The sequence below is a fragment of the Odocoileus virginianus genome, chromosome 34 (assembly GCF_023699985.2).
Source record: "Odocoileus virginianus isolate 20LAN1187 ecotype Illinois chromosome 34, Ovbor_1.2, whole genome shotgun sequence".
NCBI classification, from domain to species: domain Eukaryota; kingdom Metazoa; phylum Chordata; class Mammalia; order Artiodactyla; family Cervidae; genus Odocoileus; species Odocoileus virginianus.
This window is the reverse complement of record NC_069707.1, coordinates 1,961,333-2,022,280: the sequence shown is the minus strand read 5'-3', so window position 1 is coordinate 2,022,280 and position 60,948 is coordinate 1,961,333. Positions and strand designations below refer to the sequence as shown.

The following is a 60,948-nucleotide window of genomic DNA, read 5'->3' as shown; positions in this document are numbered from 1 at the left end:
AACCATACATTGTGACATTACATTCATACATTTTATTTTTGAAAATCTTTTCCTAGTGAGTAACTCTGAGCAAGTAGTAAAATTGTGCCTTTGTTCCTGAGCCCTGGGAGGTGGATAAGAAACTTAACAATTGTTGGATCCAGTCTAATCGAGGCTCATAATAGCCGCACTGGGGTTTAGAGGTGGACGAAACCACTGCATTTAACCTTAGTCTGAGGAGTACACTCTTATTTCACTGTGTACAGTGCTTGGTGTGTGTGCTCAGTTGCTCACTTTGTGTCCCCTCTTTGTGACCCATGGATGGTAGCCCGCCAGGCTCCTCTGTCCATGGGATTCTCCAGGCTAGGATACTGGAGTGGGTTGCCCTGCCCTCCTCCAGGGGATCTTTCCGACCCAGGGACTGAACCAGTACCTCCTGCATCTCCTGCGTTGGCAGGCGGGTTCTTTACGGCTGAGCCACCTGAGAAGTCCATATGGTGCTTTATAGTGTTTTATAATCCAGTGTTTTTTAAAAAAAGTTCTAAGCATTATATATATATATATATTTTCTTTTTCAGATTCTTTCCTTTATAGGTTATTTTAAAATATTGAGTATATTTCCCTGTGCTATACAGATAGGTCCTTGTTGTTCTACTTTATATGTAACAGGGTGAATATGTTATTCTCAAACTCCTAATTTATCTCTCCTCTGCTTTTTCCCTTTGAATAACATCTTGTCTCAATGATTCCTTATGAAGGAGGAACATTTCCACTTTGCTAATAGAGTACTATGCTCAAGATTAAGTCCCTTGCTTTCTGCTACAATTCAGCCTTCCCAGAGCAACACTGGTGTGACCCCGGCACCCCCGCTCACCCCCCGCCCCAGCCCGGGGCCCAGGAGGAAGCAAGAGCCCTGTCTGTCTCTGTGCCCGCATCAGGGTCCCCGAACACACACCCAGGTTGAAGGGCGCAGGCCAAGCTCAGAGGATGAGCAGGAAAGAAAGGCCTGAGTGCCACAGGCCACCTTGCAGGAGCAGCCGGCCAGCAGGCGGGAGCATGCTGTCCAGTGGGAGCCTTCGGCGGCCCCGGCGGCCGCTCCTCAGATGACTGCCAGCCCAGGCCCGCACCCCCTGGACCCGAAGCCCTCCCGTCGCCCGAGGGCCTGGGGCTCCTGCACGCTTTCCCTTGAGCAGCAACAGCCACAAACAGAGCAAGGAGCTCAGCCTTCCGCCAGAGTCCGGGGTGCCTTGGCCTCCGACTCCGGACCTCACAGAGACGCAGGGCCCTCCCGTGGCTTCTCATCCTGGAGTCGGGAGAAGGGGCGGCTGTGGTCTGATGTTCCCGGCCGGGCCCCTCTGCCCACGTTCGTGCGTTTCTGCGAGCCCACTGGGTCTCTGCGGGCAGAGTGCCCCCAGCTCCAGCACCCAGGCCCAGGAGGACCAAGCACTGCCAGCCACAGTGCTGAGCAGGGGGCGCACACAAAAGCCAGCGTCAGGAAGTGTGCGTCCTGTGGCCACGGGCACAGCCCAGACAAGCCTGAGGGGTCTGTGTTGAGGGCAGGAAGGTGCTCAAGGTCGACGAGGCCCGTGAACAAAGCTCTAGAGGCCACAGTGCCTTGGAGAGGGGCTGGGCGGCCCCCTGGAAGGTGGAAGGCCCTGGGCTCGGCTGCAGGACACACCTTGGAAACTCGGCCTCGGGAGGGTCACAGGGCCTGCCAGACAGGTTTGCTTCAGGGCTGGAGGAGGGCAGGCAGGCACATGGCCACGGGATGCGTGGAGAGAAGCCTGGAGAAGAGCAGGGACCGAGGTGGGGGAGGAGGCAAGCTGGGCTGAAAGGAGAAAAGAGGAGACACGGGGAGCCCTGTCTGAGAGGTTCCAGGGTGGGGTGTCTCCAAAAGACAGCTGGGCTCAGAGAACGGCCGTGCCTGCATTACCGGGCGTCAGACGAGGAGGAAGGAGCAGGATGGACGTACCTGCCGGAGAGGCAGGCAGAGGCCAGGAGACAGGTGGGCCCGCGTCTGGGTTCATGTGTTATCAGCCCCATGTGTCAAGTCCCGTTGGAAGTAACTTGCATCTGTTGTCATCAATGGCCTCCGACAAGCCAATGTGATGACGTTTGTGTGTGTGATCCAGGGGGGTGGCGTGAAGTATTTGGACAAGAGTCAGGTCCATAAAATACCTGCGTTTATTTAGAAACTCTTACCCTATAAGCTTCAAGACACAGAGAGCCTCGTCTGGCTTTGTCCCTCACTGACTCTGGGAGGCAGTCCCTGACTTGCCGGGGCGTCAGTTTACCCATCTGCAAAGTGCTGGCATTGGGCTGCATCTTTTCAGCGACTTTCGAGTTCTTAACAACAACCCCCAAACAAGCCTAGGCTATTGACCCGTGAGTCTAGGCAAGTCCCTGGTGGCTGGTGGTATCCTGAGTTTATAACTCTTTTGTATCTGAAATGAACTGATTCCTCCACCTACACTCTGCATCTCCACTGATGAGATGGTGGACTGAAGACTCTGATAAAATAGAAAAAACGTCACGTAAAAGTGAAACCGCGTTGAAGCGGTCGTAAAGAATCAACCGCAGACCCCGAGGCGTCTTCGGGTAATGCTCGCCTGCTCTGGGGCCGCCCCGGGTCCACCCACCGCGGGGCTTGTGGCTTCACAGCTTCGTCTGTGTCACCCCCTCCTCGGCGGGTTTTGTCCGCGCTGCGGCCAGCGGCCCGACCGCCTTCCGGGACTCCAGGTACTCGACGGCCCCGTAGGCGGCCATGGCGGCGCCCAGGACGCCCAGGAGGACGTACAGCTTGACGCTGACGCACAGAAACGTGCTGTATCCGAAGGCGACGACGAAGCCCAGGGCTTCCCAGAGGCGGTAGTTGGCGAAGGCGGCCTCCTTGTTCTTCTCAAACAGAACCCCGAAGAGAGCTGCAGGCAGGGGCGGAAACGCGGCTGTGATTCCGGCAGAGAACGCTGCCGCTTCCCCGAGGCCCAGGTACCCACCCCAGGACCTTCCTGTCTGGAAATCAGAAGGGTTTCACGGTGTGGACGGTAACCAGTCCGGTGAGCGGGCCTCTCGCAGAGAAGCACCATCGTGGAGACTAGAAAGAGAATGGATGAGGGTGACCTCCGGAGGGGCCGTGACCCGCCCCGTACCTCACAGGTCAGGAAAGCAAGGCTGGGAGACGGGACCTGAGTAGATGAGGGTGAGGGGCCCCCTCTGCAGGGTCCACGGGTGGGCCAGCCGTGTGCTGTCTCCCCGCTCAACACAACGAGAAAGGCCCTGCACGCTGGGGTCTTCCTCCCTGAAACCAGCCCAGTGATGAGAAGACATCAGACGAGGCTGAGTTAAGGGGCAGTCTACACAACCCCTGACCCATATTCTCCAAAAGGGCCACGGGCATCAAAGCTGAGCAGAGAGGCTGGCACAGACCAAAAAGCAGACGCGGTGGCTGCATGTAACGTGGCCGCCTGCCCGGGGTCTCAGAGCACACAGAGAAAGGGGGGGAAAGCTGGGAAAATGGAATAAAATCTGAAGTTCCGTTATTTCTCAGTGTTAGTCCCTCGGTTTCGACAAGTCTACCACAGGTTTGTAAGATGTTCGCATTAAGGAAACAGAATGGAGAGTATGTGGGAATTCTGCACTCTACCGGCAACTTTTCCGTCGATCTAGGATTATTATAAAACAGAAAGAAGAAAAGCCTGCTCGCTGCCCAACCTGGCCAAGACACCAGGTGAAAGTGACCAGATGTGGACTCTGTGCTCAGAGGCCGGGACGAGGACAAGTCTTGTTTGTTGGAAACGACAGGATTTGTGAACCGGGCATGTGAGAGAGGACAGATTTTCTGAATTTATCAGCCTGAAGACAGCCCCTTCGGCGGCTGATGAGGCAAAAGGGTATTTCAAGGCCAGACTTTCCGCGTCGTCTCAGATCCAGGCATTGGCATGCAAGTGTTGCCTTGGCAACAGTTCTGTCGGGGTGGATAAGCAGAGAGCAGCCGAGATGAGCGGCTCCACAGGCCGGAGGGCTCCCCGGAGCCCAGTGGGGACCCGGAGCAGGGAGAGGCAGGATTCTGCCCCGGGAAGGGGGGGCTGGGATGGTCCCGCCCCGTTGTAGCAATCAGCTTTTCCGTTGAGAAGTGGTGACTGCAAAGGGGGTTACCTTGTGCGCAATTGTATTCCGTCTCATTGACTAGGAATGTACGTGACTCATGTCTTTTCTTAACAGACACATTCAGGGAGAATTGCATTAGAAATCCAACTTGCTACTGAAACAGCAGAAGTGAGAGAGCTGGTCTTGGCAGGTGGCAAAAGCTACACAAAACGTGCGGTTTTTGAAAACACAGAGACAGTGTGGATGGACCACACTGCAGGGAGGTGGACCAGTCTGTTATTAACATAGCCCTCCTGGTCAGGATGTTAAGGAGGTCACAAATCAGAGACGGGAAGAACAGTTTCCCTCCAAGAACTGATTTTTACTCAAAAAAACCCCTTACTTCTAAGTTGAACAAAAAGACAGAAATAGTTCATTTTAAATTGGTATTCTTATTCAAGAAGGGCTTTACCCAAGTCTTTCACCGGACTTCATGTAGCTGCTCAACCTGACAAAGGCTCAGCCTGACGGTCTCTTGTGCCTGTGGAAAGGAAGGGAGACTTGGGGCAATTACGCCCATGTCTCAGGGAGAGAGAAAACCAAGCAGGTTCACCGCGAGCCTCCCGAAAGCCTGGGGACCGTTGTGCGCCGTGCACGGCTGTGCTTCCCTGACCTGACCTCTCAGTGCAAACACTGCAAAAAACTCCCCGAGCCCAGAGGTCAGTTAATCAGAGAGCAAGTCGGCAGAAGCACTGGGGTGTAAACAGTGGGGGTCCCTCGCCCCTCCACGGGGACGTGGAGACGCTCTCTCTGGACGATCGCTGGCTGAAGCGCCTAAGAGTCCTGCCGGGGCTGTGGGGATCTCTCACTGGCTTACAGTCCAGACGCCCGGCCGAGAAAAGCGAGTGTGGTTGCTGTTTATCTCCTCGGCTGACTCAGGCATTTCCTCTGTTGAACAACAGCCCCACCTGCGGCTAATCTGTCACCGCTTCCTCCAGCTGCCCTTTGTTCCAAACACTGCAGTCTGTGGCGCTGAGCTGAGCACCGCTCTGTCCCAGAACTCCAGGAGCGCCTCCTGCATCATGGAGGCAGGAGAAAGACTGTGAAACCCAAACCCCTTGATTCCAACGGCGTCGGGTTTGCTCGGGGATGTTCCCCCGCTGTTTCACAGGCCGGCCACGACTCAGGTGCTAAGGAGGGCTGTCCTGGGACGCTGTGGCCCCGTGTGTGACGTCCCTGGGTGCAGGGACCGCAGCCAGGCCCCGTGCCTGGAAACGGCGGCTGCTGGCTTGTTTGTGGCTGGGCATGACCCACTTTCCAGTCCCAGGTGCTTCCCTGATGAGGGCTGGATGGTGGGTGGCATTTCCAAGGGAAGAAGCTCCCTTCTGAGCCGGATCTGCCCCTGAGGCCCTGGCTCACCCATCGGTGGCTTGTTGGCTGCAGAGACGGCTCCCCTACTGGGGCCTCAGCGCTCCCGCCCCCCCCCCCCAGGGCTGTCGACGGGTCCTGGGAGACCTGCCCCCTGAGCCCCTCGCTGCTCCAGCCCGGACCTCTCTGCAGGCGCCTCCCTGCTGCTGGGCGAGGTGCCATGGGGGTGATGCCACCCGCTGGGCTACATCATGAGCGAATCCTCACAGGATTAACCTGCCGGCCACAGCCAATGCCCTCTGTAACGTTAGGGCATCCCTGGCTGTGGCTCCTCCAGGAAGCCAGGACTCTCAGGCCTGAACTTAACTCCTTTCCCCAGAGTGGTAGTCTTCGTGTCCTTCATGCCAACTGCCTTCCCACATTTTCCAAAGAAAGGGGACCCCTCCCCTCCCAGCCTGGGTGCCCCTCAGTCCCCCTGACCCCACACGCCCTCCTTGGGCGCCCTCCTCGCCTCTCAGCTGTCCTCTGCTCCCCACACCCCTTCTCCTCTCCTCACAGCCCTTCACTCTGCATCAAAAATTAATGATCAGATTTTCTCTTCTTGGACTCCAAAATCACTGCAGATGGTGACTGTAGCCATGAAATTAGAAGATGCCTGCTTCTTGGAAGAAAAGCTATGACAAACCTAGACAGCATATTAAAAAGAAGAGACATCACTTTGCCAACAAAGGTCCACCTAGTCAAAGCTATGGTTTTTCCAGTAGTCATGTATGGATGTGAGAGCTGAACCATAAAGAAACCTGAATGCCGAAGAATTGATGCTTTTGAACTGTGGTGTTGGAGAAGACTCTTGAGAGTCCCTTGGACTGCAAGGAGATCCAACCAGTCCATCATAAAGGAAATCAACCCTGAATATTGATTGGAAGGACTGAAGCTGAAGCTGAAGCTCCAATACTTTGTGCATCTGATGTGAAGAGCTGACTCATTGGAAAAGACCCTGATGCTCGGAAAGATTGAAGGCAGGAGGAGGAGAGGGCAGAAGAGGATGACATGGTTGGATGGCATCACTGATTCAATGAACATGAACTTGGGCAAACTTTGGGAGATGGTGAGGGACAGGGAGGCCTGGTGTGCTGCAGTCCATGGGGTCGCAAAGAGTCGGACATGATTGAGCGACTTAATAACATTACCGCTACACACGCCCAAGACAACCCCTTTCAGGGCTGGGTCCCCCTGATCGGGGTCCTCTGTCCTGTTCAAGCCCAAGCCAAGCCCTTCAGCGGACACCTCCAACCCTGCTGTCTGTGGACTTGCCGGCCGCCTCCAGCCCTGGGGGTCCTGATGTCCAGCCTGGCCCCAGGACCGCCAGGTCCTGGCCTGTCTTGGCCTCCTTTCCTCCCTGCGTCCAGCAGCTCCACCTCTCAGCCCCTTCTCACCACGTCCCTCTGTGCAGCAAACCCCTGCACATCCCCACGTCCCCTGCGTTGTGGCAGCAGCTCACCCTACCCCGTCCCCAGCTGTAAACCCCTGCTGCTGCTTCTGTGGGCACTGAGCGAACCCGGCCCCTTCACCAGGCAGGTCGGCCCCTGATCGGGCCAGCCGCCGCCCTTCCCTTCAGCACTGCAGCCAGCCTGTCCTCACAGTTCCCCCTAAACACAGAGGCTGAAACCCCCAGGGGACGGTGTTGGGAGGTGGTCTCTGGGAGCGATGAGGTTGTGGGGGGAGCCCTCGGGGTTAGAGTGCCCTTGTGAAGGGGACGCCCGATGCCCCCCCCCCCTCGCCCCTGCATCCACCGAAGACTCAGTGAGATGTTTTATGAGCCAGGAGGCGGGCCCTCCAGACCCCGGATCTGCCTGCTTTCATCCTGGACACTCACCCCCAGAACAATGAGCAGGATACTCTCCTGTTTACAAGCCCCACCCCCGGCTGTGGGGTGCTGTTACGGAGCCTGCTGCCTCCCGGCCTCACCGCCGCCCCCCTCCTCCCGGCTCCCCGCTGCCCAGACGACAATCAGACTGGATGCCACTTGCCACTCGGGCGTGGCCCCAGGATGAGGCCGCGACTGACCCCTCCCACCCCCTAGCTCAGTTCTCCCCGCCCACCGAGGGACGTTGCCATGGTAATCTGTAAGCTTTGGCTCCCCCCGAAAACCCCCGCCTCAGCAGGCAGAAGCCCTTCTGCCCAGACACCACGGGCAGGACATCGCTGTGCCCAGAGGAGCTCTTCCGGGGGGACCCACGACGGGACGGTCGCGTTAGCAAGGACAGCTGCGCACTCGGTTGTCTTTTATCCCGGGCATCGTGCATCCAAGTCCGCAGGAGGAAGTGGGGCCCGCCCTCTGGCCCCTGCTCCTTGACGCACGTCTCCCCATCTCCCTTCGGGGGCCCTGTGCCCTCCGCGGCTGGCCAAACTGGGGCCCCTGAGCGGGCCAGCCGTGCGCCAGGCACTCACCGTTGTTCTGTGTCTGCCAGACCGCGTCGGCCATGCCCCAGAGGCCGGGGAACACGAAGAACACGGGCAGCTGGCTGGGGTGTGGCTTCCACAGCAGGAGGGCAACGATGCAGGCCAACTGGGTCACGGCCCCTGGGGGCAGGGGGGCAGGGGCTCCTCTCAGACCCTCGGAGCTGCCAGCTGAGCCTCCGACCCCCTGCTCCCTAGACTACTGCCGCATGCTTTCTCCCGTGCCTTTGACGTGACTCTTACGGGCTGGCGGCTGCCGGGGATCACCCCTGCAGGTGCGGGACTCTGCCCAGCTGTGGCCTCCACGGGGGCAAGGGCAGGGGGGCCTTGGGGTGACACACCTCTGCGTCTTAGAGCAAAGTGTCATCTTGCTGGGCAGAGGAGGCCCCAGATTGTGGGGGCTCAGGGTGGGAGAGACTGGGCTTCTTCATTCAGGGTGATTGGTGGGACCCCTGCTTCTCACTGAGTGGGGGGCGTGGGGAGGGGAGGGGAAAAGGACCACCCAGCCTGGGAACTGGGCCTTCGAAACAGGACAGGGAGGCAGGGGCTGTGGGCAGGGCCTCCTCGCTCCTCCAGGCTTTGTCCTCACGGCCGAGGTCTCGGCTTCGTGAGTCTGCAGACCCTGTGATGCCCCCTGACCAGGGGGACAGAGCAGCCTGGGACCCTCCGGGGTTTCCCAGGGCTCTGTGACCTTGGGCAAGTTACTAGGCATCTCTGTTCCTCAATATAAATCAAAAGACTCTAGCTGTCTCCGTGAACACCCTCACTTCTCACTGTCACCTTGCGTCTGCTGCTCCCTGGTCCCCCAGGGGAAGCAGAAGGGTCTGCGTGTTTAGACAGCCAGCTGCATCCGGTGCGTGAACCGAGATCTCCTCCTTTTGGGAGGCTCCCTGCCTCTTGCCTGACCCCCGCCCACCCACTCTCTGTGCCTCCAGCGACCCCCGTCCTCACCCCAACCCCCAGCCCAAGGGGCCGCACCCAGCACCCGCCTACCCAGCGCGAAGAGCGCGATCCTGCCGGTGTGCCGGGCCAGCCTCCCGAAGAGCACGGAGCACAGGGCGTCGACGGCCCCGAAGCAGATCATCACATAGCCCACGAACTGGATCCCCAGGGCGCAGGTGGCGTAGGACTGCGGGGGAGAGCAGAGGTCACCCGCGCCGGCCTCGCCCCACCCGGGGGCCCAGGCGTGGGAGCCTCCGCCCTCTGGGGGCTCATCCGAGCCAGGGATTCCAGGCTGTGCTAAGACGCTGTCTGCCGTGTGACTGCCGGCCTGCTGAGCTGGCCTGAAAGCTTGCTGGGCCTTCCGTTCGCAGGCGGAGGCAGTGTTGGCGGCCCTTTGGAGGGAGAGCTAAGCGGGGACCGGTGTGGACGGACCTTCTCCCCGTGTCCCTGCAGTGCAGGGGTGGTGCACTATTGTTCAGTCTGAAGTCTTCTTGCTGCGGCGGGCCGTGCCCCTCCTGCCTGTAGGAAGCTGGCTGAGGACAGAGCTGGGGGTGAGCGGGCGGCTCGGGCGGCTTTAGGGCCCTGAAGCTGCCCTGAACGTTACCGTCATGATGCATTCATGTCATCATGCCTGCGTCCAAACCCCGAGAACACACACACCAAGAGCAAGCCCCCGGGAAGCCGCAGGACGCGGGGTGATGAGAATGTGTCCGTGCGGGTGCGCCAGTAGTGACAGGCGGACAAACGGGCCGTAGACAGTGGGGGAGGCCATGGCCCGGTGGGGTCGGGGTGGGGGGGTACGGGAAATCTCTAATTTCTGCTCAGTTTTACTGTGAACCTAAAACTGCTCCAACAAATAAGGTCTTAATAAAAAAGAAGATGGAAGGAACAGGGAGGGAATCTCCACAGAGATGAGAAGAACAGAGAGACCTCCTGCCCCAGACCCGGGAGGTGGGGGGTGGAGGGGCCCCCGGGACCAGGGCTCAAGGGCTGCGGCTCTCACGCCCACAGAATCAGGACAGACACAGCAGGAGGCCCCTGGCTCCCGGATGGTGCAGGCCCTGCCCGAGCTCACGGGCGGCGGTCCCTGACGAGTCCGAGGGGAGTGGCCGCGTCCAGACCCAGGGACTGTGCGTCATCCCTGTCGTTCTTGGGAACTCCAGGACTCCAACGAGGCAGTCCTCAGAGCACGGGCCACGGGCAGCCCCGGGCGCCCGAGCATGCAGGGCCGTACACCGAGGGGGGGTTGCGGTCTGTCTGGAACTCAAATCCGTGCCCTGCCTTTTTCCCTGCCAGTCCGGCAGCCCCTCCTGGGAAGGAGCCGTGGGGGGGCTGGAGTGGAAGTTCCCTGGAGGAAGAGTGGTGGTCCTCGGGGGCGGGTCTCTCGACATAGGCCGGAGGGTCCAGCCTTGGCCCTGGCTGTCTCCAGCCCCTCCAACACCCAGCTCCTCTCCCACACTTTCTGGGCAGAAACCTTCTCTCTACCGTCCCTGTCTGTGACACCCCTTCCACAGCACCCCACAGGGCTCTCCAGGACAGAACCCCACCTGGGCAGGGGCTCTGGAGACGGGCTCCGGGAGAGACCCTCGATAAAGGTGGCCAGCCAGACATGGGCTCCTCTCCAGCCACGCCTGAACAAGGACCCCTGAAGAAGGCACAAAGTGGGCAGACAGTGCAGGGGGCACGTGGACAGCCAGGGAAAGGGCATCAACTGCGCTGAGCCACCTCCGTTTCTAGACTGTAACTCATTATTCAAGAACTAGGTAAGGGCCCAAATAGACCTTTCTCCAGAGAGGACATACAGAGGAGCAGGAGGCACGTGAAGAGATGCTCACCATCGCTAATCACTAGAGAAACGTAAATCAAAGCTACTGCGAGGTACCCCCTCACACCAGCCAGAATGGCCGTCATCAAAAGGTCTACAAACAATAAATGCTGGAGAGCGTGTGGAGAGAAGGGAATCCTTCTACACTGTAAGAGGGAGTATAAATTAGTACAGCTCTCATGCGAAACAGTGTGGAGACCTCTTAAGAAACTAAAAATAGAGCTACCTTATGACCCTGCAATCCCACTCCTGGGCAAACATTCAGAGAAGAGCATGGCCCCAGAGGATGCACGCACCCTAACGTTCATCGCAGCACTGTTTACGGTAGCAAAGACACGGAGGCGACCGAGACGTCCATCCACAGATGGTGGATAAAGATGCGGTGCACACGTACAATGGAATCCTCCTCAACCGTAAAAGGAGGAATGATGTCATTTGTGGCAACATGGATGTGACTAGAGATTATCATACTATGTAAAGCTGGCCAGAGAAAGACAAATATCATATGATAAATGATGCAAATGAACTCATTTACAAAACAGAAACAAACTCAGAGGCTTAGAGAACTAACTTATGGTAATGAGCAGGGGAAGAATGGAGGGAAGGGACAGTTAGGGAGTTTGGGGTGAACATGTACACTCTGCTATATTTAAACTGGATAACCAACAAGGACCTACTGTATAGCACAGGGAACTCTGCTCAATATTCTGTAATAACCTAAATGAGAAAAGAATTTGAGAGAGAATGTATACATACAGATGTATAACTGAACCACCCCGCTGTACACCTGGTAACACAACACTGTAAATCAAGTAGACTTTAATGTAGAATAAAAAATCTTTAAAAGCTAGGTAATAAGGAATTTCAGTGTTATTTGTAGATTTCAGAGCTTTCTCTATTCTCTACTCTAAGACAAGGATGCTGGGTGAGATGCAGGCAGAGTCACTGCGATGACTCCCGAGCAGCTTTGGTCCTTTACCTGCAGACACGTCTCAAGCAAGAGGTGTCCCCGGGAAGGTCCCAGGCCAGGTGAGCTCACGTCCAGACTCACGGGCAGCTCCCCTGAGGCCGGAAGGGCGGAGTGCAGCCCCAGGGAGCCCTGAGCCACCCGCCAGCCAGCCCCTCTCTTACCCGTGTGTAGTCGCCCGACAGGAAGGCTTGCTCGAACCCGCTGAGCATCGGCAGCAGGATCAGGAGACGCAGGCGCTTGTCTCTGAGCAGCTTAAACGTCGACAGCAAAGTGGACCAGAAAGGAGTCGCCTGCTTCTCGCTGTCACCTTCTGGCCCAGCATCTTTTACGGGTTCCAGAAACACGGCTGTGAGCAGGACCGCCAGGAAGCCGCACCCTGAAAGGACAGGGAGGGGACAGGCTGCCGTGCGGGGCTGCAGGGGTCACGCACACGCACACGGGCTCCCCACCTCGCCTTCTGGCCTCCAGCCCCGCTGGCTGCCTCTGGGGCTTCTCTGCCTTCAGGGCCCACTCATCTCTCCTCCTCTGCTGGTAAATTCCTACTCATCCTTCAGTTCCCGCTTGGGCACCACCTCCCCATCAGAGCTGCCCTAGAGCCCAACTTCCCAAGGAGATGTCGCTACTTGTCAGCTGACAGCTTTGTTCAAAACACTCATCCTCTCAAATTGTGATTAGTTGAACGCACATCTGGCCTCTAAGGTCACCGCCAGCCAGGACCTCATCTGCCTGGTTTCTGGGCCCCAGCTCTAGTGCTCACTCTGGTTTGCCAGCGTAAAGGGCCCCCTCGGCACCTCTGATGTGGAAGTGACTTTGAAAGAGACCAGAGTGTTGGTGGTAGCTGATCTCTCCATGGGGACAAGCTGACTGTGCCCACGGCCTCCCGACCTTTGATTCCCAGTGGCGTCTGCACTCAGCCCCATAAAATCTGACTCTTATCAGACTCCTGGTCATTAAGGATACAATTCAAGGCCTTCACAGATTCCAGAATTCAAGAATGATAAAGAATATCCTTAAATTTTTTTCAAATGGACACCAAAAAACCAAAAATCTAATCTAAAGGTATGCCCAAAGTAGTGGAGTCATTTAGAAATTTTTCATTCAAATAAGCATCTTAAGGATAAGAGATCAAACCAGTCTGTCCTAAAGGAAATCAGTCCTGGGTGTTCATTGGAAGGACTGATGCTGAAGCTGAAGCTCCAATACTTTGGCCACCTGATGCAAAGAACTGGCTCATTGGAAAAGACCTTGATGCGGGGAAAGATTGAAGGCAGGAGGAGAAGGGGACGACAGAGGATGAGATGATTGGATGGCATCACCGACTCGATGGACATGAGTTTGAGTAAACTCCAGGAGATGAAGAAGGACTGGGAAGCCTGGCTTCCTGTGGGGTCGCAAGGAGTCTGACACGACTGAGCGGCTGAACAGTAAGGATGAGCGCCGTCACAGGGACTCACCCCCTTGGGCAGCCATGTCCTCACACACTTCCAGTGTTCCACACCATCTGCTGTCCTGTGACCAGCAGTAGGAGCCACGAGGCTGCACAGACACCCAAGGGTGGGCAGTAGGAGACGCCCGCCCAGCCCCAGCCTCTCAGAAGCCATTCAAGTATATGCTTCAGAAGAAGGTGATAAGCCCGAGATGTGGGACTTCCAGATCCAACCAGATGTAGTTGAAACGTGAAGTGTGACATTCACTCTGTCCTGTCTGACTCTGTGCGACCCCCTGGACTGCAGCCCACCAGGCTCCTCTGTCCACGGCATTCTCCAGGCAAGAACACTGGAGAGGCTTGCCATGCCCTCCTCCAGGGGATCTTCCTGGCCCAGGGATTGGGCCTCGGTCTCCCACATTGCAGGCGGGTTCATTGCCATCTAAGCCACCAGGGAAGCCCCACAAGGATTCGATGCACCGAGGCCGCGGGCCCCTCGGTGCCGCCAACAAGGCGGCCGCAGCCCCGAGTGGCCATGAGCACGTGGACCGTGCGGCTGTGACCTTGGAAGAGTCATCTTACTTTCATTAATTAGAATTTCAATAAGCACATGTGATGACCGTGGGGCTGGACGGTGCAGACGCGGGGCTGTTTCCATCATCACGCAAGACCTCCAACAGCAGAGGCTGCTGCCCTGGGTTTCATGTGGGAAAAGCCCCAGGCACCCGCAGCTGAACGCATTCTGAGGGGCGTGTGCAGATAAGCTCAGATCATCCGTGCCCTGAGAAGGCGGTCCTTTTGGCCCGGGAAGGCATTCGTCTTGCTTTGCCCGGGTTCCTGGGGCCGGCACGTACCTGTGTAGATGCCCATGAGCGTGTAGATGAGGTCCTGGGAGGGCCGTCTTGTGCTGTTGGTGGACGCCACGGCCATCAGGCAGTCGCTGGCCCCGCAGGTCTGCAGCTGCTCCTTCGGGACGGTCCCTGCGGAAGCAGAGAGGCGGACTGAGGACATGGCGTACTTGTGACAGGAGAGGGGACACACAGAAGGATGCACCGAGGAGAGGAGTATGGCCATGTGGAGCATGAGACCCCCCACGGGTCAGAGCCAACCATGGGGGCTGTTCCGCCCAGTGTCTCAGCCACGTCTCTCCTCGGAAACATCTATATGCTTGATTTTAAGACACTCCGGACTCGTGTGGAATAAATGCTGGCTTATGGTTATATTGCGTTGCTAACTTCATCGAAAGTTTTCCACTTTTCAGAATGATAAATAGGGTAGGTTAGACCAGGTGTCAGGCCCACTGGGTTCTCAGACTCATCTGTAAAGAGACCCGTCACCGTGGGCGGGTTCATTCATATTGTCTCTGAATGTTGCTTTCTTAGCCATAAAAAGAGAGACATGTGAGCGATCAGTGACTCTCAGTAGACCCACATCGAATCTCTGAAGAAAGGAGACACATGTCACAGGCAAGCGTCCTCGGTGTTCCATCGTTCCCATAATAGTGAGCTCAGCGCACGAGATGCCGCAGGATCCCTGTGACTGGGGAGGTGTCCAGCCCACGGACAAGGCGGCGGTGTGGAGGCTGGGGGCACAGAAAGGTGGAGACGCCTTGCAAGGCTCCCAACGTGCCTTCCAGCCCTCAAATTCTGTGTCCAGTGACCAGGGAGAGGTTAAGCTTACTTGTCTGTATGCCTTTAAAAGTGAACCTGTTCACGCCTCCACACCAGTGATGTCAGAGCCTGAACTTTCACCCCAGCTTCGGTTGGTTGATTGCTGATGGTTTGGACAATACCAAGTAATGATTGGTGTCTATCAACCCTGTGATTTCCCTCTGCAGATGTACTCAGCAAGGATGACATCATGTGAGCAAAAAGGGAGGAAAGGTTCTTATTTCTTGAGTAGATAAGCAATACAGAGGACCAAGGCAGAGAGAAATATTCCTGATAACGGGAGAGTTAGCACTTCTTCCCCATTAATAAAGCTTCCTGTGAGAACTGAAGACATGCATTTCCTCTTCCCTTGGTTGAAGTCTTCAGATAGCAAAGTGTGCAGGCATAAAACAGATACACACTCTGTAACCCTGTCTGAGTGAGGCTGGGTAGAGAAAAAAGTTAAGACCCTGGTCATCAAATGTTCAAATCTGTTGGGGATAGTGGCCTTTTGTGTAATATTGAAAATACTGGTGAATGGGTTGATTCAGTGGGAAAATAAATTCCTGGAAACCATTCTTAGTCTAGAAGGATAGTAAGGACTCCGTGGATGTGTATGGATGTGAGACTTGGACTGTAAAGAAAGCTGAGCACTGAAGAATTGATGCTTTTGAACTGTGGTGTTGGAGAAGACTCTTGAGAGTCCCTTGGACTGCAAGGAGATCCAACTAGTCCATCCTAGAGGAAATCAGTCCTGAATATTCATTGGAAGGACTGATGCTGAAGCTGAAACTCCAATATGTTGGCCATCTGTTTTGAAGAAATGACTCATTTGAAAAGACCCTGATGCTGGGAAAGACTGAAGGCAGGAGAAGGGGATGACAGAGGATGAGATGGTTGGATGGCATCACCGACTCAATGGACATGAGTTTGAGTAAGCTCTGGGAGTTGGCAATGGACAAGGAGGCCTAGCATGCTGCAGTCCATGGGGTTGCAAAGAGTCGGACAGGACTGAGTGACTGAACCGAACTGAACTGAACTGAACTGAAGGACTCCATGAACTCGCGTTCCACAGGTAGTGGCCCTCAGTCTCCCCAGGACACCTCTCCCTAAGGACTGGCGGCCAAGGCACCCAGGGATTAGGTGGGCCCTCAGACCCGACCAGACTGTCCAGGGAGGAGCTGGGGTCCATGCAGTCTGAGAACCAGGTCTGGGGGCCCCATGTGACCACCCGCTCATGTCCTGAATGAGGACATGAGGGGAGGGACCAGGGACCCTGGGTGGCCCCCACTTCCTGTTACCTTGAGTGGGCGTCTGGCCGAACACGAGAGATGAGATCAGGTTGCCCCACACACCGGACGACTGGAATATGAGAAAGAAGATGCCGAAGTACTGGTTGACCACGTCTTTGCCGACTTGTCCTGTCTTCTGCGCTTGCATGTTCCCCACGATGGTGAGGTAGGTGCCCTGTGCAGACCACAGCGTGGCGGCCCCGAGTCCCACCAGGATGGAGGTGGGGATCAAAGTGTACCTGAGAGACAAAAGTGGACGTGGGCTGCCTTGGCCCCTTCCTCCCTCCCTAGCTCCCGGCCTGGCCCAGGGAAGGTTACTGTGTTGTTGGGTTGGCCAGCTTGACTGAGTCACCCTCAGACTCAGATGAATGAGAAAATCAGACACTTTGCTGGTTCAGGGTCATTTGCAAGAGTGAAATTTGGTGTCAGTACTGTTTTTGTGCTTGGATGCAGCTACAGTGAGCTGGGACAATAGATAAGACTGGGAGGGTTCTAGATATTTCTAATGGCAGAAGATTAAACCTGACTTATTATCTATGTATGCACCCACCTCCCTGTCTATCGCTCTCTGTAGGAGGACCCTGTCTGGTAACAAGAGAAAGAATAACGTGAATCCACCATAGCACTGGGCTTCCCTGGTGGCTCAGGGTAAAGACCCTACCTGCAGGGCAGGAGATGTGGGATCCATCCCTGGGCCAGGAAGACCCCCTGGAGTAGGCAATGACCACCCACGGCAGTGTTCTTGCCTGGAGAACCCCATGGACAGAGGAGCCTGGTGGGCCACAGCCCACGGGGTATCAAAGAGTCAGACACTGCAGCACATCAGTACATCCTGGATGACAAAGGGTGTCCCTCCGGCAGACGCTTGAGCGGCGTGCCCCTGGGAGCAAGGGTCCCTTGAGGGTCCCTGTCCATCCCGGAGCAGGCAGAGCTCAGGCGCAGCCTGGGACACCGGCTCCAGCCCTGCCGCATGCACCCTTTGTGATGGGCTGAGCGGGTGAGGTTTGGCCCAGGTCACATTCTGCTCGGTCTCCCTGAAATTCACCCCCCACAGCTTAGGCAGCTTCTCCCCTTGCTGCTGGGGCCGTGAACGTGCCCTCCCTGGCCCAGAAGGGAAGCTGGGGGGCTCGTGGAGAGGTCAGGTTGGGGGTCGGGGCATCTTGGCGGGAAAGCAGGGGATGCAGTCACGGCTCGCCCTGGGCGCAGGGCGGGGTGCAGCAGCCGCTGGGAGCGGGCGTACCAGCTGGCGTAGAAGTTGCCGAGAGAGAAGGCCACGTAGCAGCACATGGCGAGCACGAGGGTCCACTTGCAGCCGAGCTTCTTGATGAGGACGGGTGGCAGGAACATGGAGGACAGCAGCATGCCGCCGTAGAGCGTGCTGAGCGCCGCCACGCCCAGGCCCTCCTCACTGTACAGGCTGCTCTGCGGGGACACGACGGGCCGTCAGAGGCCGGGGCCAGGCGCTCCGGGCCGCCTCCTGCCCCCGAGGCCCAGCGGCAGGCTTCCTCTCCTCCAGCCGAGGGAGGGACGGGCAGACGAGATGGCAGTGGACTCGCATCAAGCTGAGTCAGCAACTCTGGAGCCCAGGGATGGGCAGCCCAGGGCCCCTGGCAGCTCAGAGACCATGGGGCAGCTCAGACTTTTCCAGCACCTGCCCCCCTGTCGGGAGAGGGGAGAGGGCATCCAGGCAGCCGGGAGCCCTGGGGTCCCCAGGCTCCTCGGGAGATGAGCATTCTGGCTGAGCAAGGAGCCCCGGTCTGAAGGTGTGCAAACACAAGCGCACGCTTCTCCTAGTGCTGTCGTTTTTAACTTGAGTGCTTAGCATAGCTTAGTGTGAAGGGGCCTAAAGGTCGGATAGGTACCAGACCCGCTTGGCAAAGGCCATGCCGGGGTGACGTTTGGTTTTTGCTGTGAAAGAAGAACCAGTCTGATTGTTTCTTCCATTTGTTTCACATGTAGAAGGAAAGGAGGGGATGAGGGGAGGAGGGGGAGAGGAGGGGGGGAGGGGGAGGGGAGGGGGAGGAGGGGGAGGGGGAGGGGGGAGGGGGGAGGGGAGAGGGGAAGAAAACAAATGCCTCCCCCGCCCCCGGCAGCCAGACCCTCCCTCTGGACCCTGTTTCCTTCGCCTCCAAGTCCTGCTCAGCCCGGCCCTGCGGTCATTCATGGAGGGATGCCGGCTGGCCTCCAGGCCACTGACCAGACACCAGGGGAGAAACATGACCCCCACAGGGTCCCTCCCCTGCAGAAGCCACGCCCCAGACTCAGGAAACCACCACGGCCTGAGTGTCGGCAGCAGGCAGACACTGAACTGAGAGCTCCCGCGTTCCTTCTCCTTCCGGCTGGGATGGGGGCCCTGCCCCCTCGGGAAAGCCGCGCACCGTGTCCAGTCGCACACCCAGCTAGCTAGTCCAGACGACACCAAACCCCGACGTAAACACCAGCACCGTTCACCTTCCTTCCTACTAGGTCCCCCCCCCACCTGCGAGAGAGACCGCAGGGGACTCCACCCACAGGCGGCAGGCCTGCCGGCCGAGCTCACTCCAGGACTGGCTCTTTCCTCCGCGCAGACGCCCCGCCCTCTGACCATCCTCCTCTGTCCAGATGGTGCCCTTTCTTCAAGCACAGGTCAAGGGTCTCCAAGGGTCTTGAGTTCAGGGAGGTGTGCTTTTTCTGAATCTCCCCGAGTGCCTTGCCCCAAATAGGTACTTAATCGTGTTGGCTGATTAACTGGCACTGAAAACAAGAACTGGACCCATGAAAATTCTAAAATCTGGTTGGAAGTCAGAAGTTGAATAGTCTGCTCTGAAGTGGGGGTTACCTGGAAATTTCTGCTCGTAACTAGTCTCCTGGAGCATGGAGCAAGAGAACGGGCTTGGCCAGGGCCCCTTACTCGCTTAATACTCGAGCCTGACGCCTCCTGACTCGTGAGCTTTCCCCTTCATGTGCTAATGAGAGGCTGGCATCGGGGCTCTGCGCCAGAATGCCCTTGGCCCACAGCCCCACAGCCAACCAGCAGGTACGTCTGTTACTGACCATAGCGCTTCACTACCCACCGCTGGGAAAGAAGGTGGATCTCAACCTCCAACACGGGAAACGACTTTCAAAAGCAAATGCCTCTTTCTTACACCAGTGACCGTGTTCAAAGGCCTGTCTTTGCAAATGTGAGGAGAACCAATTTGCAAAATACCTGCCCAAGAAAAAGCCCATGGGAGTGACCTGTACTCAACAGTGAGGCTGGTCACTCAACTCGATCTGCAGGTCGATTGGTCACAAGCGTGGACCAGTAGCGGCTGATGTGAGGCTCCAGGGATGCTCAAGAAAAAGACAACACCTGCACGGATATCAGGTGTCAGTGATGCTGCCCACAGGCTACCGCAGGGGACAGTGAGCCCTGCGGGGGAGACTCAGGGGCCAACCTCCTAGGAGGACGCGAAGGCTAGGCCTTCTCGTGTCAGAAGACTCTCTGGAAGGCGTGAGACCTGCAGGATGTGGAGGTGACCAGGGAAATGTCAGGAGGTGTAGGTGAGGGGGGGATGTTTAGGGCGTGGGTTACAGAGGCCCCATCCTGAGAGGGGAGACCCCAGAACAGTCAGATGCTTCAGCCAGAGCCACTAGGCTCTCTTCCAGGGAGATGCGGCTGCAAGAGTAGACCTGGGGAGACCCGGACCCGTCCTGGGGACCTGGAGCGGATCTGTAAGCCCGTGGAGAGCCCCAGAGGGCCTTAAGCAGGAGATGAGCACATATCAATGGCTTCACTCACCAAATGGCCATCAAGCGCGCCAAGTGCTGTCTGAGGCAGGGACACAGCGGTGCCGTTGGGGGGTGGGGGCCGGCCTCGTGGAATTCACACGCCATGTGGTGTGAACCACAGGACCCCAGGTGCACACCACACAGACGTGAGACCCTGGGCACGGGGATGGAGCAGGAAAAATGTGACAGGCACACTGCGACCAGAACGATAAACAGGAGGCTGGCGGCTCATGAGGGAGGCAGCGGAGACGTGTGTCTGGGTCCCCGGCAAGTGCACGACCACACCCAGACCAGGGCTGGGATGCTGGGCATGCTCGCGGCCACCTTTGCCACCTCTCTGGGGCCCGAGAATGACGCCAAGCAGATGAAAGCAGAAGGAAGTGATGGAGGCAGGCAGATCCCTCCAACGTGGGATCCAGCCACCCTGAAGGCCACATCCATGCTGTCCTTACATGTTGTTTCTGAAGCCAGTTCCGGCTGCAAGCATTCAGACACAACATGCTCTGGATCAGTGGGCGAGGAGATATGGCCCAATTAGCAGGGACAGAGAGGGGTGAGGGGTAGGTGGGCTCCTCCCATGACAGGTTGGAGGTCTGGTTCTCCAAGATCACTGGTCTTCTGAGGAGGAGGAGGCCACTCCAGTGGCAGCGGGCCCCCAGCAGGCGCCCTGGGGAAGACGTGCAGGCTGGCATGGCCTCCGCTCACCTGCACGCTCTCCGCACACAGAGGCTGCTCCGACAGGCTCCTAGGCAGGCCCTCAGATCGTGTGTATCCCTCGAGGTCCACGGTCCCGAGAGCTGCGAGTCTGGGCAGATCCTAAGGTGGCCCCTCCCTCACTGGGTTCTCGGTCCAGGGGCCGATCTGCTGTCAGATCACAACTGCTCCCTGAGAATTCTGACCCCACCAGCCCACGCCAGGGCGACTTCCTCCTGTGTGGACGGTGGCACCGATGGGTCCACGCCCTCCCTCAGCTCTCCTTCCGGACGCCACTCACCACGTTCAACACGAGCTCAGTGCAGCCCCAAAACGCAGGTGCTTCATACATGCTAGGACTTTACATCCCAGAGCGCTGACCAGTGTCTACAAAGTCATGGAGGATCCTGGCCAGAAAGGGACTGTGCTTCCCCTTCAGTTGACTCTGGGCATCCCCCTGGGCTGAAAGTTCATTCTCTGAGAGCTTAATCAGAAAGAGACCAGATCGGGGTTCATTGAGGAAAACATGAACTTGGGGTTCAGGGCTGAATTTGAGCTTCCTCATCAACCACAAGTCCAGAGTTTGCACTGTAACAATGAGAACAGAAGGTCTGAATCTCTACTCCTGTCTTGACCCTCCGATTCTGAGCCCCTTCTGCGTGCTATTCTGGTTCAATACCGTGCGCTCAGTAGAAGCCTGACTGACACACCTTGCGGGACCACACTACATGTCGTCAGAAACCTTACAAATGCTTCACGGAGGGGCAGCGCCCAAGGCACAGAGCTGGTGAAGGTGGCACCAGGGGCCTGAAGACCGGCTCCTTCCTGCCCACCCCTGGGGGTTCCTCGAGGCTTCATTCATGGTGAAAGGTCAGACATGAAGTGGAACTACCCAGGGCAGATCAAGCAGGAGTCCATGCGGACCTCTGACGCATTCGCATTACCGCCCCGACCACAGATTCACAGTGATTAGTCGTGTGTCTCCTCTCACCCACAAAAGGCAAGGTGGACCTTATCAAACCACTGACCCAAGTCCAGCTCTCCTCGACCAAGGGTCAGACACCAGCAGTTGTGCAATCCCGCTGAACTGGGAGCGGGGGCTGCGTGTGGAGCCATGTCTGTGTAGAGGACTGGGGAGGGTGACCTGGACAGACCCCACGTTCCTCGCCGTCTGCGGCACGGGTAATCTTGGTGTCCCGGAGGCAGCCCGGAGGTGAGGTCAGACGGCCGTCGCACACCTACCTGCAGACTCTGCAGCCCTCCGTAGGCAGTGAAGAGCAGCAGAAACCCCAAGGAGAGTACGAGGACGTTCCTCAGGTTCCTCTCCATGGTGCCGGCCGAAAGCTTCACGCCCGAGAGGCTCCGCAGGTCCCTGAAAGACACCAGACGGGCTCAGGGAGGGCAGCGGTACCCAGAAGTCACATCCTGTCCCGGAGTCCGAGTGAGACGTGCGTTAGTCACCGGGGCTGCTGAGAGTTAATGAGCTTGATAACCACCAACACCATGAGGCGCCCTGACACTGTTATTCATTCACCTCTTCTGCAACCCGCAGCCATCACTTTCTCACCAGGCAACACTTAGAACTCAGCAGCTTTCGTGGACCGGAACTTTTTTCTGTTAATTTCCAATAGATATGGTCCACGTGGGAAAGTGACGATGTTCGTATTACATGGTATAATTGCCTACATTACATAATTAGATATGTGTGTATATCTTAAAGAACAAAGCATACACGTCAGCTTCAAGATCCATAATTCAACTTCTGAAAAAGAGCTGACATGATTGTAAGACCCAAGGGCCAAAGTATTAGTATGTCAAAGACTAGATGATTTTATGACACTGCAATAAGGTAACAGAATTTATGTAACACTTTATAGTTTGCAAAGCCTTTTACACGCTATCTTATGGTGCGATGATAATTATTATTAGATCTTAGACCCATTACCAGACAGGAAACAGCATCAGAAGACTTTGAGGGGTTTGAATTTCAGATTTAGAGCAGTGCTGTCCAAAAGAACTTTCTGCACCATCCAATATATTAGCCATTTAAATTTCTATTTTAATCAATTAAGATTAAAAATTTCCCTCTCCATATATGTATATATATGGAATATACATATATGAAATATATATATATATAGACATATATATGTATATATGCCACAACTTCATTCATTTATCTGTTGATAAAAACTTATGTTGTTTCCACATCCTGGCTATTGTAAATAATGCTGCTATGAACCTGAGGGTGCAGATTCTTTCTAAGTTAGTGTTTTCATTTCCTTCCTCCACCCTCTGCCTCTGGAATGCACTTCATCAGTGGCACTAGCCATGTTTTACATGCTCAAAAGCCACATAGTTATTGCAACTGAGGAAGTGAACCCATAGTTGCATTTCATTTTAATAGATTAAAATAGAAATTTAAATGGCTACATGTGACCAGTGTGATCGTACGGGACAGGGTCAGTCTAAACAGCTTATCTCATATCTCACAGCCAATAAGCAAGCAAAATCACTTGCCTTTCCAATTGTGAGTCACTCTATTCAATTATTAGTAAATCTTGGAGTTTGAAGACTGTTTCGAAAGCTCTGTGAAGCCAGTTATTTTTATCTAGTTCAGATTAATAAGGCAAACCTTACAGTATAGGTAATTGTTACCCAGGGTGGTGACCCAGTTCAGGGAAGCAAGCCATACCATATGAATGGTGTGATAAAGTTCTCCTTGCAGCTTAACTTATTCCTATGGAAATAACATTTTGCAGAAAATGACAGTTCTGGGGATTGACTGAACATAAATTATCACACTTACAAAGACATGAGAGCAGCACGGTCTAGGAAAAGGGATGGTAACCACAGAAATCAACAAGATCTGAGGATCTAACCCTAATCCTGTAAGTTCCTAGCCGGACCATCTCAGATGGATCACTGATTCTTCAAACCTCGGCTTCCTCTTGAAAAAGGAGGGCTGCAAAAGTTCAAGAAGCTAATCACTGGGAAAGCCCTTGGCGCAGCCTTGACACAGATCACCAGTGAATGTTAACCGGCTAAGATGACATGCCAACTTTCAGTGAGGATACAGAGGGGACAATATGCCAAGAAATGTCACACGTATACGCTAGAGACACTGTTTATGAAATAGATGACTAATGAGAACCTATCGTACAGCTTAGGGACCTCTACGCAATGCTCTACGGTGACCTAAATTGGAAGGAGATTCCCCAAAGAGGGGCTATATGTAATAGCTGATTTTCCAGTAGTCATGTACGGATGTGAGATTTGGACCATAAAAAAGCCTGAGTGCCAAAGAATTGATGCTTTTGAACTGTGGTGCTGGCAAGGACTCTTGAGAGTCTAAGGGACTGCAAGGAGATCAAACCAGTCCATCCTAAAGGAAATCAGTTCTGAATATTCAATGGAAGGACTGATGCTGAAGCTGAAGCTCCAATACTTGGGCCACCTGATGGGAAGAGCTGACTCACTGGGAAAGACTGAGGCTGGGAAAGATTGAAGGCAGGAGGAGAAGGGGTTGACAGAGCATGAGATGCTTGGATGGCATCACTGACTCAGTGAATGTGGGTTTACCAAACTTTGGAACACAGCGAAGGACAGGGAAGCCTGGCGCACTGCAGTCCATGAGGTTGCAAAGAGTCGGATGACTTGGCAACCAAACAGCAACAGAGCTGAATCACTTCACTGTGCGGTGGAAGCGAGCATGACCCTGTGAGTATACTCCAGTAACAGTCCTTGGAAATGCCACACCTCGCACGACATGGGCTTTTCACACCAATGTACACCAGTTATCTGACACCCTTTTTATTCTTCAGCAGCACTCTAGCTCACTTCAATTCTGATCTGTCTCTACCCATGGAAGACTTACATTTTGCTGTCAGAAGCCCCTCCGAGGGTTTCCTTCTGCTACTCGCTGTTCAAAGTCACCAGAACGACCTTCCTGACTTTCTAACTGGCTCCATATGCACCTCCCAGTAGCTGCCGATCCAGCCACTTCACCGTCAGCCAGGGTCTCCCGAGGAGCTGTCAGTCCGTGCGGAGGCGCGTCGGGGGTCCGCCTCTGGTCTGTTCCACCCCGCCCCTCTAACTGTCCTGTTCTAATCAGGAGTCAATCGCGGACATCATGCTTTGCCAGGCTTGCTGTTTCGGTCTCCCTCTTGGTGTTTCCCCTTTGTCTTAAGAGGGATTTTTAAAATGAAACAGACGGTTTGCAATCAACCTTGCTCTCTAGCAAGATAAAAATGTTTCTTTTTTCCCCTCCAGTTTTTTCAGGAAATAATAGACGTACATCACTGTATAAGCTTATGGTGTACAGTCTGAGTTACATCTGTTGTGAAATTGTGGTCACAATAGGTTCATCTGACACCCATCCTCTCATACGGATACAATAAGAAAAGAGAAAGAAAAAAAAGGTTTCCTCATGTTGAGAACTCCTAGGATTCATTCTCTTATAACACTGCTTTGTATCAAATAGCAGTGCAAACTAGAGTCATCACGGGCACTGCTTTGTATCAAATAGCAGTGCAAACTAGAGTCATCACGTAGTACGTTACTTCACTAGTACTTACTTATCTTGCAAATGGAAGTTTGCACTTTGGGACCACTTTCTCCAGTCTTTCCCCCCTCCACCCTCTGCCTCTGGTAACCACAAGTCTGATCTCTTTTTCATGAGTTTGTTTTTAAATTTTTTAAAAAAGATTCCCACTATAAGTGAGTTCATACAGTATTTCCTCTCTCTGCTGACTTCACTTAGTATAATTGAGGGCAAGGTCCATCCACGTCATCACAAATCATAGGATCGCCTTGTCTTTCTTGTTGTGTATGATATTATATTAATTGTATATATATTATATAAATGTGTATATATATATGTATACTGTGTGTGCACAGTCACTCAGCATGTCCGACTCTTTGTGACCCTTGGCCTGTAGCCCGCCAGGCTCCTGTCCATGGAATTATCCAGGCAAGAATACTGGAGTGGGTTGCCATTCCCTTCTCCATATATGTATATATATATGGAATATACATATATGAAAAAAATATATATGTGTATATACCACAACTTCATTCATTTATCTGTTGATAAAAACTTATGTTGTTTCCACATCTTGACTATTGCAAATAATGCTGCTATGAACCTGAGGGTGCAGATATCTTTCTAAGTCAGTGTTTTCACTTTCTTTGCATAAACACCAGCAGTGGAATCGCAGGACCAGACGGCAGCTCCATTCATGATTTTATGAGAAAGCTGCTCAGCTTTCCATGGTGGCTGCACCAGTTTCCAACCAACAGCACATGGAGGTTCCCGTTTCCTCATGTTCTTGCCGGTATTTGCCATGTCTTCTCTTTATGGTGATGGTGGTTCTAACAGGTGTGAGCTGATATCGCTTTGTGGTGAGAAAGTCAATTCCTAGGCAGGTTGACAAGAAGTCCAGGGGTCCCCAAGGAGAGAGGGGTCTGGAATTCTCAAGGAGGAAGAAAGGACAAACTTTTTTTTTTTTCTCTCTACATTCCTTAGGATTATACAACAATAATGTATCTTGCTTGAGGACAGTTTCTGGAAAAAACCTTCTGGCTAATCCTGTTATCTTAGAGTGTAAATTATGGGAGTGGGTCTAGTAAGATCTTTACAACCTCCAGACATTCTTTTCATTCACTGTAGTAACTAATTAAAAGGTATATAACTCCGTTGATAACACTAGTGAGGAGGCACTCTTTCTACCCCCCTCTGATGTCTATGTCAGAAGCCTTCTCTATCTCTTTTATATTCTAATAAAACTCTATTACACAAAAGCTCTGAGTGATCAGGCCTCGTCTCTGGCCCTGGATTGCATTCTTCTCCTGTGGAGGGCAAGAATCCCGGGTCTTTCATGGTTCAGCAACAACCTTTCAGTGACTTTAATTTGAATTTCCTTAACAACTAGTGATGATGAACACTTTTCATGTACCTGCTGGTCTTTCATGAATCTTCTCTGGAGGAATGTTCAGGTCCTTTGCCCATTTTTTAATTAAGTTATTTTATTTTTTACTGTTAAGTTTATATGGGTTCTTTACATAGTTTGAATATTAGCCTTTCATCAGATATATGGTTTGCAAGTACACTTTTCCAATCATGTAGGCTGTCGTCTCACTTGGTTGATTCTTTAGCTGTGCAGGAGCTTATTTGATTGTCCTCCCACCTGCTTAATTTTTATTTTGTTGTTTGTGCCCTCTTGGCATATCCAAAAAAATCATTGCCAAGATCCACATCTGGGAGAATTTTCCCATGTTTTCTTCTAGTAGTTCTATAGTTTCAGAACTTCTGTTAGGTTTTAATCTTGATTTAATTTTAGGGAATGGTGTAAAACATAGATCCTGTTTCATTCTTTTACCTGTGAATATCTAACGATTCCAGAATCATCTATTGAGTATTCTTCGTTTCCTTGTCAAATATTGACCGTATATGATTTGGTTTATTTCTGGGCTGTCTGTTCTATTGGTCTAATTGTCTGTTATTATGTTGGCTCCACACTATTTTGATGACGATAGCTTTATAGTATAGCTTGAAATTAGGACATGTGATTTCCCTTGCTTTGTTCTTCTTAGGATTTCTTAGGCTATTCAGGGCCTTCTGTGGTTCTACATAAATTTTAGAAGTGTTTTTTCTACTTCTGTAAAAAATGTCATTGGAATCTTGATCGGGATTGCATTGAATCTATAAGTAGATTTTGATAATATTGCTATTTTAACAAAATTAATTCTTCTAATTCATGAACACAGAATATCTTCCCATTTATTGATGTCTTTAATTTCTTTCATCGATGTCTTGTAGTCTTAGAGATCCTTGGCCTTCTTAGTAAAATTTTTTTCGAATTATTTTGTTTTTGATGGTATTCTGAAATCAATTTCTTTATTTCTCTTTTAGAAAATTTGTTGTCAGTGTATAGAAACACTACTGATTTTTGTTATTTGTTTGTATCCTGCAATTTTCTTGAAATCAGATTTTTTGGTTGAGTCTTTAGAATTTTCTTTATATAAAATCAAATATAAATAAGGACAGCTTTACTTTCCCCTTTACAATTCTGAAGCCCTTTGCTTCTTTTCTTGCCTGATTGATCTGCTAGGACTTCCAACACTATGTTGACTAGGAATGGGCAGAGTAGGCTTGCCTTGTTCCTGATCTTAGAGGAGAAGTTCTCAACCTTTCACACCGTTGAGTATGATGCTCGCTGTGAGCCTGGGGACCCAAGTCAGGTCTGAGCGTGCACTGACCTCTCTGGTCTGCTGACAGGGGAAGCCACAGGCTGTGCTTTGGGTCCAAGACCCCTGCCCGTGGGGCTGTTGACTGGGTTTTGTGGCTCCTGGGTGCTCTGGGTGGGTCTCTGGTCGCTGAGGCTGAAGCCTGTGTTCAGTGATGAGTAGGCCTCTCAGTCCCTGCTCTGGCTCAGATGGAAAAGCAGCTCTAAGGCCAGGAAAGCTCGGGGCTTTCTTAACTGAAGCCGACGTGCACCCCAAGCTCTCTGATCAGAGTCACTGGCAAACCATCGGCCCCACCCACCTTTCAGCTCAAGCCCTGCTGGGCCACACAACTTCCAGGAGGCCTTGCCAGTCCTCTGGTCAGACGGGACTGCGGGTGTGCCCCGGCTCCCTTGCCCGGGCGGGAGGGGAGGGGCTGCTCCCGGCCACCCTCAGCTTCCCAGTCGGCTCTCCAGCCTGGAGATGCGAACAGCTGCCGTCAGCCTTGGCTCTGAGCTTGTCCCCTGGCTGTGGGCAGCAGAGAGCGGGCACACTGGTCCCCAGCTCTGCTCTGGGGGCGACCCGCTCTGCCTGCCCGCCTCCAGCGTGAGCGCAGCTGGGCGCACAGCTTGCAGGAGTCCTTGCCAGCCTCCTGGTCAGACGGGGCTGGCCGGTTGCCTGCCAGCGGGCGGGGCCATGACTCAGCTCCTGCCTGGACCTGGGCAAACAGCTCTTAGGTCAGCAAAACTCCAGTCTGAGGATCTAAATCAGGCGAATCCGCACCCAGCAAAGCGGCGCACAGTGGTGGGGGCGGGTGGGCGGAGGCTGTCCCACCCCAGGTCTTGTCCCACTCGGGGCTCTGGAGGCTCGAGGGGGCCCCTCCACACAGTGCGGTGCTGGGGGGGAGGGGCAGCGTGCTGGGCCTGTGGCCACTTTCTTACCCGGTGCGCGGTCTCCCGGTCCCTGGGGTCAGGGCGCTGTGGCCTCCACCCAGACTTCCAGGGTTTGCTCACTGCTGTCCTGCTCTCCAAGGCGGTGAGTTGCCCTTCTTGTGAGGGGAGCAAAGTCAGGAAGGGCCCGTGTCACCATCTTGGTGACCTCACTCTCCCAAAATACTTCTCAGAAGAAACGTCCTCCACGTTCCAAACTGTTACTGTGAGGAGGGCAGTAATGTGACACTTTCCTCACAATCAGAGGGACCCGGGCTCAGAGGTGTGTCCCCCCTAACTCATGCCTACCTGCAGGCATGTGGTGGGGATGGGCAGGCAGGGGAATTTCCAGGGACCGAAAGGAAAGCTGTCTCGACCTTTCAGCTGCAGCAGCAATGTGTTGGCGGAACCGTGAACCTGAACCCCGAGCCAGGGCAAACCTCAAGTGGCTAAAGAGATGCGGTATAAGTGACTCAGAAGATATCAGCTATCGTTTCACTCCTCAATGTTAACATCAATACCAGACCACTTGATTAGCTTCCCCAGTGGCTCAGGCGTGAAGCATCTGCCGACAATGTAGGAGATGCAGGTTTGATCCCTGGGTCAGGAAGATCTCCTGGAGGAAGGCATGGCAACCCACTCCAGAATTCTGGCCTGGAGAATCCCATGGGCAGAGGAGCCTGGTGGGCTACAGTCCATGGGGTTGCAGAGAGCAACGGAGCATTGCCACTTTGCAGAAAGAGGATGATTTTGCAGACTTGCTTAAATGTTCGTGATCACTTGCTGGATATAAAAATGATGGAATGTTCTAGAGAACTGGGTAACAGCTGACACTGGTGGGATTCTACCAGTCATTAGGTGTCACGGTCTGGCTGCCAGTGTGGGCGTACTCTGTCACCTCCGGCTCTGTGTGACCCCAAGGACTGCAGCCCCTAGGGTCCTCTGCCCATGGGATTCTCCAGGCAAGAATACTGGAGTGGGTTGCCATTGTCTACTCCAGGGGATCGAACCCCGGTCTCCTGTGTCTCTTGCTTGGCAGGCAGGTTCTTTACCACTGAGCCATCTGGGAAACCTTCTGCTGCTCAAGTTCACCAAAAGCAACATGGGGTTGAAAGCTAAAGAGCCACATTTTAAGTTGTGTGTATTTACCTCTGGCTGTGCTGGGTCCTCGCTGCTGCATTCTCCAGCTGTGGAGAGTGGGGGCTACTCTCTGCTGTGTCTGGGCGTCTCGCTGCAGAGGTTTCTCTTGTTGGGAACACATGCTCTGGGGCACTCATGCCTCCTAGCTGCAGCACCCAGCCTCAGGAGCTGCGGCTCTTGGGCTTAGTTGCTCCGAGGCATGAGGGGTACTCTTGGATCAGGGATGGAACCCGTGTCCCTTGCATTGGCAGGCAGATTCTTATCCATTGACTCACCCAGGAAGTCCAAGAATCACATTTTAAATCAGCAGACTTCCTGCTAAGAAGCTAAAAATTGCTCTGAATTCAAGGGAAGTCCAATCAATGATTTGCTCTTTTAAAGGAATTGCTTATGTAAGAAAATTTATATCAACTTTCTTGACATTTAAATCTGACATCTTTGTTAATAAAAACAGCACCAAATAAATGTGCATTTGTCCTATTCGTTAATTATACTTTAATCTACATAAAGAATTAAAAATGTATATGAGGGCCTGAAATGAATTATTGCCTAAGTTAAATTCTTACACTTTGGAAATAAATGTACTTAGTGCTTTGTTTTTAAGAAAAAAGAAAAGCAATTTATGTTAGCATAACTCTAACTTGAGAAAGTGTTTTTGAAACAGGAGGGAAGGGGGTGGGGCACAACCTTTGAAATAATGACAGGGGCCAAGAACACTACATGAACTGATTAGACTCAAATGGGTCCAAGGTGGCAAAGTCAACCTAGACTAGACCTTGATCATCAATATCACACTCACTGTACTCCAAGGCCACACTCCCCTGTTACTCCAGGAATCTCTTGACTTTCTTCTTTTGCATTCCAGTCCCTGATGATGAAAAGGACTTTTTTTTTTTTTTTTTTTTGGTGTTAGTTCTAGAAGGTCTTGTAGGTCACCATAGAACCGTTCAACTTCAGCTTCTTCAGCATTACTGGTCGGGGCATAGACTTGGATTACCGTGATATTGAATGGTTTGCCTTGGAAACAAGTGGAGATCATTCTGTCATTTTGAGTTGCACCCCAGAACTGCATTTTGGACTCTCTTGTTGACTATGATGATTACTCCATTTCTTCTAAGGGATTCTTGCCCACAGTAGTAGATATAATGGTCATCTGAATTAAATTCATCCATTCCCGTCCATTTCAGTTCCCTGATTCCTAAGATGTCGATGTTCAGTCTTGCCATCTCCTGCTTGACCACATCTGCTTTACCTCGATTCATGGACCTAATGTTCCAGGTTCCCATGCAGTATTGTTCTTTACACCATTGGACTTGACTTTAACCACCAGACACATCCACGATGGAGTGTTTTTTCCCCGTTGGCCCAGCCACTTCATTCTTTCTGGAGTTATAAGGAATTGCCCTCAGCTCTTCCCCAGCAGCGTACTGGACGCCTGCTGATCTGCACGGGCTTATCTTCCTGTGTCATATCTTTTCGACTTTTCTTACTGTTCATGGGGTTCTCTCAGCACCTCAGCAAGCGAAATGACCCTCAGAAGTGTCATGACGGTTGCAAGGCAGACCATCAAAACCAAAAAGGAGCAGTGGCCCAATGCCTAGAAACTTCCACCCCTTCCCCAAAATAACTGGAATGATCCTCCCACCCATCAGCCTAGGAAATTACTCAGCCATAAAAGCCAACCACACCTCACTTCCAGGCTGCTCTCCGCTCTGTGCCAGCCCACACTGGTCTGAATAAATCGGAATAAATCCACTTCTTACCTCCCACTTTGTCTCCCACAGAATTCTTTCTGAGATGAGACACCAGGCACCTGAGCTTCATCAAGTCCTGAAACCAGGTGTGTGCTCTCATTTGCAAGACAGTGGGTTTTGGCCGGGTTCAAGCCCCAGTCTGAGGGGAATGGTTTCATCTTCTCAGAGCGCGTCTTCCAAAGCAGCCAAACCCTTCCAGCAGCTGGCTCACCTGCCGGCCCCGAGTTGAGATGGTCCGGGCCACGGGGACGATGACACTGAAGCTGGCGGGGGCTCTCCTGGGTCCAGCCCCCACCCTGCGAAGCCATCACTTAGAGAGCGGAGGGTCTCTAATGACACAGGGCCAGAAAAAGACGAGAAACAGTCCACATACTTTCACCCTCACAGCACTCGCGATGGTATCAGCGCCCAGCTCTCGTGAGATTCCGGGTCTTCTCTGCCTTCTGGGTTCTCAGCACCCATTTCCACCGTCCGTCTGGGCCGCCTGACTGCACAGCCAGAACCTTCCAGGGGAACTGCAGAGGCCGTGGCCTGCAGCACTGAAGAGGCCACACACCCGCACGCTGAACGGAGGCAGGAGGAAGAGGGGCAGGGCACAGCCTCAGAAGACCCACGGCCATCGAGGACACCACGCGAACGGGTTGGAACCGATTGGGGCCAAGATGGCGGAAGATCCAACTTCCCGTGGTCCTTGAGCCTCACTATACGTTCTAACACATCAGCAAAATGACACGGCCACGGGCAGCATCCCAGTTTCCAGGCTGATCATGAAAGGTCAGAAAGTGGGCGGTGGGGGCCCTTCCCCTAGGAGATTCCCCAGCTCGTAGACTCGAACCACCCCACACCTCGGGCCCTCCTGCCTTGTCAGAGGGACCACACTCTGTCTATGGACTGAGCACCTCCCGCGGTGGCCTGGTTGCTCTTGACTGCGGCCGGCTCTTGAATATTTCCCGGCTGGCAGCCAAGAACCCTCACAGCAGCCCATCCTGGGGCTCAGCCAAGACCTGGGGTGTGAGCATCCTCTCATGCCCCATTGTCCTGCAACGTCTGTAGAGGAAGAGGAAGAAGGCGGTCTTTCCCTTCCCTCCCGTTTTCCCTTTGATTATAAAAGTGTAGCCCACTTGTTTCCCCAGAGCCCCCTTACCTGCTTCTTTGTACCCCTAACAGTGTCCTACATTAACACATCTACTTCTCACGTATCACTTTGCCTCTTCCTGAATTCCTTCCATGCTGAGACATAAAAGAACCTGAGCTTCAAGTTCTGAAACAAGGTGTATGACTTTAGTTAGAAGATTGTGTTCAAGTCCCAGCTGAAGAGTTCAAGTCTCCCCTGAAGCCAGACACTGTGGCTTGGAGTTCATCCAGAGTGGAGGAGGCTGGCAGGGCACAGCCACCACTTCTGACGTGCCTCACACTCACCCCGACAGCCGTGCAACAGGATGGGTCAGAGGGGGCGCTGTGATGGGGGCTTCTGGAGTGGGACACACTCATGTTCACACAGACATGCACACACGCTATGCACACACACATGCACACCTTTCCTTTCCCAAAGGCATAACCTCTTTCCCTGCCCAAGGTGCCCTCTGCTGCCTTAGGCAGAGAACTACCTTCTCAATCTTCCATGCGCCTGCTGGGTGCCCACCCCACGCCAGGTACCCCCCAGGAGCAGAGGCCTCACACTGACGGGGCGTTGAGAGCCCCCGTCCTAGAGGAGGAACGGGAAATAGACAACTAGGCAAAGAGAGAAATCAGACAAAGGCAGGAGAGACATGCGTGTCATCCCCCAGAGCAGGGAGCCTGGCCGGCAGCCTGGGGACGTGTCCTACCGGGATCCCACTCCCACATCTCCGTGAAGCTGGCCGAGTAACCTCAGGCCCCTGATACAGCCGCTTAGCTCCCCGGATGCAAACCCAGACAGGTTTCTCTGGGTGGGAACCCACAGCCCCGGGTCTGCCGTTCATAGACCGGCTCGGTGAGCCCCGCGGAGGAGAGCAGGCTGCCCTGGCAAGGCAGGTGGAGCACCTAGGAGCCCAGGAGCCGGACGCCACAGCTGGACAGTGAGGGCCCAGCACCCCCGGGCTCCCGAAGCCCAGATGTGGGCAAGGGTGACGGTGCTGACGGTATGTTTTCTATACAAGCCAGGCCACGGCGGGGTAACAGTACGTGGGTAAATATCCAGAGATAACTTTGTGCCTCTGCTCCCACAACACGCAAACATCCATACAATTTGAATTTTGTCCCCAAACTAAATAACACCACCCTCCATCGATTTTACCTAGTTCTGTGGCCTCCTTAGTTCCAGGCACCATCGTAGCACATGGCTTCTTAACCTTGGAGCGTGTCAGAACCCTGAGATGCTTCCCTGGTTGGCTTTTGGTTGCAAAGGAAATGGCTCTTTACAATGGTACCATGGGCAATTGTGTCGTAATACTTGTTTTCACTCCAGCAAGTGGCAGGACCTGTTTGTAAGTCGCAGAGTCCCTGGCAGCTGCTGACCTGGGAACTTCTGAACTCTTTGGAAAAAATAAATTGCTGGCAAGATGTAGAGAGATTACAGAGAGACTGGGGGTGATTAAATGAGAACGTTGTGTAAAGATTGCTACTGGAAATGATTGTGTGGGTTCTAAATAAAAATGGTAGGAAATCACTGTAATGAAAAAAGTCATCCACCTATGTGTGTATGTATGTAGAAATAGAAGAACTGACTCATTGGAAAAGACTGATGCTGGGAAAGATTGAAGGCGGGAGGAGAAGGGGACGACAGAGGATGAGATGGTTGGATGGCATCACTGACTCAGTGGACATGAATGTGAGCAAACTCCAGGAGATGGTGAAGGACAGGACAGCCTGGCACTCTGCAGTCCATGGGGTTGCAGAGAATCAGACACAGCGACTGGACAACAACATGTAGGAATATATATACACTCACACACATACACACACACATACACACATGCAATGAGTCTGTAAGGAGACACACGAAACCCTTCTCTGGACAATAGAACCTTTTGGGGGAGGAGTATGTGCGCTCTATTGATGCCCTTTTACATTGTTTCCATATTTTTAGAAAGAGGATTTCATTTTTAAAAGAATAAAGATTTTTAAAGAAATTGTTCATTGCAGCACTATTTACAATAGCTAGAATATGGAAGCAACCTAGATGTCCATCGACAGATGAATGGATAAAGAAGTTGTGGTACATATACACAATGGAATATTAGTCAGTCATAAAAATCCAAAAACAAAAAGCCAGAAAAATCATTTGAATCAGTTCTGATGAGGTGGATGAACCTAGAACATATTATACAGAGTGAAGTGAGTTAGAAAGAGAACGATAAACATCATATTCTAACACACATATATGGAATGTAGAAAAACGGCACTGAAGAATTTATTTACAGGGCAACAACGGAGAAACAGATTAGAGAACAAACTTATGGACATGGGGAGGGGGAGGACAGGGTGAGATGTATGGAAAGAGTATCAAGGAAACTTATGTTACTTATTTACTTATTTTACATATGTAAAATAGACAGCTAACAGGAATCTGCTGTAAGGCTCAGGACACTCAAACAGGGGCTCTGTATCAGCCTGGAGGGGTGGGATGGGGCGGGAGATGGGAGGGAGGTGCAAAAGGGAGAGGATATTTGTGTACCCATGGCTCATTCATGTTGAGCTTTGACAGAAAACAGCGAAATTCTGTAAAGCAGTTATCCTTCAATAAAAAAAGAAAGAAAGAAAGAAAGATTTGTAAAGGAAAATATACTTTTCATGAAGACATTTTGTTATGAAGAACTCCAGAAAGTAAACGGAAGTGCCGGCATTTTTTAGGTCACTCCCTTTCGTTGCTGAACCATTTCCCCTTGGTTTCTCTCACGCCCCTCTTCCCAGCTGGTGGTGTAGAAGGCAGCCTGGCTGCTCACCCCCTCCTGCGCTCCCTGATGAGCCCCGCCTTCCCTGCGCCCCACCGACGCACGGGGGCTGGCCTTCGGGGGTGAAGTGGTCCCACTGCCCCACCCTGATCATCCGTCCTCCCGCTGCCTGCCCACCGGACCGACAGCTCCCTGAAGCCTGGCCTGTCTAAAGAAGCAAGTGATGTGGCGGGGCCCCTGGAGAGGCTGGCAGACAGTGGTGCAGACAGCCTCCCCGCATCCAGCAAACTTCCCCGGGGCCACACTCTGCCTGGGCTGCAGGGGCCTGGACACAGAGGAGAAGCAGGGCTGCCTCCCAGCTGGGCAGCCTGCGGCTGAGGGCCTGGCCAGCAGGACCGATATCCTCCTCTCTGCCCCAGAGAGAGCTGGACCGGACATCCCTCTCTCTGCCCCAGAGAGAGCTGGACCAACATCCCTCCCTCTGCCCCAGACAGAGCTGCCTGTCTCAAGGGCATCACCGCATACCTGCCCATCTTGAGCAGTCTGGTCACTTCCCGCCCTCCGTGCCAGGGACCCGGGGATGGCAGCGGGCCAGGGAAGGGCACTCCTGCTCAGGCCAGGCAGGGGCAGGCTGATGATGAGCTCTGAGAACCGGACAGGATTGTGAGTCACAAGGGGGGAGAGTTCTGTGTGGACAGCAAGCCGCCCACAGACCTGGCCTCTGCGGTCCGGGCGAGCTGAGGGTCCAGTGCCCCGGAAGAGGGACCCCCAGCTGGGGGGCATGCAGAGCCTCCGTGGCTGGGATCTTTCCTGAGATCTCCTGGGATTTTGGTCTTCCGCGGCCGAGAGGCAGCGACACGCCCACTGTGTCAGTGGCCGTCTGAGCCAGGACGTGGCTCTGCACCCAGGACCCAGGCTCTTCCTGGGAAAGGGGTCTGGACGTGGGCGCCACAGGCCAAGTCAGGGTTCTCCAAGGAATCTCGAATGTCCTGCTTCTTAAACTCTGGGGTGCAGCTGAGTAACGGTGTGACGTTTCACTGTGTCTGACCCGTGGCTTGGGAAGCGCCCCTCACCTGGACGGCTCGAGTGAGGACAGGGTGGGGGCGACAGGCACCTCTCGTCTCCACCTCCCCTCTCCCCACTCCCCAGCATGGATGCGTCAGACCTGTTCTCAACAGCTCTCCTTCATGGTGCTCACATTGCAGTTCCTTTATTTCCTAGGAGCTGAGAACCCTGTGTCTTAAGAGCTGGTCATGAACTCTGTCAAGTATCTCCCCATGCCTGGGAGGCTGGGGGGCGGGGCGTGGTCCAGGGGCCACAGCAGAAATCTACACAGACGGGGACTCCCTGGGCAGTAGAAGGGGTATGTGGGTTCACAGAGGTCAGACAGGCCCCCAAGTCTCACCCCCACCTTGGGGTTAGGAGAGCCTGAGGTATGCTGCTGGGGGCCTCCCCAGGCCGGGGACCGCAGCCGTCCATCTGTCCATCTGTAGCTCTGTCCCTCAGTCTGACCAGCATTTCTCTCCACGCTTTGCACTTGACCTTCAGTATAATATTTTTTTTTGGATTTAGTAAGACATACAGACTCTATCAAACAAGACGATGCCTGACTTGTGGGTGTCATGCTCCCAGGACACTCTGGGAGATTCTGACTCTACAGAATCATTTCCTGAAATGCCCTGGGGTCCAGGAGAGATCGCAATGGTTGAAACGTTTGCAAATGACTGTATCTTTGGCCTCCTAGGTGATGTTGACATCACTGTAGCCCGAGAGGGATTTCCCAGACAAGAATACGGGAGTGGGTTGTCATTTCCTCCTCCAGGGGATGTTCCTGACTCTGGAATCAAACCCTGCTTTGCAGCCAGACTCTTTACTGCTGCGGCACCTGGGAAGCCAGAACAGTGCCTCAAAATAGAAAACCATGGAGTCTGCAAAATATTTGGTGAATTCACTCAAATAATCACAAAGGGAGTTTGTCTGAACTGCTCATATCACCTACTTACAAATCACACATGAACAAGTATCTTCAACAGCTTGCCACTATTTCCTGACTTTTATACCTACAAGATATCACCAGATGTTTTGGAAACCAAACAAACCAAACCAGACTATAAATTGATGGAATGGAAGAAGGCTGAGGCAGAGCCAGGGAGGGTTTAAGCCACCAAAATGATTTTTTAAATTTAACTCAGGACTCAACTTGGAGCAACCCAACGAGCAGGGTCTGAGTTGAGTTTTCTAATTCTCCATCTTCACATACTATGTGCACTGAGTTTAATTTAGAATTCCAGAGCAAAGAATGGCAAATTTCAAGAGAGCTAATTCCCCTTTACTCTTTTGTTAGTCACTCACTGGTGTCTGACTTTGTGACCCCATGGACTGTAACCGCCAGGCTCCTCTGACCACAGGATTCTCCAGGCAAGAATACTGAAGTGGGTCGCTATTCCTTCTCTTGGGGATCTTCCCAACCCAGGGATCGAACCCAGGTCCCCCGCATTGCAGGCAGATTCTTTACTGTCTGAGCACCGGGGAAGCCCAAGAATACTGGAGTGGTAGCCTAACCCTTCTCTTCCCAACCCAGGAATCGGACCCGGGTCTCTTGCATTACAGGTGTATTTTTCACCATCTGAGCCACAAGGGAAGCTCCCCTTTGCTCTGTCGGGCTCTCAAACTACTCTTTTAGTTCACAGCCCAGGACTTGTGGTGAACGTTCCAGAGAGCCTCGTTGGGCTGAGCCTCTGTGAAGGACCCACATGGAAACAGGCCGGGCCAGCTTCTGGGGCAGGAGAAACTCTAAAGGGCCGGGGGAGAAGGCCGAGAAGCACAGTCTTTCCCTCGCCCCGCCCCCACCAAGGCTCCGCCCCAGCCCGGCCTTGGCCCCGCCCCAGCCCAGCCCCTGACTCCGCCCCAGCCCGGCCCTGGCCCCGCCCCACCCTGACTCCGCCCCGCCCCGGCCCGGCCCCGCCCCTTTTCTTACTCGGATCCAGCGCAGACGCTTGGTTCTGCCAGGGGAAGGGCACAGTCAGAGACACGGCCAGGCGTGGGCAGCAGACACCAGACCCTGGGAGTTCGCGAGTCCTGGCGCAGGTCTGGGTTCACAAGTGGTTTTCAGAGAGTGGATAGGCACCAGCTCATACTTTCATTTTCAACTTGTTCATATTCTTACAACTTAGGCACGTCTCAAGATATAGATGAATTAAAAAAAAATCTTATCTGAGAAATTCACCTATTCACTTGAAATTTAGCTCAAAAATACTATAACTTCTGAAACTTATTTTGTCGATATTACTTGTGCTTTTTCTTTGTCCTAATTTTGTTGTTCTTTGCAGCTTCTTTTTATTTGGTTGAATTTATGCTTGTTTCATACTCCATTTTCTCTCTATTTCAGATGTTACGTATTCTTTTTCTACTCCTTTAATGGTGATCCTCGACTTTTAACTTACTTTAAGTTAATGAATGTCTTAAACTTTCCATTTGAATAATAAGAATTTAAGAACATCCTTCCCAATTTATATTTTGCTGTTTTGTATTAACTGTTTTCAATTTAATCCTTCAAATTAAACTTCTTTTTTTTAATGGACGATATTAGTTTGCATTTCCCTGAACGCTCAACAGTGTCTTTGCTCATCACTCCTTATGTGTCAGCCCTTTCTACAGCATAACTTTCCTTTTCTGGAAGTTTGTTCCATAGAATTTGCTTTAATGAGTTCTTGGGTGGTAAAACCTCCCAGTTTTTTTTTTGTTGTTGTTTTAATCTTAAACTGTATTTATGGCACTGGGCATATAATTCTAGATGAACAGCTGTTTTCCGCCAGAACTTAGATTCTAAATGAAAGTTTGCCAGGCAGAGAGAGGGGGGCAGGAGCAGGGCCCTGATCCTCCTCTCACAGCGTCTCCAGGCCTTGCAGCCCGAGCAGGCGCTGTGTGTTCCGTTCTCCCAGCACGTTTGTTGTAACGGTGAGTCTGCTGTGCCCATCACCAAACAGTAACGGCATTTGTCACCGAGCGTGGCGCTCTCTCCCCTCACTGAGCGTTTAGTACATGCCTGCCTCTGTGATAAAAGCTCTGCATCCTTGAGCTCAGTTCACTCTCACAGTCTGCTCCTCACTCTTGTTTCTGTGGAATTTGGTGTTTTGCCAAACACTTCATAGTGTCCACTTTGCAAGAATGAGATCGAAGGACACAGGTGGTGTTGTGCCCTCGAACTTCAGGGGGCTGAACTCTGCCCCTGACACCAAAGCCCTGCCCTTCCCAGCACATCATATCCTCGGACAGTCTCTGAGCTGCTTTTATCGTCCTTTGGATGCCCTTGGCGTTCCAACTTTCAAGTCACAGAGCAGCTTCTAATAATGGTATAAGTGCAGTCTGGTGCAAAATCAGAATTTAGTTTCTCTTTGTTAAAAAGAACAAGATTTTCTTCAACTATTGTTCTGCTCTTGATAAGAGATTGTGAAAAGTTTGTCTTTACCTTTTCGGTTACCTGCCTGGAAAGCAAAAATTCTTCATCCTATCAAAATCTCCTATGCTTTGTGTCTTTCTTAGGTCTTTGATTACTTGGGAGAACTGAATCTTCTCAGTATTAAAAGAGCTAAATTTTATTCATAATTATATACACTTTTGGGTGTGCTAAGTCATTTTAGTCCTGTCCGACTCTTTGTAACCCTATGGACTGCAGCCACCAGGCTCCTCTGTCCGTGGAATTCTCGAGGCAAGAATATTGGAGCGGGTTGCCATTTCCTTCTCCAGGGGATCTTCCTGACCCAGGGATCGAACCCTTGTCTCCTGCATTGCAGGCGAATTCTTTTCCTTCTGAGTAACCAGGGAAACCCCTGAAACTTCTGCATTTGCCTTTAAAACCTCCCATTGTCACTTTGTTCCAACAGATAACTAAACATTACCAATGATCTAAGATCCTATTTGATCAAATGTTTAAAACTGTTGACATTTTGGACAACTTCTCCAAATCAAATTCTAAATGGAGTCTTTTGACCTCAAAGTGACTTTGAAATTTCCCGGAGAGAAATACCTCAATTTGATGAATTCTTTTTTTCTTTTTAAAGTTTTATTGAAATATAGTTAATGCATAATGCCATGTTAATTTCTGCTGTACGGCAAAGTGATTCAGATACATACATACATATATACATTATTCTTTCAAAAATATTCTTCCCCATTATGGTTTATCACAGAATATTGAATATATTCCCTGTGCTAAGCAGTTGTTTAGTTGCTAAACCGTGTACAACTCTATGCAACAGCCAGCTACAAACTGGCACTTACCAAGAGCATCGCCAATGACTGAACACCAGAGGCATTTGCCATCTGCCTCTGCGGAGCCTGAACCCCGTGCTGCCATAGCTGTTGAGCTTCACCACCCCCCGAGGGAGTTCAGGGCGGAGTGAGGCCCTCTGTGCTCCAGGGGATCTGGTGGGACCGGTCTTTAGATAGCTGGGTGTTTTTAGGAATAGATTTTATGGTCTCATTCTTAAATCTCCTCATATCTACAGGCACTAAATCCCTTCGTGGTGACATCAGATCCTCGTGACTGAGGATCAAAAAAAATTTGTAAAATGAATGCTTCATGGTGGTGAACTCCCCCTGCACCAGAACCTTTCATATTGGCCTTCCCCCACTGCCGCTTTGGAGCAGACTCTCAGACCCCACCCCACAGACTGAAGCCCACTCCGTTCCTCTGTCCACAAGTCGTCCTGACAAGAACACTGGAGCGGGTTGCTATCTCCTCCTTCCTTTTTCTTTTAATATTCATTTTATTTATTTGTTTGGCTGTGCTGGGTCTTAGTTGCAGCACGCAGGGTCTTTGGTTGAGGCACGCAAGATTTTTTTTTTTCAGTTGCGGCATACAGGATCTCGTTTCTAAGAGAAGCTGAGCGCAATCAGCCAACAAGGCTTCAAGCTGAAGCCAAGCGTGACAGCCCTTCCCCAGCCCCTGTCTTTTGTCCGTCCCACCTCTCCCAGTTCTGGTCAAGGAGCACCTTCTCCACTTCTGCCCTGTGCTCCCCTAAGCTCTCAAGACTCAGAACAAACAGAAAGACCAACCAGACCGAAGTTCTTCCTTACGAAAAACGGATAAAGGACAAACAACAGCCACTTCTGGGAGGAAAGAATCTGGAAACTAGGAGTAATTTACCAAATTTCCCCCAAGTCATTGAGCCAAGAAATTAGCACCATTCTTTCTCCTGCTACTGTAATTTTAGGAAAGAGATAAAGGACTCTTACCACTCAGTTTCCACCGGACCCTGAAGGCAGAGCTCCAAGAGGCTAACTGACTACAAAAGTGCTTACTTCTTTTATCAGGAATTTTAGGCTCTCTGAGCCTCAGCAGCCTTGGGGCAAGGAGTGTTCCATCAGTAAATTGAGTCCAGCCACCTACACCAGCTGCTGGGGAGGAAGAAACTGTCCTCTACCATTTTAGGTTCACTTGGTTAATCTAAGAATTAACAGGGATGGACAGGGAGGCCTGGCATGCTGCGATTCATGGGGTTGCAAAGAGTCGGACACAACTGAGAGACTGAACTGAACTGAACTGAACCTAAGAATTAACATGAGACAGATCAATCAGAGAAAATCAAACAAAATTTAAATAACGTGTATACATCAGTCAGTTCAGTTCAGTCACTCAGTTGTGTCCAACTCTTTGTAACACCATGGACTACAGCATGCCAGGCTGCCCTGTCCATCAACAACTCCCAGAGCTTGCTCAAACTCATGTCCATTGAGTCGGTGACGCCATCCAACCATCTCATCCTCTGTCGTCCCCTTCTCCTCCCACCTTCAATCTTTGCCAGCATCAGGGGCTTTTTCCAATGAGTCAGTTCTTTGCATCAGTTGGCTGAAGTATTGGAGTTGCAGCTTCAGCATCAGTCCTTCCAATGAACACCCAGGACTGATCTCCTTTGGGATGGACTGGTTGGATCTCCTTGCAGTCCAAGGGACTCTCAAGAGTCTTCTCTAACACCACAGTTCAAAAGCATCAGTTCTTCGGCGCCCAGTTCTCTCTGGTCCAACTCGCACATCCATACATGACTACTGGAAAAACCATAGCTTCGACTAACTGACCTTGGTTGGCAAAGTAATGTCTCTGCTTTTTAATATGTTTTCTAGGTTGGTCATAGCTTTTCCTCCAAGGAGCAAGTGGCTTTTAATTTCAAGGCTGTAGTCACCATCTGAAGTGATTTTGGAGCCCAAGAAAATAAAGTCCACCACTGTTTCCATTGTTTCCCCATCTATTTGCCAGGAAGTGACGGGATCATGGGTGCCATTATCTTAATTTTTTGAATGTTTAGTTTTAAGTCAGCCTTTTCACTCTCCTCTTTCACTTTCGTGTCTAATTAGTTGCTCAGTCATGGCTGACTCTGTGAACCCACAGACTGTAACCCACCAGGCTCCTCTGCCCATGGAATTATCCAGGCAAGAATACTGGAGTGGGTTACCATTTCCTACTCCAGGGGATCTTCCCAACCCAGGGATCAAACCCGCGTCTCCTACAGCTCTTGAACCGACAGACAGATTCTTTAGCATTGAGCCACCTGGGAAAGACCCAAGAAAACTGAGTAATTCACCAAAATTACCAGAACCCTCTCTGAAAACACCATTTTCAGCTAAATGCAAAAGAAGATGTTGGGGGTTTGGGACTTCAGAAGGGAGCAAGGCAATTTGCAGGGAGATAGTGTCAATTAGAAGTTGGCGGTCACCAAGAGCATTTGCCAGTGACTGAACAGCAACGAGGGCATTTGCCATCTGGCCCTGCAGAGATTGAACCTGGTGTTGCTATAGCTGCCGGCCTATAGCACCCCCTGAAGGGAATTCAGGGTGGAGAAGCAGGCACTCCATGCTCCAAGGAAACTAACTGGTGGAACAGGCCTTCAGAAAGAGATTTTCAGGAACTGATTTCATGATCCCAATCCTTGCATCTCATCATATCTACGAGAGTACTGAATCCCCCAGCTCCCGGTGACTAGCAGAACACCTCTTGTGAAGTAAGCACTTGGCTGCACTGAACTCCCCCTTCGCCAAGATCTCATGCGTTGACCTCCCCACACTGCCTCTTTAGACAAGACTCTCAGAGCTCTCTGAGGTGCTATCTCCCGGGGTGCAGTCCTCGTTAGCTGCAAATAAAACTTGATTCGAAACTCTCACATTGTGCATTTTTCGGTTGACAATAGAAAAACAAATATTGGGTAAATTAGTGCTCGTTTGGCCAGCAGAAACAATGGGACGTAGAGGGGAATTTTAGCAAAGTCATCCTGAGGGTAACTGTGACTATAACTGAGTGTCACTCCCTGTGAACGGCTGCAGGGAGGAGAAAGGACACAGACCCTCCGGAGACTGCCCACAGCCAGGAAACGTTTGCCTTTATTTCCTCCCGTTTTAGTATAAAAGAAGCCTGAACTCTAACTCAGGCAAGATGCTTCTTTGGGACCTGAGTCCGCTGTCCTCTTGGTTTGCTGGCTTTCTGAATAAAGTTGCTATTCTTTGCCCAAATATTAACAGCAACAACACAAAGTCCTATCGACAGGTCCCCCTGTTTACACACCTGTCAACTTAAAAAAAAAAGCACAGTGTGGGAGTTTCAAGTTAAGTTTTATTTGGGACAAAATGAGGACAGCAGCCAACAGTTCTGAGAAACTGCTCCAAAGAGGCAAGGTCAGTATAGGTGATTCTATTGAAGGGGAAGTTCATGCAAACAAACACTTCTCTTTACAAAAGGTTTTCTGCTAGTCACGAGGGGCTGATGTCACCATGGAGTGATTTAGTGCTTTTCTAGATACGAGGAGATGCCAAGATTGGACTCATAAAACCAGCTCCTGAAAATCTGTAATTATCTAAAGGCCTGTTCCACCAGTTTTCTGAAGCACAAGATAGCTCAGTCCTGTTTTCCCCCTTGAATTCCCTTCAGGGCAGGTCAAAGGTCACAGCTGCACCAACTCAGGACTCATGCCCGCAGAGGCAGATGGCAAATGCGCCTGTTGTTGTTCAGTCGCTAAGTCATGTCCTTCTCTTTGTGACCCCACGGACAGCAGCACCGCAGGCTCCTCTGTCCTCCACTATCTCTCAGTTTGTTCAAATTCACGTCCATCGAGGCAGTGATGCTACCTAACCATCTCATCCTCTGCCACCCCCTTCTCCATTGCCTTCAATCTTTCCCAGCATTACAGTTTTTTCCAATGAGTGACTTTTCACATCAGGTGGTCAAAGTATTGAAGCTTCAGCTTCGGCAACAGTCCTTCCAATGATTTTTCAGGATTAATTTCCTTTAGGATTGACCTGTTTGATGTCTGTCAGTCTAAGGGACTCTCAAGAGTCTTCTCCAGCACCACAGTTCAAAAGCACCAATTTTTAACACTCAGCCTTCTTTATGCTCCAACTCTCACATCCATGCATGACTACTGTAAAAACCATAGCTTTGACTAAACAGACCTTTGTCAGGAAAGTGATGTCTCTGCTTTTTAACAAGCTGTCTATGTTTGTCATAGTTTTTCTTCCAAGGAGCAAGCATCTTTTAATTTCACGGCTGCAGTCACCATCCCCAGTGATATTGGAGCCCGAGAAAATCTGACCCTGTTTCCATCTATTTGCTGCTATGGTGGCTGATGGCTTGAAGGCCTCAGCATCCTTTGTTTTTGACATGGCAACACGTTTTTCTTCTCTTTCTTTCTTTTTCTTTGGCCATACTCCTCTGCTTGTGGGAACTTTGTTCCCTGACCAGGGATTGAACCTGGGCACTAGGCAGTGAAAGTCGAGAGTCCTAACCATTCTCCATCCCCAGCACATCCTGTGCAGGTGTCTGCATGTTCTGTCTGAGAGGCTGTTTGAAGAGAAAGGGAAACCATGATGTGTCGGGGAGAAAGAGAGTTTCCACCATCCTCTCAGAGAAAGCTACAGTGGAGTCCCCCCGGAGCTCGCTTCCTTCAGAAGTCCCCGCCGGAGCCAGAGCGAGCAGGAGCTGCCAAGGGCTGTAGTCGTAAAAATCAAACAGACCACGTACAAAAAATCACTTTGTTTCCCAGTGTTGGCTGTATTGATAAACCCAACTTTTTTTCAGAGTTCAATATCCACCTGAGAAGGGAATAAATGTTGGGTCACAAACCCCCAAGCACCTCACCTCAAGGCTGCTTGGTAGAGAACAGCTGGCGAACGTCCTGAAGGTTTTATCTTCCCTACAGCTGATACTATTCTTACAGTCTAATCCCAACACCGGAGCCCACACTGGTTGCTTTCACTAATTCTAGAGAATTCAGCTCAGATCCGATCCAAGGAATGACTCACTCTGAGGACCCCAGAGCACATCCTTCCGGAGGAGCAGAGTGCCGCTCAGAGGGACTGACCCCGGGCGGGACGCGCCGGCTGGGCCCGGGCTCTGCTGCGGAAGGAGCGGTGGAGGAAACCGCTGGCCTGGCGGGCTTGCCCCTCCGGGGACCGACGCAGGGCCGAGCCTGAGGCTCTGACCGCACACGCACAGACGCATCCGCAAGCCACGTCTCCAGACAGTGAACGGCCAGGCCCGGGCTGCAGCCCCCTAGGTCTGGCTTCTAGAGGGGCTGGAAGATGCCGCCCCAAATACACCGCTCTGTACAGGGAGGCTTCTGAGCTGAACCAGTGAGAAAAAGGAAATACAAGATAAACTCTGCCCCACCCCCCATCAGTAAGGGCCGGACGATTCTTAATTATTTGGCGATTCTAGACTGTTCTCTGCCCACAGACGGCACCTAGGGCTCTGCGCGGCAAACCCTCCTGAAACACTGCTGCCTCCATCAGCCTGTGCCAGCCCGTCTTCGCTATCTCTGGGGGCTCGAGTCCCAATGCTCCGTCCTGCCCCTTCTCTCCAAGCCCCTTGTTCTCCTGCTGGGACGCCGTGGAGGTGCGGTGCCCAGCACCCCAGTCCCGCATCACTGCGTTCTCGTGTAAATGCGCCACGCACACCTTAGGAGCTCCTGTTTGCTTTTCTCCCATCCATCTGTCTCAGGTTAGCCTCACTTGCGGCCCCAGCAGCGCCCCTAATACAGGTGAGAATTGAGGTGCCCTGGAGACAATGAGTGGCCACCAGGTGTCAGGAAAGTCCAGGTCTGAGGCTTGTCCTTGGAGACTGACATGCGTTCTCTGGGCGACCCTGAGAATCACCTGGAAAATGGAGGGGTGTGAAGAGGCCAAACTCCATTAGACAGACAGACACACAGACAGCCAGAAAGCCAGCTGGCTGAAATAAGCCAGAGAAAGACAAACACTGCGTGACCTCAAAACCAGCCAGACTGCAAGAACCAAGGCCCAGTGATGGTCGCCAGGCTGGGGCGGGGGGTGAAGTGGAGTGGGGGGCCGGGAGATGTCCATCAGAGGATACAGACCTCCAGTTAGAAGGTGAAGATGCTCTGGATTGATGCCCAGCCTGGGGACTGCAGTTAGAAACGCTCTGCATCTGCTTGAAACGTGCTCAGAGAGGAGATGTAAGTGTTCTCATCATGAGGAATAAAAGGTGTCCGTGGGGGTGCTGGATGTGTCAATGAACCTGGTGTGGGAAACATGTCACATGCATGCAAAACACCGCACTACATGCCTTCAGAAACAATTTCCATTTGTCACTTTTACCTCAAACAAGCCGGGCAGAATAAATCAGCTTTTTAAAAGAGGGCCACCCCCCAGGACCAGGATATAGGGAGAGGCTGGTGTCTGGCCCCAGACCCAGGCTGAGGGCCGACCTGAGGAACAGGACCCCAGGAGGGGTCCCCGCTTCCTTCCTGGACCGCACCGGTGCATTTCTGCCTGGGCATGCAGTCAGCGGATGTATAATTACGAGCTACCAGGGAGCCATTCCACTTGGTTCCAACCAGGAGAGCCTGCATCATCCCAGCTGAAGGATCTGAGCCCTCCTGGGATTAGGTGGCCATTTGACGGACAGACCCGCTTGTCCCGATCTCTGATTTTGTCCCATATACTGCAGCCAAGGAGATGGGGTGGCGTGGGGGGTTGTTACTCGGCAGGAATGACAACCCCGATGGCAGAAGATGGCCGAGTGAGGGCGCCCCCCTCACTGACTGTCATGGGCAGTTTGGGGACCCCTGTGTCACAGGGGGATGAAGGGATGGAGCTTCAGAGACAGGCAGCGGGGAGACTCAGGGGAAAGAGAGCTGGTCTGAAAAGCAGGAACGCAGGTATTGATCGAGCAGCTGCCGAGACCAGGCCCTGGTCAAGTCGCCCCCAGATTCCCTATCCTGCAACCTTGCCCGGAACGCAGCGAGGCGGGCAGTATCATTCCTCACTGGGTGGATAAGAAATCCAGGGCTAGGCGTGAGTGGGGGCCACTGGCCCGTGTTTCTCAGGGCAGTGCTGACTCGCCAGACACCCCAGTTCTGTAACTTAATTTCAGAAAGTTAATTTTTGCTTAGAAAACACTCATCGCCGAGTTCCTGGTAGGTGAGTGACCTTCTCCGTGGTCATGCAGGCCCCTGGTCCCGGCACCATTTTACCCCTGGAGATCATGAAGTCTTCCCATTCAGCCAGAGAAAGAGGAGGGAGGAGGCTTCCAAGGCCAGGTTGCCAGGGGGCCTGGGTTCATCCATGCCCTCCCTGGGCAGAATCGGCCACATGGCCACGCCCACCGGAGGCAGTTGGGGGCGGGTGTGGTGGGTGGCAGAGTCCTGGGCTCAGCAAACCTGGCCAGGCTGTCAGGGCTCCCACCAACCTCTGTCAGCCTGACTCCAAGCCGTGATTTTTCTTGGACTTAAGGTTTCTGAAAACCAGGGGCCTCCCCCACAGAGTGGGGAAAATTCCAGAATGAAAAAGAAGACCATTGGAAGGGGCGTGATGAGAAAGGGCTGTGTCTGCTCCATCCTTCATCCTTAGCTGGGGACCAGGGTCCTCACCAGACAAGAGCCGCCTCCTTCCTGCTGCCCCCGGGGGGCCATCTCCCCCAACCCGCCGCCCCCAGGAGCAGGTATCCGACCTCACGCCAACCAGGCCGTTTGGTGAGGTGTCGTCTGAAATCCACCAGGGCAGAACAGGAGGTGGCAGCAAATGAAAACAGAGTTCTAACTGAGCAGGAAGACCTGGAACCGACAAGAGAGTATCAAGTTCCCTCCTGCAAGTGAACAGTAAACAACTGCCGCACAACTTCAAGGCTGCAGCTTTCGCAAACCAAACCCCTCAGTGGCCAGTGGACGGGAATGCCTTCCCTTGATGTCAGAGTCCCCAGAAACGGCCACAGTTCCCTTCACACCCATGTGCAAGGGCTGAGGAGCATCCAAGAGGACCCTGGAAAGCCCCAGTTATAGGTTTCAATATTTCCGTTTCTCTCCCTTTCTTCAATTTACCCCAAAAAGAAAAGCAAAGAGTGTGAGCGGTGGCTTGACTGACGGAAGCAGAGCAAGCGGCTGCTCTGGGTTATTATTAATATCCCAGTGAGCTTGGGCAGAACAGGGCACTTCCCGGAGCCCCAGGGCTGGTCTTCGTTCCCTGACATCGTGGGCTGCAGGGGAAGCCATGCTCCCCTCCCTCCTGGCCGGGCCCCGGGAAGCTGCGGAGGAGGCAGGGAGTGAGCAGCTTCAAGACCCCCAGGTCAGACTTCAGTGTCTCCATGAGGCTTGAGCCCAGCACGAGGCGCTTGAGCGCAGAGTCAGCGTTGAGACATCGGCAGTGGAAAGTAAAGGAAAGGCTCGCAGGCCACAGGCCACACTCTGGCCTCTGAGTTCACCCACTCAGCAGTGAGGACCCAGAGAATAGAGATTCTGAAGGCAGAGCCTGTACGGCTGGAGGCCAGCCAGGGACAGCCAGGAAGCCTCTGGCCTGGGGTCAGGGACACACAGTTTCCTCCCCAGCCAAGGGCCTGAGCCTGGGGCACTTTCCTCAGGCCCAGTGATCATGGCTTTAATCCCGTGCTTGGCGCAAAAATCATCATTATTTCAGACTCGGTAAGCCTAGACTCAGCTTATTAACACGGCATTTTGGCTGAGAAAGGCAGAATCCAAAAGCCATCTGTGAGCTATGATTTCAGGGGCCCCAGAAAATTCCCCATTGTCCCTGACTCTCTCTCTGTCACATTTTATGAAATCTCCCACTAGACGCAGATTATCTTAAGACCTTTAAACTGACTTCCCAGATGGCATAGTTGGTAGAGAATCTGTCTCCAGTTCAGGAGACTCAAGAGACTTGGCTTTGATCCCTGGGTCAGGAAGATCCGCTGGAGAAGGAAGTGATAACCCACTCCTGTATTCTTGCCTGGGAAATCCCACGGACAGAGAAGCCTGACAGGCTGTAGTCCATGGGGTTGCCAAACAGTTGGACTCAATTGAGCATGCATGCATTAATCAAGACCTTTAAGTATTTCAGTCTTTTAAAAAGCTTAATAAAAACCCTTCACACCCTTGCGAATAGTTCAGTGAACCATTATTCATAAAAGCAGCTTCAGTTTCATCAGCCTCCACACCTCCTCCACTACAACAAATTCTTTGTGATGTTCTGTTAAGATCTTCAAATGGAATTCATAGACAGCACAGCCTCTTTAAAAAGCAGTGGTGGTCCTTGGTTTAGTCGTTAAGTCATGTCCAACTCCATGGACTGTAGCCTGCCAGGCTCCCTGTCCATGGAATCCTCCAGGCAAGAATACTGGAGTGGGTTGCCATTTCCTTCTGCAGAGGATCTTCCCGACCCAGGGACTGAACCTGTGTCTTCTGCATTGAAGGCGGACTCTTTACCACTGAGCCACCAGGGAAGCCCTGAAAAGGCCATGAAGGCCCTCATTTTTATCTGAAGAAGCAAGCAGAGTAGTCAGGATGGTACATTTTGTGTCAGTCCGACGGGCCCAGGGCACCCAGGGGCTTCCCGCTGGCTCAGAACCCACTGCCAATGCAGAAGACACAAGTTTGATCCCTGGGTAGAGAAGACCCCCTGGAGAAGGAAATGGCAACCCACTCCAGTATCCTTGCCTGGAGGATCCCGTGGGCAGAGGAGCCTGGCGGGCTACAGTCCCCGGAATCGCTAAGAGGCGGACGTGACTGAGCGACTTAGCATGCAGGCACCCGGATTAGACAGGGCTCTGAGTGTGTGTGAGAGTGTTTCCAGATGAGATCAACATTTGAACAGGTGGACTCAGTAAGGCCCTGGGCCCCGCCAGATGTGAGTGGGCAGCGTCCAGTCAGCTGGGGCCCCAGTAGGACAGAAGGTGCTGGGCGGAGGATCCCCTGTTTCTCCTGCTCACTGATGCACTGAGCCGGCTCGTTCAGCCTCTCCTGCCCCTTGCTGGGGTTCACACCTTCCATTCTGCTGGTTCTCAGGCTTTCAGACCAAATTGCCTCGCACCACCTTCTGGTCTCAGCTTGCAGACGGCACGTGGTGGGTTTTCTCAGCCTCTGTGACCATGTGAACCATTTCCTTTCATTACATATGTATATGTGTATATGTATATGTGTGTATGCCTATATATGTATATATGCATATGTACATGTGTATATGTGTATATGTATATGCATATGTATATACACACACACATATAAATATGTCTCATTGTGTATCTCAGAGTTGGTGGGTAAGGAATCTGGAAGTCATCTGAAGGCTGGACGTCCAAGGTGGCATCTCCCATGGCATCCACAGCTCACGCACGGCCTCCTACAGGGATGCTGTGTGCCTTCACGACACAGTGCTGGCTTGTCCCCAGTGAGGTCTCCCAGGGAGCGTGAGGAGGATCCACCTGCCTTGGTGATCCGCAGGGGAGTGATATGAGTCACATCCACCCTACTCCACCTGTGCAAAGTGAATCACAACGTCCAGTTCGCACCAAGAGGAGCGAACGTGCTTTAAAACAGCGCCTTCATTGCAAACCCTGCTATAGAGTTTTCTCTTTCATTCTTAGTGTCATTACCTCTCAGGAAAAAGATGAGCGAGACCTGGCCATACTGTGTGAATTCAAGCCTTAGGCTTCTTGCGATTTCATGAGTAAAGCAGGTTAGGGGATTAGGAACTAGACCTCGAGACCACATGTCCATGGTTTAAACTACAAAGTAAGATTTTCCTAGCCCTTGAAATATTCAGGAAATGGATATCCCCAGAGTCCTTATTGGTCAATTTTGGGTATTTGGAGGGCTTTGTTTCATTGCATTCTAAACCCTTAAATAAAGATTTGTTTGGTTATTTTGGAATAGACGCTGGTTCATTTTGCAAGTGTCTACAATGCCTAATTATATCTGAGTATCAAAGCTTCTGCAGCCCACACCTATAAATTGTGGTTTATTTTAAGAAATGGGCCTGAGAAATAATATAGCTTGGTTTTTAATTCCTAATCTTAAAACAATTCTCTTAACTATCAAAATGACATGGCTGATTCTAGAAAGAGAAAAAACTGTACAGGAGCCTCTGCCATTTCTTGGGGTGGTAGGGTGTCTTTCTTGGAGTCTTGGGTTTTTAATCATGCCCTAAAACTTAATCAAGCATTTGATAAGGCACGTATTTGTGCAAATGTTCTGAGTGGCTTTGGCAAAGAATGTGCTGTCATAAATGCCCTATCTATTCTATTTACATTTCCCACAGTCCTTTTCATGCAGGTAAATGCATGTCTTCCAGCAAAAAATAAAATGATAACTCAGCTCACTTGCTAACCTACCAAAGACAACATTGTTGTTTAGTCACTCAGTTGTGTCCAACTTATTGTGACCCCATGGACTGTAGCCCACCAGGTTCCTCTGTCCATGGGATCCTCCAGGCAAGAATACTGGTGTGGGGTTGCCGTTTCCTTCTCCAGGGGATCTTCCCGACCAGGGATCGAACCTGCATCTCCTGCATCTCCTGCACGTCTGGCATCTCCTGCATGCCCTGCACCTCATGCATCTCCTGCGTCTCCCGCATCTCCTGCATGTCCTGCATCTCCTGCATTTGCAGGACGACTCTTTGCTGCTGAGCCACCAGGGAAGCCCAAACACAACATGTGAGTCTTAAAATGATCAGACCGAGGCAAGGCCACATTCGAAAGGCAAATGTGAAAGCCGATCGAGTTGAAATTTGAATAATTAAAGCTTTCTGGTTTATGTAGACAGCATAAAATTATAAGAAGCTAATTATGTCAAGTAATTAGCACGTCTTCGGAAATCAAGTGCAAGGGCAGTCTGCATGGAGACCAGAAGAAATTACACAATCAGAGAACCGAGAAAACGCCGTTGCGTTCTGTGTGGGGCCATGAACTCCACACGGGAAGGGGCAGCACATCGGCTCACTGCCTTTAAAGGAGCCTGGTCCCTGCTGCTGGAGGGGCTGGCTTCAGTCTTTAAAGCTGCGTTCTTGGCTTCCTGGCTGAAGCTGAAAACTGGCCTGGAGAATGGATGGGTCAGCTCTTACTCATGAATGGATCTATATTTAATGGCATTTTAAAGGTTGTTTATAAGTAGCAGTACAACAGAAAACATCCTTGATACCTATGAGGATGTCAGCCTGAGAGGCCCCAGTGAGAAAGGCGGGGAAGGGGGAGACAGACCTACAGGGGAGCTGGGTGATCACGCAGGCGGGGAGTGGGCGATCACGCAGGCGGGGAGTGGGCGTACCAAGTCCAGGGACCCTGTTCTCTGACCAGAGACCCGGCCTGTCCATCAAGAGCAAGAAGAGAGATGGAGCTCAGGGCCGACGCAGAGCATCCGCATCAGCAGAACCACATCCTCCCTGAGGGCCTGGGCAGCCAGGGTACCAACAAGGCAGCTGAGAGAGAAGCATTTTAACAACTTCCTCGAGGCTGCTGTGTTTTGAGGTTAATGTCTCTTGAGAGATGCCCTGGTCTTTTCTAAAAGTTTACAGCATAAAGGAGAGTACTTTGGGTTTTTAGCACCTCTGTCAACAAAGGTCCGTCTAGTCAAGGCTATGGTTTTTCCAGTGGTCATGTATGGATGTGAGAGCTGGACTATATAGAAAGCTGAGTGCTGAAGAACTGATGCTTTTGAACTGTGGTGTTGGAGAAGACTCTTGAGAGTCCCTTGGACTGCAAGGAGATCCAACCAGCCCATCCTAAAGGAGATCAGTCCTGGGTGTTCATTGGAAGGACTGATGTTGAAGCTGAAATTCCAGTACTTTGGCCACCTCCTGTGAAGAGGTGACTCACTGGAAAAGACCCTGATGCTGGGAAAGATTGAAGGCAGGAGAAGAAGGGGACGACAGAGGATGAGATGGTTGGATGGCATCACTGACTCAACGGACATGAGTTTGAGTAAACTCAGGGAGTTGGTGATGGACAGGGAGGCCTGGCATGCTGCGGCTCATGGGGTCACAGAGTCAGACACGACTGAGTGACTGAACTGATAAGACCAGGGAGAAACAGTCAAGAGCAGTCTTGGGGCAAGCTTCTGCTTCGCCACCACTGACTACACACAACAGTGTCTTTGAGCTATTTTGCAGATACTGAAAACCCTCCAGGTGGGAGAAGTTATTGAGTTACAAGGTACGCTGCCCATGGGCATGTGGACCTCAGAGCAGCTGACCTGAGGGTAGGTGATGCTGACTCTGACTCACCTCAGCACCACCAACCCATGAGAAGTGTCTACCCACTGATCATGCCCACTTGAACAATTGCCATAAAGCTTCTCACTGTCCTCCCCAAGTGTGGGCACTTGGTTTTGAGGGCATTAGCCCATGGTGGCTCCCTTCGCCTGGCAAAGCGATAAAGCCTCCTTTTCTACGTCTCCCAAAGCTCTGCACCTGAGGTTTTATTTAGTATACACAGAGAGGCTGAGCTTTCGGCATCACGGGTGGGCTAGCCTAATCAGTGAGTGAGGAAGACGCAGAGGTCATGCAGCTGAAACAGTGACTAACCAAAGGGCGTGGACCCGGGGGCCAAGCGGCCTGGCTGTGTCACGAGGGGCGATGTGAGCTTGAACAAGCCCCTCACCCCTGGGAGACCCAGTCGCCTCCTCTGTGGAATGGAGACCTCACTTCTTTCCCAGGTGTGGCAGGTTGGATAACTAGTCCCCACTCTTCCATCACCTATGAAAGAGTGTTTATCTGCCCTTTACCGTGTGACTTTGCAAGGCCTCCCGGAAGGATCTGACCTGTGACTTGGCCCACTGGCATCAGGCATGGCCACGGAGCTTGCCTGGCAGGGATGTAGGCAGAGACATCAGTGTGGAGGCTCTGGGGGGAGGACCCAGGGGTCCTTGCTAATTCTCATACTCCACCATGAAAGGAACAGCTGGTCAGCTGCTGTCCTTCAGCTGTAGCCCCAGAATAGCATTCGGGTCAGACAGAAATTCAGCCCACAGCTTGGAGCCAAGCCGCCCACACAGCCAGACCAGCCCTGTGTAGACCAGTTGAACCACCAGTGACCTAGACACTCATGAGAGTGAAATACAGCGTTTGTTCTTGGAAACCCCTGAGCTTTGGGGTGGCTTGTTGCTCAGCATTACTGTGATAACTGGACGAATACACTCACAAGTTCCTGTGAGCTTCTCCTAAGGCAATGAGCATGAGAATGCTTTGCAATCTGCTTTAAGAAAGACACTCATCTGGAACGAATCCTCCATAAAGGCAGAAACTTTTCATTACTTTACCTAGAAGAGCTCCTGGTACACGACAGTAACTCAATACATCCAGTAGTGATTGAATTGAAGAACAGATGGGTGGATTGTTTCATAGAAAATATATGTGCGTGGGTTTGATCCCTGGGTCGGGAAGGTCCTCTGGAGAAGGGCATGGCAGCCACTCCAGTATCCTTGCCTAGAAAATTCCATGGACGGAAGAGCCTGATGGGCTACAGTCCAAGGGGTCTCAAAGAGTCAGCCACGACTGAAACGACTTAGCACACACACACATATGTGTATGAACCCTGGAATTTCTACTATAGGCACTGTTTTTCTTGGATTTAAGTAATTCATTTAAGGATATAAATATCCCTGAGAAAGGTGACTTTTTTTTTTTTTTGTAACACTATGATTTGAGGACATTCTAAGTCAGATACTTGGAATGATTATAGCATCTGTAGACAACCAGAGGTAAGAGCAGGGGTCTAAGAAATGAATTTTCCACTTTGACCCATGTTTAATTTATACTCTTTAACAAAACTTTAGGAGTTTTACTGAAACTAGCGTTCTGCCCACCCCCAAATTTTCTTTCCTAAAATAAAGGCACACAGACACACACCCAACATGAGCACTAATACAGTCTTGTGCACATTTGCGGAGGTTGCGTGTGTGTGGCTGTGTGTCTACCCACCCACCTATCTCCTATTTATGCAGAGAGACAGATCTGTTGCAGCCACAAGGGAACTCACACGTTCTGGGAGACTAGAAAGAGAGCTTTGAGAGAAATACTCCTTTTTTGCTGAATCGGTACACAAAACTGTGTGCTTCATGGAGCTGGGGCCCAAGAATATGGGCTGGAAGCCTTGCTTCTATCATTGGTGATGGGACTTTGGACAAAGCATAAAGTAAGAGTTTGGGTTAGATAAGCTCCAGGTTCTTTGAAATGTATTCTCTGTAGTTTATGAAGGGGTGAGAAGCTGTGTTTACCTGAACCATTTGGTGACCACGGTGCGTTAGGGCACAACTCCTTGAAAGCGTTGTCTGTGACTCCAGGGGTCAAAGTGGGGGAAGTCCAGTCCTGAGGCCCCTGCTCTTCGCCTGTGGTCTGAAAGCTTAATTCCAGGTCTGCTGGCGTGCTGGCTGTGACGTCCTCGTCACTCCCTCATCCAACAGCCCTGGTGTCCTGGGCAGGGTTAACGTGGTGTGTTCAAGCGTCTTTGCTGGGACACCTGCGGCTCTTGCAGGAAGGCGTGCACGCAGCTTGCCGTCTGACTGAGGGAGACGCATCCTGGCGGAAGGACTTGGGCAGCCCATGTGCCGACCCAGCACACAGCTGCTGGGGCTCTGCTTGGCTTCTCCTGCTGTTTTTATGACCTTTGAAAGCTTTCCTAAACCTGGACCGGACGCTCCTAGGGCCACATGCTCTCCTCTGGTTGCTTTCTGCTGCATGACCAGCAGCGTCTGTGCTGATCCAGCCTCAGATCTAGAAGGGCTGGGACTGAGGCCCAGCTCCCCCAGGCGGTTACCGGGGTCCAGGGGCTGTGTGTTCCCTTGCTGGGCCGACAACGGCCAGTTTGGAGACCACCCAGCATCCAGTGTGGCTTTCCACCCTGCCTCAGTCCCAGCCCCCTGCAGACCCGTGTTGCGTTCACTGTGGAGACCTGGGCCATGCGCTCTGAAGGTCCTCCATGGAGCAACCCCGGTCACCGCTGCCAGGCGAAGAGGACGGCACGCCCCCAGCACGGGCCCTGGGCGCCTGAGGCCGGCGGGCTGTGGGGCTAGCTCTCTGGGCCCGAGTTTGTCCCCGCGGCACGCAGAGCCCACCGTGGCCCGGACGCATGCCCTCCTCGGGGCGGCTGCCCCTGCTGCATCCGCCTGCCGCCCTTTCTGAATTCCGGGGGCACCTGTTGCTGGCGTCACTGGCCGGGAACAGGGTTCCACACCAGGACCCTGTGTTTCGGGGGCACAAGGGCTCGGAGTTCGGGTTCAAACGCTCTGCTGGCTCAGGGCCGCGGGATCGATGGCTGTCATTGGGTCTTGTTCTGGGCGTCTTCACACACTCACAGCCCCAGGCGTTGCCTCTCTCTGCAGATGGGAAAGTAGTGGCCGAGAGCCCAGGGGACCGCCAGGAGGCACAGGGGACGTCAGCACCGACCCAGGAGGGACCAAGCACTCCCCTCGGGCCCGGCGTTGCGTCCTGGCTGCTCCGTGAAGAGCTTCCCTCTCCAAGTACTGCCCGAAGGGCCTCCCTGGAGCTCCTCTTGGCTAGTCTTCCGGGTTTGGTGGAAGGACTGCAGTGAGCGTACGCACGGGGTGAGAGATGGCATTTTCTTCCAGCAAAGACGGTCAGCGCTCCACCCCATCCCAGTTTCTACCCAACAGTCGCAGCTTCGAGGGAGGGAATGTGCTGCCTTGCTGCGAATATGAGAGGCGGCCCGTCTGCACATTTCAGTCCAAGGAGTATTCCTGGGGATGTCGCTGGCCTTAGGCGACCGCTCTGGCCTGAGTGTGTGCCCTGTGACACTCAGCACAGCGCCGTTGCCCTTCTCCCTGATAGACGCCCCTCAGGGAGATCGGCCCCAGCTGCCCGACCCACGGGCGCGGGGGTGCCGTGGGAAGAGGCGGCCACAGTCCAGGGCCAGGGGCATCCTCCCGCTCAATGAGCTGCTCAGCACAGACAGCTTCAGTGGTGGCCAAGCCCGCCTTCCCTGATTTTCTGGGCAGCTTGCTGGGATGGCTGCAGCGGTGGGGGGGGCCCTAATCCCTCCTTGAGCCTGGACCCCCCGCCTCCCCGAGCTGCCAGGGCTCAGGGAGCCAGGAGCTGGGGAATGGAGACTGCAGCAGGCCAGGAAGGGAGCCCTCAGGAAGACAGAGTGGGCAGAATGTACGTGGGATGGGGGCCTCCTCTGACTCCCCCATCCCTGCTTCCCAGAATCCACACACAGCAGGCCCCGAGCAATGCCCCTGACACACGGCGCCCTTTTGCATCTTGTTTTTCCTGTTTAAAATGTCAGGTTAGGCATCATCCAGCGGGATCCACGCCCTCCCCCCTTGACTGCCTGTTGTCAAGCGAAGTGAGTTATTCTGATTCAAGCGTGTATCACAGAAATAGCAAGTCACCTCATTGCCTCTGAGGGGCCTTGGGGAACATGGCCCCCTGGGGACAGGGCCTTAAAATGAGGGGCCGCCAGCCCAGGGCTTCACACCCAGGGTGGAATTTGGCGAATGTTTATGGGATCAATTGGGATGGGGGTGGTGTTGGAGAAGACTCTTGAGAGTCTCCTGGACTGCAAGGAGATCCAACCAGTCCATCCTAAGGGAGATCAGTCCTGGGTGTTCAATGGATGGACTGATGTTGAAGCTGAAACTCCAATACTTTGGCCACCTGATGGGAAGAGCTGACTCATTGGAAAAGACCCTGATGCTGGGAGGGATTGGGGGCAGGAGGAGAAGGGGATGACAGAGGATGAGATGGTTGGATGACATCACCGACTCGATGGACATGAGTTTGAGTAAACTCCAGGAGTTGGTGATGGACAGGGAGGCCTGGCGTGCTGCGATTCATGGGGTTGCAAAGAGTCGGACACGACTGAGCCACTGAACTGAACTGAGGGTTTCCCTGGTGGCTCAGATGGTAAAGAATCCACCTGCAACGTGGGAGACCTGGGTTCGATCCCTGGGTTGGGAAGATCCCCTGGAGAAGGGAACGGCTACCCACTCCAGTATTCTGGCCTGGAGAATTCTGTGGAGAGAGGAGCCTGGTGGGCTACAGTCCGTGGGGTCACAAAGAGTCAGACACAACTGAAGCAACTTAGCACTCAAGGCTCTGCCCAGGATGTACTTTCTGGTCGAGCGGAGCTGAGGCCAGGCCCCTGCCTCCCTGCCCTGGCGGCTGTCCCGGTTCCAGGGTCTCTCCTGTGGCTGCGGCGAGGTGCCAAGGTCACCGGCCAGACACAGGCCTGGGGCTCGGGTCCAGCTCAGCGAGCCGTTCAGCCTCAGCTCCCGGCACTGCGAGCGGACCACGGCAGTGATGTCTGCTCGGTGTTTGGGGATGAAGTGAGTTAAATCATGCGAGGCTGTCAGAGCCACCCCGGGCAGTGGGACAGGCTCTGCGGTCCGGGCACGCGCCTCTGCGGCCCCGCATGGTCCTCTGAGACGCGGACTCTGTCGCTCTCTGGCCCCGCTGGCCCCTCTGGTCCTAGAAGAGGCCTCGTGAACGTCACGCCCGCCCTGGCCTGGCTGCTGGCCCGTTGCACCTGAGCCCTGCAAGCAGCCCTGGATCACGGGGCAGTGTGGCCAGCCGGGCGGCAGTCCCGAGGACGCGGGTGTCGTCCTCCGCCTGGCCTGTGGGTCCCCACGTGGGCGAGGCTGTGTACCTCCCAGGGGCACCATGGTGTCGCCTCTCCATGTACAGAGGGAGCCCAGGACCCAGAGGGCCACACGGCAGAGAGACTTGACACCCCGGAGCCCATGTTGGCCCCCGGCACCATGATCAGGGCCCCAGCAGGGGCGGGGTCCCCAGGGCTCCTGGCACCAGACCCCACCCCCCAGGCTGATGCGCCTTGTGATTATAAACCCTTCCCTTCCCTCCAGGTCCCTGCCGCCCCCCGGGCTCAGGGTCTCAGGAGTGAATGTGGATGCTGCCTGCACAGGGGCTGGCCCAGCCGGTGGGGGCCGCTGAGGGCACCCAGATGTGCCAAGAAGTAAACATCACCCTGTTTTTCTTCCCACTGGCCCATCAGAGCATTTACACTCAGATTTTCTCCTCGCAAGCTTCCCAGTAATTCAAATAGTAAAGAATCTGCCTGCAATGCAGGAGACCCAGGTTTGATCCCTGGGTGGGGAAGACTCCCTGGAGGAGGGCCTGGCAACCCACTCCAGTATCCTTGCCTGGAGAATCCCATGGACGGAGGAGCCTGGCGGGCTGCAGTCCACGGGGTCGCAAAGAGTCGGACACAACTGAGCGACACATTCTCCTCTCTGGAAGAAACCCCCAAATCTGCACTGTGAGGGCTTTCACAGACAATGACGGCCTCTTAGCCCGGCTCCCGTGTCTGCAGGGGGCCGTTCCATGGGACAGAGCTGTGTGAGGGGGAAACTGGGGTTAGGTGGGCGGCACTCGGCTCGTGGCAGAGGGCTGTGTGAGCCCACACCTGACGGGCATGACAAGCCGACGGCCACTGCTCCCGCACAGACCACTGAGGCCCCCAGTGTTTAGGGCTGACCCCCACCCCTCCCCACTCTGCACTGAGAGGCCAGCACACTCTGCACCCTCCCCATCCCTCCTGCGGCCTCAGTGAGCCTGCAGCTGCCCCTGGCCACTCTCTCAGACTCGGGGGGGAGGAGGGCGGAGCTGCCCAGGAGGGGCCCGCAAGCAGCGGCTCCTGCACGGCGTGGCGGGCGTCTTGCTTTGGACCCTGACCTTGCTCACGTTCAGTTGACCTGCCGGCTGAGGGGGGCTTGCAGCGATGGCGGTGAGGGGGCTGTGTCCCTGTGGCAACCACACCGGTCACTCTCCTTCGGCCTTTGCCCCGTGAGACAGAGCCCCATATGCAGACAGGGCCTGGAGGCCAGCAGTGACCCCGGCCCAGCTGCCCGGCCCGGCTGGACTCGCTCAGCAGTGCATTTGGAGCTTCTGACTGCAAAGGCCCCGGCTCCACTGATCGTGTGCTCACTGTCCTGCCCGCGGCGCGGACATCCACACTGACCACCAGCACGTCCGGACGAACCCCTGCAGCTGTGTCTTCCGGACCCGGAGGGACCCTCTCTGCGGCCGCAGACTGGCCTCTGTCCCAGGCGGCGTCTCAGCCTCACCGCGGGCGTCTTCCAGGAAGGGGAGCCCAGGGCCCAGGCGGTCCTCAGGCGGTCTCCTGGTCAGTGTGATCTGTGATAACTCGGACAACGCTACTCCTTTAGAAATCCGCCCTGACAACCCCATCCCCTCTGTTCGAATGTGAGCGCCAGCTCTCCAGGGGACAGTTTGAGCTGTCGGCAGGGACCTCCCCACCACGTGGGTTTCTCAGATCACTGAGTGTCTCACGGGCGGACCCGGAGGGGATGGATGTGGGCCTGGCGGCGAGGGGTCTGGGACCCCCA

At 52.9% G+C, this 60,948-nt stretch overlaps 1 protein-coding gene across 2 annotated transcripts; it reads right to left on the bottom strand.

Annotated features, from left to right (window-relative positions):
- Positions 1 to 2,145: 2,145 nt before the first annotated feature.
- On the bottom strand, positions 2,146 to 35,974 carry UNC93A (unc-93 homolog A). Of its 2 annotated transcripts, XM_020885947.2 has the most exons (9): positions 35,885 to 35,974; positions 21,683 to 21,812; positions 17,238 to 17,419; positions 16,007 to 16,236; positions 13,911 to 14,036; positions 11,792 to 12,006; positions 8,887 to 9,022; positions 7,885 to 8,016; positions 2,146 to 2,900 (listed from the first exon to the last, which is right to left on the bottom strand). In XM_020885947.2, exons 1-9 carry the CDS (start codon positions 35,890 to 35,892, stop codon positions 2,635 to 2,637), a joined length of 1,425 nt encoding a protein of 474 aa, XP_020741606.2. In that variant the 5' UTR covers positions 35,893 to 35,974; the 3' UTR covers positions 2,146 to 2,634. The 2 variants fall into 2 exon arrangements, with proteins under 2 accessions (XP_020741606.2, XP_020741609.2); XM_020885950.2 differs by lacking the exon at positions 35,885 to 35,974 and having other exon boundaries at positions 17,238 to 17,414; positions 21,683 to 21,771.
- Positions 35,975 to 60,948: the final 24,974 nt, after the last annotated feature.

Coding starts and splice junctions, on each gene's coding strand:
- UNC93A (XM_020885947.2), bottom strand. Junction 12,007..13,910: donor GCTCATGGGCATCTACACAG/GTACGTGCCGGC, acceptor CTGTCCTTTCAG/GGTGCGGCTTCCTGGCGGTC. Junction 2,901..7,884: donor CTGGCAGACACAGAACAACG/GTGAGTGCCTGG, acceptor CCCTGCCTGCAG/CTCTCTTCGGGGTTCTGTTT.